Below are 72089 nucleotides of genomic sequence, written 5' to 3' on the forward strand. Positions count from 1 at the left end.
AGGTAATGTTATAACATCTGCCACAGCAACCGGCATCCCTTCTTTAAACCTCCCGCTTCCATACAAAGCCAGGGCACCTACGCGTTCTGTGAGCCGAGGCCGAGGGAAGAGGAAATTTTCGGGCGAGGCACTGGAAGCACGGCGAAAGACCAGGAATTGAGAACATTATTTTTCAATCTTACTTCTTCTGAATTTACAGCGGATGAACAGGCACTCCTTAATAAAGGTTTATCCTTTATCCCATCTCGGGGAAGTAAACTTTCAGAAACGCTCATAGCGCTTCGCCTTTTTGCCAGGACACTTTCACTTAAGGTACTGTTTTTTGATTCCTCGCACAAAGACTTTGTACATACATCCCATGTATGCAAAAGAAAAAGTTCATTTATACCTCCTATGCATAGTATGGTTGACTGTTTTGTACGCTCTTGTGAGCAAGATTTTTATATGTATTACAAAGAGAAAAAGCATAAAGGAATATATAATAATTTGAATGCCAATTTGAAATACTGTCTTGACAATTTTTGTAACAACAGTGAAATTACGTTTAAACCTGTTGATAAAGGTGGAGGGGTGGTCGCAATGGATACCTCCCTCTATATTGAGCTAATGCACAATATGTTAAATAATGATGCAGCTTACAAGCTTATAGATAAAACAGTAGTGGGCTCTATAGTAAGAGGGGGTTTATGACACCCTGTATGATCTTCTTATGTGTCGCTGTATAGACAAGGATTTATATGATTTTCTAATAATTAAAGGTATCAAGGGGGAATCAATTAAGGGCCTTCCGAAGATGCATAAAGGGGTGCAACCTCCCCCTTTACGCCCAATAGTTTCAGGTACACATTGGGTGACTGAAAATGCTTCGATTTTTATACAGACAAAGTTGGGCCCTTTGGTTAAATTAATACCTACAATTCTAAAAGACTCCTATGGGTTGTTACATGACTTAAAACTGGACTCCCTGTGTAATAATATTCAGAGTAATACTTTATTAGTAACATTAGACATCAGGAATTTATTTACAAGTATTCCAAATGATTTTGGTTTGGAAGCTATTAGGGAATATCTGCATGTTAATGGAACATTAGATAATGCAAGTCAGATGTTAGTCTGTAGTCTTTTAGATGTGGTATTAAATAACAATGTTTTTCTCTTTCGTGATCAAACATATGCACAAACATGGGGAGTGGCTATGGGCACTCCCTGTGCTAATGCGTATGCAAATTTAGTTATTTATCAATGGGAAAACAGATTTATTTTTAATAATGAGAGATTTAAAAATATTATTTTGTACAGGCGCTTTGTAGACGACATCCTTTTATTCTGGAATAATGATTTAGATTCATTGTATGAGTTTGTTGCCTATATGGAATCTACCACTTCTTTCCTAAAATTTACTTGTGAACATTCATATACTCATGTCAATTTCATGGATATCACCATCACTAAAGATGACAAGAGTAACATTACCACAACACTTTATAGGAAGCCATGCTGGAGGAATGCAATCCTCCACTTTGACAGCATGCATCCTCGTTACATATTTCGTAATGTGATTAAAGGGCAGATAACTAGAATTTCTAGGCTATGCAGTAAACAAGAAGACCTAAACACCCAGGTTGATTTTCAAAAGAGCTGCTTTATTAGCAGAGGCTATCCTCTTTATTTAGCTAATGACTTAACATCATTAACGCTTGAGACATCTACATATGTTAAAAAGGGTGTTTTTTCAATAATTTTAAGAGTAAAGAAGTAAGCTTGCCATTTAGTATTAAGTATACCAATGATATACATCATATCATGAATGTTGTCAAGAACAATTGGAAGATCCTCCTACTTGACTCAACTTTAGCACAGATAGTAGGTAAAAAACCCACTTTCAGATTCAATAATAGTTTGAACTTAAAAAGGTTACTTTGTAATGATAAAATGGATGCTTTACAAATAGGTATTAGGTCACGATATAAGAAGGGAACTTATCCATGCACCAAATGTAGTATGTGTAGTTACATATCAAAAACTCAGTCATTTGAAGTGCCAGGACTAGCTATAGTATTTACACCAACTTTCTATGCGACATGTGATTCCAAAAATATCATCTATTTAGCCACCTGTGAGTTATGTGATGCCTACTACGTAGGTATGACATCGAGGAGGCTAAGGGATCACGTGTACAACCATGTCTATGACATAAGGAAGGAGAACATCAGTAATGCACTGGCTAAGCATTGCCAGCAGTTTCCCAAGCACCACTTCAAGTTTAGGGTCATTCAGATAGTGCATAATAATATGAGAGAAGGTGACGTCATGGGGTCTCTTGAACTCCATGAGTTAAAATGGATTTTTAATTTTAGATCTCACATTGAACCTGGCCTGAATCTAGCTGTTAGTATCAGACCAGCCCTATTAGGAGATAGATGAATAATAATTATTCACTCTTTTTAAGTCTTAGTTTTAGTTCTAGTTTTTATAATTGAAAACAATAATATTGTACATAGTAGAGGAATAAAATTATTGATATATTTCTTTAATATGGTTATTATAATTGATTCATAGTTAGACTATCTGCTTATTTATTTTATAATTAATTTATATATATATTTCTATTAATAGTGATTGAAATATATATTTTATAGACATTTAAATATGCTGTCTCTTTGTAAATATCGCTATGACATTTTTCTGAGATATACTCTCAACATCTACCAGCATTACATTCACAATAAGTGTTACATGTAGAATAAGACAGCGTTATGAGTCTATTTTGGATATGAATCTATGAATAGATTATTAGTTTGAGATATGTAGTCAAAATTAGTGTTTGTTTTATGTTGATGGAAGTCTTTGTTTGTCTTAGAAGCGTTACGCTTTATATGTCAAAGAAGTTCTTTATATTAGGCTTGATGCTATTCTGATACTGTTTCTTTAAACGATTTAATAGATTTGTCTAATTGATAATTAAATTGGTTAATTGTGAGTATTTTAATATATAAAGGATGAATTTTAACTAATTGATGTAACCTGATGAAGCACGCCATGGTGGTGCGTGAAAGCGCTTGTTCTCTTTTTTAAATTAAATTGTTTTATACTCATCGTGGTGGTTCCTTGCAGTTTCTCTACAACATTTAGGAGTGTCAGATACAGAATAACTTTTTATGCAACTATTACATAAAATATAGGAAATAATTTTGTCCTAAAATCTCAGGACATTTGCCATTTTTTCAGTTATTTTTGCAGGACACAACTGCCCAAAGAGGGACTGTCCCTCGCAAAGTGGGACAGGTGGTAACCTAGTTTGGGTACAATTTAGCTACTGACTAGTAGGTACATTGCCTAGGTACTGGCAAAGAAGAAATTTGAAGAAAGTAAACAAAAATCCACCAGGAAAAGAAAGTGCTCTGACCGGAAAGAACCTTGCAGCTGTTCAGTAAAAGTGAATTCAAGTTTTATCTTTAGTACAGGAGATGTATTCCAGTAATTTAGAGAAAAAAATAAATAAATCAGATGTAGAAATGTTTAACGTAAATGACACCCTAGAGGAGTATGTCAAAAAAATAGAAGAAGCTTTAAACAGCTATTCAGATGAGCTGTTAAAAACTATAGAAATCAGAAGTTGAAATGAAAGAAAGACTGGTTGAACATGAAGCTTTTAAAGAATTACTTCAAAAAGCAATAACATTGGAAGACAGAGCACACCTGAGATTTTTTGCTACACAAGAGAAAATGGAAAGAATATACTGCATTCATTTTTAAAAAGACCAAATAAGCAACTGGATTAATGTTCCTCGCAGGATTTGCTAACCGAGAGCACACATCATGTGTATGCTTCAAATCTGGCTATGAGAAAGAACCCAAGACCTATAGTAATAAAAATACAATCATACTAGCAGAAAGAGTTGCTCTTGACAAAACTGTTGCAGAAGGGGAAAAGTATCAAAATTTTGAGACATCAGAGTATTTGTGGAAAATTATTATTCACTTTACACCTGGAAGAAGAGAAGCAAGTTTTCTTGGCAATCATGGGATATTGGGAGGCAGATATGAGATTCCAGTTGGTTATATTTAGCTGTTATCAGTATATTTTTTTCCCTGGAGGATCAGACATTTTGGATGCAGAATAGGCTAAGAAGGAAATAAAAAAAGTTTAACTAAAGAGTGAATCATAAAGCTAAATGAGACTCTACTTAATCTTCTTGCGATAACAAATCTCACAGAGAGACTTTACCAATGAAACACTTTTGTTATTCCAAACAAAACTGATTGAGAGATACAAACAAGCACAGCAGCTGACTAAAAGAATCAGGAGAACCTTGGACTTGAACAAGAAGCCAGTGTTCCTGAGATGATGAGGAAGAAGACCAACAAAAATGTAAATTTAGTGAATAAATGAGATAACTGTGAAGCATCAATTTCCATTAGATATAGTGTAGATAAGTGGAGTGTGGTTCTGCAAGAGGTGGTTGAAAAAGACTGGAAGTTTCTTGGCTGTGTTAAACTCTTAGGAAAACTGTAAAACAAAGTCCACTTTATATTATTAATGTTTAGAAGGACATTTAAGTAAAATAGTTTTTTTTTCTATTAATATTTGCATGAAAATGTCATGATGTGAACTGCATGTTATATTTTAAAATGTTTCAATATAGTATGCAGTCAAAGCTATTTTAAATATGAGGTGAGATGAGTCTTATCAGTGACTGCCGCATGTGACAGTTTCATTAAAGTAAAGACATATAATATGATCTTGGGCTGTGGGGGTATAAACGTATATTGCTCATATTATATATAAAATTAAACCATAATAATTTTCGTTTCTTTACATAGTTGGTTGTCTTGACCAATGTCCTTGGTTTATGTTATAGTCAAGTTTTATAAGCAAATTATGAAAAGCATGAACATGGTTGTTATTTCTTACATTTGCAAAGTTATTAGCTGTAGTGATTGCAGTAAAGGCAGGGAAAAGATGAGGGAATTATAAGTGGAAAAAAACAGTTCTGGTAGAATTTTTAGTTGTGTATAAAAGAGAAGTTGCTGTTAAAATGGATCATTATTAGGGAATATAAAATATTTTATGATAATTTAAGAATCAATTAGAGGAGGTTAGAAAATATTAGGAAAAGATAATGAAAAAAATTTACAAAAGACCAATGGGAAGAAAACGGTAAAGCTCCCACATATGCAGAAAAGTCTAGAAGAGATAGGGTTTTGCATTGAAATATTTGCATGGTTAGTTTTATATCCCAAGAAGACTTAGAATTTTTTCTCAGGTAGATAGCAAATGCCAGAAGTGCGATGGGGAAGAGACACATGACTTGTTTTTTTTTTGTTTTGTTAAGTAATGTAATCAGCTGGCAAATTTTAAAAATTCCTTAGAACACTTTGACAGAAGTGTTGGGATAAGAAGAAATGAGCTGGGATATAGAATTTGAATCGTCTAAACATAGGAAAGACTTATTAGATTTGATGTTATCGGCTGGCAAAAAAAAAAAAAAAAAAACAGAAAAAACCCTTACTAGGAAATAGAAATCAAAATATATTCCCAACGTAAAGATAGTTCTGGATATTGCAGATGAGATAAAATAAATGGATGTGGGATCTTTAGAAAAGGGGAGGACAACATTTCATAGAAATAAATAGAATTTTGGGAACAATACATGTAAAATAATGTATCAGAGGAGGTTTAAAGAAAGTAGTAATTGAGTAATCTGTGCAATGTTGAAGTGAACAAAAATTGTCAAAACATACACTATTTGACTAAGAATGGAAATTCTTATTATGGTTTGTTTTCTTTGATAGTAAGATATGTAAACCTATGTTACAGCTTATAATATGATTTAATAAAGATGTTTATTAAAAAAAAAGACAATCTCCTACAAGATATGCAACACAGGTTCCTGGACTGATAATGCTGTCAGTAAATTCTGTTCCAGTTTTATGACTGACTCACTATTTCACAAGTGAAATTGATGTGGAGTGCTAGTAGATTTGTTCTACCTCCTAGGTTCATTGTTGATTGCAAGACAAACAATCTCCAGGGGCCTTTTTAAGCTCATCCATTTTTCATATATTCACCAACGCCTCCAGCATGGTCCCATATATTTGGCAAATAGAAAACTGTTGGGTTAGGAATAGGATCAAAATTGATAAACCTGGACTGATGCATGGTTGATTGCAATGAAAAAGATAATGTTAGTAATAGGGAACATATCTAGTGGAGTGCCACAGTGGTCATTCCCAGGTTCAAAGTGTTTACATCAGACATATATGTGGGAATAGAGTGTAGAATCTTTTCTGATGACACAAAGATAAAAACTGCAGCAGAGTATGGGTGTGGGGGGGGGGGCGCTGTAGAAGATATGGAAAGCCTGACCAGTTGGACAAAAAAAAAATTAACAGTTTGGATTCACTGTGGACAAATGCAAATTACAACTCTTGAGTCACACCTCTGCTGTGAAGTATTGGCTGTGTATGTAGGTTCATTTGTTTGGTTATCAAGGTTATGACCTAATGGCTTGATTACTGTAATCCAGTACTGATACTTTTTACTTCCAATATATGTATAAAGATTAATTTGAAAGAGGCTAATGACGGAGTTTTCTGATTGTAAGTAGAAGCTTTTTCCATAATCTTGGAAGGTGTTACATAATGTATCTGTCACTTTTTTTCTGCTACTGATATTTATTTTTTTATTTTAGTATTAGGTTCCCTGATCTGATATTAGTACTCCTAGAGGTGCATACTAGACATAGAATTCTGGAACAGGCATTGCCTTATAAACCAGGCAGAGTCTTAGTAACCTGTAAGTAACTTAATGACAATTCCTTAAGTCATTTTATATATATATATATATATATGTATGTGCCACGCTTTGTGCTATACGTTTGTAGCCATGCTCCCTGTGGGGACACTTATCTTTGCTGGCCTGTTACAGACTATTTCACCTGCATGCCATTGTCAGTGCCACTATATATATGTGTATAAATATACACCTATGTACATATATGTGTAGATATATGTTGTACGTTGTTAATATACCTATGTCTATATGAGTGTCTGTATCTGTACACATACACGTCACATTCCGTATCACACAGATATGTGGAGTGCATACAGACATCTGGTCCACATTCTGTAACTGTCTGTCATTCACAGCTGCACTGTTCTGCCTTGCTGCAACACAGACACGTGCCACATGTGAACACAGCCTAACATTAGGGTGGTAACTATGGTGTGAGATTCCTGGTATGCCTATTACACACCTATGGCATTTGGTGCATGCTACATTACACATTCACATGACTGTCCTGCAAGTGGTGTGCTCTGACACCCATGTGTCTATCATGACAGCAGTACACCCACCAACAGCTATTGTCCACACTAACATAACATACACAGATATTATGGTTGACATCTTTGTCATTCATTGCTGATTTGCACAGTTGGCGGGTATGTCCTACTGCTTAGAGGGACAGACAGTATTTTCCAGAGCAGTTGTTCAGCGGGACATCATTGCAGGGGCAAATACAGATGGCATATATCAAACATTCTACATCATATATCCTATTAATCTATACCACATACTACATTAAATTACATACAGTTATGTTTTACATACCTTTTATTGTTTGGACGGGTGTGACGCCTTCCCAATTGTGGCCTGTAGTTATTTCTTTCCCACAGTGTGAGTTCCGTTTTATAAGATTTTTTTTTTCTCTTTCTTTCTTTCTCTCTCTCTCTCCCTCTCCAGTAGAGCAAATGAGTTGGTTTGAATGGATGTCAGCATGGCTTTTGTAGGTGATGCACATGATCAGATGATGGGCTCTGCATCAATCAGTGTGCAACAGTTGCTTACTGCGTGCAGCCTGCTGTGTGGTGATTCTGTTAACCATCATCATGGCAACCCAGTACTATAAATTGCTTACTCATGTAGGCGTTGTCCCTTCATCTTTCCAGTATGGAGGACATCCTTCCTGTATGTGGGCAACGGTGTTACAGATGGTGGGTTGCAGTTCCTATTACAGTGGGGCTTGCAGATACAGGACAACTACACAATCTGAAGAAGTTCCAGGCCTACAGACAGAGTGATGTGTTTTGTATATTGCTGGTCTTCCAGTGTTTGCATGTACATAGTAGTTTAGGATGAAATGCAGTCTGTCTGCATAGCTCTCAACAATGGGCCTATCCACATGATGGCCAGTGGATTGTCTGTCTGCTTTTGCCTGTGCACCACACAGGTCTTGTCCTAGCTATATCCCCGGCAATCTGTCCGTTGCATGCTATCGGTACATGGCTACTTCCAGTTGTGTTCCTGATATGTTATTCCTGAATAAGGGTATGTTGCAATGAGTCCTGTAACATCAGCAATTTGCAGGGTGTGTAACAGCAATATTATGAGTATGGCCCTGTGTTCCTGCCTCTGTCCTTCACATATATGGCTGGCTTTGTCCTGCTGTGATACGGTTAGGGGCTGTTCAGTATTGGCCTATCATAATATACTGCTAGCATTCCTGCTATCATCCCAGTCATATCGTGGACTCCCATGACATTTGTTGGTCAGGGTCCATATATGTGACAGATACATAGACATTATCACAGGTAATAAATGTCCCCCTAGACCTTGACTACAGGGTGTAACTGGCGGCTGCTGAACTACATCTGTTACTGTTTATTGTTACCTATCTTGATGGCAAATCCTTTGTCCACAGTTGTACGAATTGATGGGCCGGGCCTGGGCTGGGCAGCATAGTATGTTATATATCCGCACTGTCTGCATCTACTTTTCTGTGTGGGCCTTGCATTCCACACTGATTAAATAAGTCCATATCTATGTGCTGTTGGTAATGGCATACATTATTGTAAAATACACCATTAAAGGTTGTCTGTGTATACATATGTGTGTGTCGTCTCATGTCCTTTGAATAGTGAGTAGGCTATGTGTAATTCAGTACTCCTGTTCAAGTGTAAATGTCATTTAGTAGGTTATACAGCAAAATGATGTTGTTATACTGATTTCACATGGAAAATAGAATGTGCTGCAGTGGGACTTGAACTGAGAATGTGTGCGCGTTAGGTGGATGCTCTGCCCACTACACTATTGCAGTTCTGCCTACTTTGCATATTTCTACCTTAGTGTCATACCCATGCTCCCTTTCCCTGGACCCCGAGTTCCACGTACACAGTATCCATTCTCCAGTTGCTAGTCCTGCCATACCACACCTCCACACATTTCCCTCTCTGCACGTGTCAGTACTCCTCCATATTATGTCTTGATGCAACCTTCTGCAGGCTCTTCATCCGTTTAGTCCAAGTACGTTTAAGCCTTCCCTTCATCCACCTCTGATACTGGTAGAAACAATGTTCACTGATACTCACAGACTGCTCGGAATACTGTGACTGAGCAGTATGCACATCTTTGCTGGTATTAATGTACATACTTACATACATTTCCTATACTGTTGACTGACTGTGCCGGATGATATGTTTGTGATAACAGCAGCTGACTGTATATCTGTCATGCCTTTGTGGTTACTCAGTTGGACTATAGTGTGCAGGGGGGGATCTGGGAGTGCTGATTATGTTGTTAGTGGCCACGATGAGGGCTGTGGGCTACAGAGTGCCTAAGGCACTGCAGGGGAAGTGTAGGCAGATATGCGCTTGTGTGCGCTAGGCTCAGACTTGCTGACCTCCGGTTATGGCGTCTTACACTGGGTTGGCCTCCACATTGCTTAACCAGTGTAGGCATTACTTACTGCTTCCCAAACAGGTGTACTCCCACTTGTTGCTGCATACCACCACACTACTTCATGTACATGTCGGTATTATACATGCTTAAGTCAGGTGTACATGTCAGGTATGACTGTTCATGAAGGACAGTGTAAGGTTAAGTGGGATTCATGTTTAGCATTTCTGGATAGGTTACACTCAGGTATTCGGGTTAGGTTTAGTTATGCCATACCTGTGATGTAGAGTAGATGTGAATAGTGCAGGTGTAGGCGGGTAAGTGGAGGGGGGACATTTTAACTGTATAGTAGGCCATTCGACTGATTGGTGGAGGAGCAGTAGTGCAGGTTTGCAGGGTGTTGGTATAAGTATGCGAGGCAGGACAGGAGGTGTCAGTGTCAGTCATTGGTGTAGGGGTATGGAGTGTTGGGGGGGTGGTGGACTTCGCCAGGTGGTGATCCAAATGTGCTTGCGGTTTGCCTTCATGTGTTATTTACATGTGTAGTCTGGGACAGCTGCGGTAATACACCTGGGTTGGGGGTTCCAGATTTTGCCAATATAGTTGTGTAGAAGGTGTCACCTACTTGTGACTGTGAACATTACAACGAATGAAACAGGGGCAATAGGTAAGTGGTGTTATTGGGCCACATAGAGGGGCTGATAGTAGGGGACATGTCCAGGGATGAGCAAGATGGCTGACGGGAAGGTCCACAGCTGGCCATTTCTTCTACAGCAATAGCTGTGTATATACCCTACATTTGGGGGTAGGTCTGGACACTCACACCCCTGGGTGGGGGTGAGGACAGAACTAATACCTTGTGATGCCAATTAGTTCTGCTTACATGCCTACAGTGGGGTGTTATGACCATGTGTTCTTTGGTGTCATTTAGTGGGTTTGCAGTGACACATCTGGTTATTCTGCCATTGCCCTGTAAACTAGACATTGCTGCTGTGGGACTTATACCGGGTGTGGCTACTCGTTCGGTGTCTGGTCTGCCCAGTGTACATGACTGCTTACATCCCTGGGGCAGTCCACATAGAACCGCTCCAGCCAACACCTGCATGCCTAGGCCCATAATTACATACCCATAGTTCCGCACCCACACCTCCTCTTCGGCACTCTTCCTTACTCCGGGTGCAGGTCAGGTCTGGCCACACCAGTACACACTGCCCACTCCCCACTTCTTGGGACCCATCACGTATGTTGTCTCGCCCCATGGATCATCAGGCTTCCCCAACCTTGTAGTCCGAGAACATGCGTGCCCTGCTGTTAGACATCTGTGTAATGGCTGGAAACCCAAATATGCATAGAAATTTTGGGTTGTCCCACAAGGGACTTTCTTGTCTTTGTTTCTAGATTAGACTTGGTGGGTCTCTCCCACTGGTAGTATTCTGCCTGTAGTCTGGGAAGCAGTGGTGTGTTTGTATGTTTCACCTGTCTAGCCGGGGGGGGTGGTTGATGCTACGTGTTACATGTTTGTTGATTGGACCCCTCACCCCCATTGGCATGGCCTGTGAACATATGTAATTCTTAACTGCTGTATCATATCCTAGCTATATATATGTGTATATTTACACACACACACACACATATATATATATATATATATATATATATATATATATATATATATATATATATATATATATATGTAGATATATATATATATATATCTACATATATATATATATATGTATGCATACATACATAAACATACATACTAAAATATATAAACTAGCATTTCTTTACCTCTCCTGTTTCATCTGTAACTAACCCCAGCTTTAATTTTATATCCTTTTCAGAATGTCAGAAAATTATACTCTTTGCCCATAACATAGTTTATAACTTAGCTCAAACATACAGTTTACAATCATCATCTTTTGGCTTTTTCCATTAGGGGTCACCACAGCCGATCATCTCTCTCCATTTCTTTCTGTCCTCTGCATCTTGCTCTGTCACACCAACCGCCTGCATGTCCTCTCTCACCACGTCCATAAACCTTATCTTAGGCCTTCCTCTTTTCCTCTTACCTGGCAGCTCCATCCTTAGCATCTTTTTCCCAATAAACCCATCATCCCTCCTCAGCACATGTCCAAACCAACGCAATTTCGTCTCTCTTGCTTTGTCTCCAAACTGTCCAACATGAGCTGACCCTTTAATATACTGATTCCTAATCCAATCCATACAGTGATGACGGTGAATAAAAACCAAAAACCAAAAGAAAACACTAGGAGCCCCAATAGAAGGAACTTATCCAAATAATGTGAAAATGCCAAGTGGTAGTCGTAGTCAGGATTAATAAATCCACAAAAACATGTACATTAACGCTTTCAGTAAATCAAATGCGTTTTCGTATTAACTTCATCAGATAAAACAAGACCAGATAAAGACAGTTTAAATAATTGGTTGACATAAAATTTCTTGTCGTTCATTGGTTCATTCATAAATAGAAAAATGATAGACAAATAAAAACACTTTAAAAGATTTATATCATAAGAATGTACATAATAGAGGTGTTTATTAAAAACCTTGTACAAGTATTTGTTAAAAATATTCTAAAATAAATATATTGAAAATGTATATCTATTTAATAATATTTAAAAGAATTTTTAAAAATTTTTAGAATAAATGTGTAGTTTAATTGATCTGTCATATATAAATAAATATAAATATGTAATAGTGTATCTAGGAAACATATATGACTTTAAAGAAATTTAATTGGTTAAATTACAACTTGGCTTGCCTTAGTTTTAACACTGGTTTAATGGAAATGGTGTCATTTAGTCCAGGGGGGGTGGTGACATCCAAAATAATTTGCCAAAAGAGCTCTCGATATTCTAAACGGGTCTCCCACATACCCCCTCTGGTGTCCTTGTCAACTACTTCCAAAACAAAAAATGTATATATAGCGTCTTGACAATTTTGTTTGTGACGATATAATGCATTTTTTTGATTCTGTTTACTAATTTCATAATAGTGTTCATAGATGCGTGTTTTTAATTTCCTTTCAGTCTTTCCAACATAAAAGGAATAACATAACTTACAAACAGCAAGGTAAACTAATCCATGAGTATGGCAGTTGGCAAAACAAGTACTTTGCAAAATTCTGTTTCTACTAGTTAATTCCAATTTTGATCCGTTAAATAAATAACAACATTGAGAACAGGCACCACATTTAAAGGTCCCTGTCCTGGTTCGACACTTATTTCTAAATTTATTCTCAAACATATTCTTGAAATTTAAGTTCCTTCTGTAGGTAAATGTCAAAGGGATATCTCTTAAAGATTCTAAATCAGTGTATTGTAAAAATCTGTTCCATTCCCTGCCTACTACGCTCTTAATCACCCCTGAGTCTCCATTGTAGTCTAAAACAAAGGTATCATGTCGATTGTTAGAAATACTTGGTAATTTATTGGATGTGATAGGAATATCATGTCCTAGAATGGGTGAAAATCTATCAATCCTACCATTGATTACCTCTTGTTTAATTTCATTCAACAGTGGTAATGGGTAACCCCTGTCTAAAAACATGTTGCATGTGTGGTCACATTCCAATAGAAAATCACTTTCTTCAGAGGTCATCCAGCTAATTCTAACAAATTGCCCTTTGACTAGATTTTTCTTTTGGAAAAAAGGGTGACCACTTTGAAAATCCTATCCATCCTAGTCACACCGAGTGCAAATCTTAACATCTTTAACTCGGCCACATCCAGCTCTGACTCCTGCCTTTTTGTCAGTGCCACTGTCTCCAACCCATATAACATAGCTGGTCTCACTATTGTCTTGTACACCCTTCCCTTTCACTCTTACTGGTACCCGTCTGTTACAAATCACTCCTGACACTCTTCTCCACCCATTCCACCCTGTCTGTACTCTCTTCTTCACCTCTCTTCCACATTCACCATTACTCTGAACTGTTGATCCCAAGTACTTAAACTGGTCCACCTTTAACAACTCTACTCCCTGCATCCTCACCATTCCTCTACCCTCCCTCTCATTTACACACATATATTCTGTCTTAGCCCTGCTGACCTTCATTCCTCTGCTCTCTAGAGCATATCTCCACCTCTCCAGAGTCTCCTCAACCTGATTCCTACTCTCACTACAGATCACAATGTCATCTGCAAACATCATAGTCCACGGGGCCTCGTGTCTGATCTCATCTGTCAACCTGTCCATCACCACTGCAAATAAGAAAGGACTCAGAGCTGATCCTTCATGTAATCCCACCTCCACCTTAAACGGATCTGTCACTCCCACTGCAGTCCTCACCACTGTCACACTACCCTCGTACATATCCTGTACCACTCTTACATACTTCTCTGCCACTCCTGACATCCTCATACAATACCACAAAACTCTTCTCTGGGCACCCTGTCATATTCTTTCTCCAAGTCTACAAAGACACAATGCAACTCCTTCTAACCTTCTCTGTATTTCACCAATAACACTCTCAGAGCAAACATCGCATCTGTAGTGCTCTTTCCTGGCATGAAACCATACTGCTGATCACTAATCATCACATCCCTTCTTAACCTAGCTTCTACCACTCTCTCCCATAACTTCAAGCTGTGACTGATCAATTTTATCCCTCTGTAGTTACTGCAGCTCTGCACATCACCCTTATTCTTAAAGATAGATACCAAAACACTTGTTCTCCACTCCTCAGGCATCCTCTGACTTTCCAAAATTTCATTAAAAAATCTAGTTAAAAATTCCACTGCCATTTCTCCTAAGCACCTCCATGCTTCCATTGGGATGTCATCTGGGCCAACAGCCTTTCCATTCTTCATCCTCTTCATAGCTGTCCTTACTTTCTCCTTGCTAATCTGTTTCACTTACTGAATCACTATCCCCACATCATCCAACCTTCTCCCTCTCTCATTCTCTTCATTCATCAGCCTCTCAAAATACTCTCTCCATCTACTCAACACACTCCTCTCTTGTGAGTACCTTTCCCTCACTATCCTTTATCACCCTTACTTGCTGCACATCTTTCCCAACTCTGTCCCTCTGTCTAGCCAATCAGTACAGGTCCTTTTCTCCCTCTTTAGTGTCCAATCTCTCATACAACTCTCCATACGCCTTATCCTTAGCTTTGGCCACCTCTCTCTTTGCCATGTGCCTCATCTCCTTATACTCATGTCTACTTTCTTCATTTCTTTGACAATCCCACTTCTTCTTCGCCAGCCTCTTCCTCTGTATACTCTCCTGTACTTCCTCATTCCACCACCAGGTCTCCTTGTCCTCCTTCCTCTGTCCAGATGTCACACCAAGCACCTTTCCAGCAGTCTCCCTTACTAGTTCTGCTGTAGTTACCCAGCTATTTGGTAACTCTCCACTGCCTCCCCATGCCTGTCTTAACTCTTCCCTAAACTCCACTTCACAATCACCCTTTTTTAACTTCCACCATTTAATCCTTGGCACTGCTTTCACACTCCTCCTCCTGTTCTTGATCACCAACGTCATCCTACAGACCACCATTCTATGCTGCTTAACTACACTTTCACCTGCTACCACTTTACAGTCTCCAATCTCCTTCAGACTGGCCCTCCTACATATGATATAATCCACATGTGTGCATCTTCCTCCACTCTTGTACGTCACCCTATGCTCCTCCCTCTTCTTAAAATATGTATTCACCACAGCCATGTCCATCCTTTTCACAAAATCCACAATCATCTGACCTTCTGCATTCCTCTCCTTAACACCATACCTACCCATCACTTCCTCATCCCCTCTGTTCACTTCACCAACATGCCCATTAAAGTCTGCGCCAATCACTAGTCTATCACCCTTGGGTACACTCACCACAACTTCATCCAACTCACTCCAGAATTTCTTTCTCATCCATCGCACACCCAACTTGTGGAGCATATGCACTAACAACATTCATCATTACACCATCAATTTCAAGCTTCATAAACATCACTCTGTCAGACACTCTCTTCACGTCTAAAACACTCTTGGCATATTGTTCCTTTAGTATAACCCCTACCCCATTAAACATACAGTTTACAATACAGTTTCAAATTCAGTTTAACATATAACCATTTAAGCTAAAACTAATTACTTACCTAAGCCTAAAGAGACACTTGGAGTCAGTGTTAGCCCCGCTCCGCTCACCCTCGTTGTGCTCGGGCTTGCTCTGCTCCCTTCCCTGCCCCTAATTCTCACCCGCCCCCACTTCTTCTACCTTTATTATAACCCCTAATGACCTGGCCAGTAGTCCAACCCCTAACTAGCCCAACCCACTCATCCTACCTCCCCCCACCCTCCAATCCAATTACATCCCACACTGATCCCACTCCCAACACATTCCCAGACAACACACTTCCACCCTCACACACAACCAACCAAGAATCCTAGTTGTACTACTCACTCAACGTAGTATGTTACCCACACTCACATCCCTATTGCTAGCTATACTGTCGCTAACCTTCCTAACTTCCTTACAATCAGACCTACCATGGCAGAACTACTTTTATCACACTTCCCACACAAGCCTACTCTCTCAAACCCACTCAACTTCTACATCTGCCCCACAATCATAAATCTTACAGCTACATATTACTCACTAACAAAAATGACCCATCTCACCACACTAAGAAAAAGACACATAGACCATCCTCACAAACAATTAATATTAAAAAGCACATACTGACACTCCTTCAAACTTTGCTAACCTCTGGTGACATTCACCCAAATCCAGGTCCCCTCATAGCCAGACAAACATCTGGCATGCTGATCCTAAATCTCAACATAAGAAGTATTGCCAACAAGCTAACAGACCTACATGCATTCATAGCCCACTACAACCCTGATGTACTCATCATTACAGAGGCCTGGCTTAAATCCAGTATTCAACATGAAGACTTTCTCCCCCAGGGTATAAAGCACTTAGATCTTATAGAACAAACAGGAAAGGAGGAGGAGTATCCATTCTCTTTAAAAACACCCTTAACCTCCAGCTCCTGCACACCACACCACCACTTTTCAAAATGCTGAAGTCCTATTTTCTGTCCTATCCATAAGAAACACCAAGTAGATCAATATAATATGCTGCTACATACCTCCAGGCAACAACTCCCTTCTAATAGAAGACATCCTACAGTGGAAAAAGGACAATCTACCTCAGGAAACAATCCTACTAGGAGACCTTAACACTGACTGGACAGCCTGTAACTCCAGCAGCCCCTTTACACATATCAAACTATATGGGTTCTCTCAACTCATTGAAGAACCAACTAGAATAGATAAGAAAACAAAGAAAAAAGAATCCATACTGGACTGGACACTAATCAACTATCCTAAACAAAACTATACAGTAGGCTGTCTCCCAGATGACCCAAGTTATCATCTCCCCACCTTCCTACTCCACAAACACCCCAAACCAGTAGTCTGCAAACTCATACGAGACGACCGTAACCTTACCCCACAATATCTAAATACTGTCCTAAGCCACTGCAACTGGGAACCACTACGGACACTTGGGTTAGACCAGGCAGTAGACTACTTCAGTACTACCTTCTCTAACATCCTTAACAGTCTAGCACTCAGCAGAAAGATCAGAGTTAAAGCCAACTATGCACCATAGCTAAGTAGAGACACCAGTGCCTTACTAAAAGCCAGAGATAAAGCCTGGGAAATCTGGAAAACTGACAAAACCCCTAGCTCCAGGCAATACTATCAACAGCTTAGAAACAAAGCCAAGGCTGAATCCAAAATAAACAAACAAAACTATTTCTTAACGCCCAAAGGAAATAGTCAAATAATCCACAAAAATTCTGGCATGACATTAACTCCCTACTAAAGCCAGGCAAAACCTCTACTCCAGCACCCAGCTCTACTAACAATACCCTAGACATAGCTTCTCAATTTAATAACCATTTTACTAAATCCATCTTAGCCCTGTCCAATCAAATAACCAAAAACAGTCTACCTCAATCACAACCCAACCTATCCCACATCACCCCCTCTTTCAGTCTATCACCAGTGCCCACCTCAACTATCAAAAAACTCCTCCTAAAACTAAAGCCAACCACACTGGCAGCTGATAACATACCTGCTGCATATCTAAAAATGGCTAGTGACTCCTTATCACATCCTGTCTCCATCCTAATCAACCGCTCCATACTAGAATCCTACATACCCAAACTCTGGAAAGTAGCTCACATCATTCCTCTTCAACTACCGACCTATTGCCATCCTTTGCCCCCATCCAAAATTGTTGAGAAATGCATCCACTTGCAAGTGATGACATTTCTTAACATACACAATTTACTGTCTACCACACAACACAGTTTCTGTCCACATCACAGCACTACCACAGCCCTTCTATCCTTCACTAATCATATAAACCTTCACAGGAATGATAACAAATATGTATCAGCCATTTTCCTAGACCTTTCAAAAGCACTTGATATGGGCTCCCACTCCATTCTACTAGACTCACTAACATCATTAGCCTTCACTTCCTTTACTATAGCCTGGTTCAGTAGCTACCCATCTGACAGGCAACAATCAGTCTAGTGGAAAGGAACTCTGTCTACACAACTTCCAACCACCATAGGTGTCCCACAGGGCTCTATACTGGGCCCGCTATTGTTCTCTATTTTCACAAATAACCTCAATAGCTCTACACAACATGCCACACTCATACAATATGCAGATGATTCAACCCTGATCCGTCTCATCTCCCACCACCCTACATACACTCACTCAAGATACCTTTAACTCAGTAGAAAAATGGATATCAGGTTTCCAACTAATTCTAAATCCCAAAAAGACAAAACTGCTACTATTTACCCCTAACAGATAAAAAAAAAAAACCTCTCCTTTACCATAACATCTAAGGACAGCACCACCATCTCCCCTTCTAACCACACAAAACTTCTGGGTATTGAAATAGACAATAATCTCCACTTTAATGTTCACATCTCATATACCATAAAACTAGTACACAAAAAGCTAGGCTCCCTATACAGGCATAAGTCCTTTCTCTCACAAAAAAGAAAGAGTCACTCTTGCACAAAGCCACCTCCTCTCAACTCTATTGTATGCAGCACCAATCTTTACCCAAATCAGGCAATGTGAACTAGACAAACTAGAATCGTGCTACAATAAAATAGCCAAGTTTGCTACTAACTCAGCCTATAGAACCCATCGCTGTACTGCACTAAAATAACTAAAATGGCTTGAGCTACCACAGCGACTTAACTATCATCAGCTGGGCACAGCCTACAATATTCTCAAATATCCTGAAAAAAAAACCTCATTATCCAACCTATTTACTGTCTATACTGCAAACCGGTACCCAAGATCTAGTGAAAAATCTCTCCTCTCCATCACCAAGGCTAACAATAATGCAGGGAAAGCACTCTACTCCCACACCGTTGCCAGAAATTGGAACTATCTTCCCCTATCCGTGTTCACTGCCCCCTCCACATCCATATTCAAAGACTTCCTCAAATCGCATCTTCTTAGTACCTGGTTATGCCCTTGTATCACATAAACCTACCCACACTATTAACTTCCCAAACTCCTCTCTGATCACATGCTGGATTACCTGTAGGCTTGGTCATCTGAAAGGGTACTTTTAACTATAGAATCTTACTTGATAAATTTTCTTCTCTTACCAATGTATAACCGACATTGTCTTTTTACCTATGTTCTATATCTTCTTTTACCTGGAGTGTTTTATTAATTTCTTGTTATATTACTATGCCCAGCATGCATGACAAAACCTGTTTTGTGTATTATGCTGGATGTACTGTATTTGTATCACTTGATGCCGGAGCTTTTCTCCCCGGGCCCCTGCTGAAAATGGACCTGGTCCGGTCGGAATTTCTCAGTTAACAAATGTAAAATAAATAAAATAAATATATTGCTGTATTTTTTATATATATATATATATATATATATATATAAAACGACATATAGATGTATGAGTGTCTGCGTATGTATATGTGAATATTTATTTATATGTCTATGTATGTATTCATTTGTACTACAGAGAGGGGGAGGTATATATCTATATAGTTATGGGTATATATACACGCACATACCTCTACATATTTAGCTACATATCCTGTAATGTTGGCTGTTATTGCTGGGTACTGTGTTTCATGTGCATCCTTGTGTGCCATGTATGCTTTGTGACACCTACAACTAAATCCGTTAGTGTACACAGAATCACACATAAAATCTATTGTTAGTACCAAGTAATCACTCATGCTGGACAGCCCGAACATTGGGTATACAACTTTCGTCTACACCCAGAGTTACATAGGTACCCATGGCTATGTGCATGGACTACGGCATGTGCCTAGCCTAGGATACTTGGGTCAAGACATGAGGGATGGGTCCCAAGGGGGAGGTGTGAAGGGGGGCTATGTGTGGTGGTGTGGTAGCTATGGGCCGGTAACCAGGGTAGGGATGGTGGCTGCGTGTGTGCAGTGGATGGGGGGAAGTGGAACTGTGGGTAATGAATGTATGGGTTGGGGATGGCCTTGGTTGGATGGGCCTTTACTGCTCGGCCTGCCTAGTGGGCGGGGGAGAGGGGGATGTGATGTCAACTGGTAAACATTACAGAGGGCTAATTTAAATCCCTATTTAAATGGCACATGTACAATACAATGAACTTGGTAGTGTATTGCAGGGTGGATGTGTTTGGCTGGTCGGGAGGTATGCCAGTTCGTACGTGACGTATATTGTTTGGGACCTCTCAAGCCCATTCACAGTGCATGTGGACATACATGTGTTTGTTAATCTACTATTGCTATCTACAGATGTCTGGCCGTATATACCTATGTGGGTATATATATTTGCTGATATATTTCTAACTATGTCCGTATATACCTACGGAGACATATATCTGCGTACATACATGTAACTTGCTGTGTGTATGTGGACATATAGATGTTGACATATATATATGTGCAGTTGTCAGCATTTGCATGTATATCTGTGCATATTATATATATACATATATATATATATATATATATATATATATATATATATATATGTGTGTGTGTGTGTGTGTGTGTGTGTATATCTCTGGATATTCCTTATATGTATGATATATATATATATATATATATATATATATGTATATATATGTGACTACAACTATAGATATGTTGTATCCATTTAGATAATATATTTGCACACACACGTCCATCTAGCTGTATGTATACATTCTCTGTGCTGTTGCATGACTGGAATGGATGATATGTATCTGACAACATTTACTTTATTTGTATCTGTCATGGCTTAGAGATAAATCATTTTGTCTATGGTGTGCAGGTCCTTGGTTCGAGCCCTGCAGGAGCTGTTTATTTTGTTGCTGGCCAGAACATGGGCCATTGGGTACAGAGTGATTACGGCACATTAAAGCAGTTGTACATGGGTGTGCACAGGTTTGCATGGTGCTAAGCACTGCTAACCTCCGGTTACAGTTTCTAACACTCATTTAGCATCTACTTTGCTTATTCTGTGTAGGTAATGCTTACCCCCATGCAAACGCATTTAAATACGCTTACTAGTGCTTATATATGCTTAATACTACTTATTTGGGTTTAAACCTGCCTGCTAGTGCCTTATTCCATCTGACACTGATACGTCACATGTGCATATCTTGCGATACTCCAGTTCATAATTTCTGCTATTTCATGGGTCATGCAACAAAAATATTGTTCATAACATGCTTTGCCTTGTAAAATAGACTGTGCTACAGTGGGACTCGAACCAGGAATGCATGCTCATTAGTCAGATGCTCCCTTTCCCCGGCCCCTGAGCTCCACTTACACAGCATCCATCCATTCCTTAGTTGCTAGCCGTGCCATACCACACCTCCACACATTTCCCTATCTGCACGTGTTGGTACTCCTCCATTATACTGTCTCGTCCCAAGCTTCAGCAGGCTCTTCATCCGTGTAGTCCATGTACATACGAGCCTTGCCATGACGGTACTCTGAGACTGGTGCAAATATCGATGTTACTCACAATTTTTGGTTCGTCCCACCAGGGACGGACCTGTTATGTCAAGATTAGACTTAGCTGGCCTACACTTTCTCCCACTGGTAGCATCCTACCAGGGGTTCGGAAGCAGCAGTTTGTTCACACACTGGGCCAGGCTCATCTCCCGGTCCTGCGGAACCAACACCCCAGGAGTGACATTCTGTGCATGAAGCACGCCCACATGCCCCCACAGTGTGCACCGTTATTCATTCTTCTCTTCAGTATTATGCAAGAGTATTATTCTCACAGTATGTTTGGACAGGCACAGCTCATTGATACACATAGACTGCTCAGAATACTGTGAGTGATGTGCACGTTTGCTGGTATTTATCTACATACCTACATACATTTCCTATACTGTTGAATAACTGTGCTGGATGATATGTTTGTGATCACAGCAGCTGAATGTGTATCTGCTATGCCTTAGTGGTAACTCACTTTGACTATAGTGTGTAGGGTGGGAGGGGTTGGAACTCGGGATTGCAGATTACTTTGTTAATGGGCACGACAAGAGCTGTTAGCTACAGAGGGCCTAAGGCACTGTAGAGGATGTGTAGGCGGCTATACGCTGGTGTGCACAAGGCTCTGATCGGCTCAGATCTGCTGACCTTTGGTTACGGCATCTTACACTTGGTTGGCCTGCACATTACTTAACTAGTGTGGGCATTGCTTACCGCCACCCAAACAAGCATAGTCTCGCTTGCTGCAGCATACCCCTGTACTACTTCATGTATTTAGTTCACATTTGTTGTCCAGGACAATCTGACTGGATGCTTCTCCATTGTCAGCGGTGGCCTGGGGAGTGAAGCTCCATAGTAATCCCCAGCTACACATTACACATAGTACTGAGGTGTACACATTCATAGAGAGTAACAGACTTAACATAGCTACATACCACATTCTTCCTGCTTAGTTCACATTAACATGTCGGTATTATACATGCAAAGGTTAGGTTTACATGTCAGGTATGACTGTTGACATAGGTCAGTTTAAGGTGAACTGTGATTCCAGTTTAACGGTTCTGGATAGGTTACACTCAGGTATTCAGGTAAGGTTTAGTTATGCCATACCTGTGTGTTAGAGTAGAAGTGAATATTGAAAGAATAGATAGGTCAGTAGAGGGGGGACATTGTAACTGTATAGTAGGCCATTGGTATGATTGGTGTTGGAGAAATAGGGAAGGTATGCAGGATGTTGGGATTTGTATGCAGACAGGACAGGAGGTGTCGGTTTCACTAGTTGGTGTAGGGGTATGGAGTGTTAGTTGGGGGGGGATTCACCAGGTGGTGAGCATGTGCTGCTCCAAGTGTGGTTGAGGTGTTCATGTGTTATTTACATGTGTCGTGTGGGACAGCTGAGATAATACACATGGGTAGGGGGTTCCAGGTTCTGCCAATATAGTTGGGGAAGAGGGTGACACCTACCTGTGACTGTGAACAGTAGTAGTAATGACACAGGGGTCAATAGGTAAGTGGTGTTAATGGGGCACACAGAGGGGCAGATAGTAGGGGGAATGTCCAGGGATGTTCAGGTAGGCTGACGGGAAGGTCCACAGGTGGCCATTTCTTCTCCAGCAACAGCTGTGTATATACACTGCATTTGGAGGTAGGTTTGGACACTCACACCACTGGGTGGGGGTGAGGACAACAATAATACCTTGTGATGCCACATAGTTCGGCTTACATGCCTACAGTAGGTTGTTGCGACCATGTGTTTTTTGGTCTTATTTAGTGGGATTTGCAACAATACATCTGGTTATACCGTACTTTACCATGTAAAATAGACTGTGCTGCAGTGGGACTCGTAGCAGGAGTGGTTGCTTGTTGGGTGGCGGCTCTGCCCAATGAACACTATTGCTTACATCCCTGGGGCGGTCCGAATAGACCCACTCCAGCAAACACCTGCATGCCTAGACCCATAATTACATACCCATAGTTCCTCCACCCGCACCTCCTCTACAGCACTCATCCTTACTCTGGGTGCAGGTTGGGTCTAAGCACACCACTACACACTGCCCACTCTCCACTTCATAGGACCCATCTCGTATGTTGTCTCGACCCATGGGTCATCAGGATTTCCCACCCTTGTAGTCCGGGTATGTACACGCCCTGCCTTGATAGGTTATCGCACGGGCTTTCTCCTATAACAAGACAATTTTTGGGGTGTCCCGCAAGGGACGCTCCTGTCTCTGTTCCAAGATTAGACTTCTCGGGTCCACTGTGTCCCCCCTAGTTGTATCCTGCCTGTGGTCTGGGGAGCAGTGGATTGCTTACATTGTTTGTGGGTTTGTTTGTATGTTTCCCCTATCTGGCTGGGGTGGGGGTCATGCTACGTGTTACACGTTTGTTGCTTGGGCCACTCACCTCCATTGGCATGGCCTATGAACGTATTTCATTCTTAAGTGCTGTATCTTATCATAGCTATATATCTGTGTATATCTACACATACCCACACACACACACACACACACACACATATATATATATATATATATATATATATATATATATATATTGCTGTATATATATCTAACGACATGTGGATGTATGGGTGTCTGCATATGTATATATGTATATGTGAATATTTATTTATATGTCTATCTATGTATGTATTCATTTGTACTACAGAGAGGGGGAGGTATATATCTATATAGTTATGGGTATTTATACAAACACATATACCTCTAAATATTTAGCTACATATCCTGTAATGTTGACTGGTATTGCTGGATACTGTGTTTCGTGTGCATACCGGCCAACCTTGTTTGCCATGTATGCTTTGCGATACCCACAACTAAATCCTTTAATGTACACAGAGTCACACGTGACATCTATTCTTAGTACCAGGAATACATTTGTCCCATGTGGGACAACCCAAACATTGGGTATTCAACCTTAGTCTACACCCAGGGTTACAGAGGTACCCCTGGCTATGTGCACAGTCTGCAGTGTGTGCCACACTTAGGATACTTGGGTCGGGACATCATATGGGATGCGTCCCAAGGGGGGTGGGGGGCATGTGGACATGTATGTTTCTGTTCATCTACCATTAGTATCTACAGATGTCTGGCCATTTATACCACTGTGGGTATATATATATATTTGCTTACATATTTCTAACTATGTCGGAATATACCTACGAAGACACATATCTGCATACATATCTCACTTGATGTGTACATGTGGACATATAGATGTTGACATATATATGTGTAGTTGTCAGCATTTGCATGTATATCTGTTCATATATTTGTATATATATATATATATATATATATATATATATATATATATATGTGTGTGTGTGTGTGTGTGTGTGTGTGTGTGTATATCTCTGGATATTTATATATATGTATATATATGTGACTACATCTATAGATATGCTGTATCCATTTAGATAGTGATATATTTGCACACATGCGCCCATCTAGCTGCAGGTATACATTCTCTGTACTGTTGCATGACTGGGCTGGGGTTATGTTTCTGACAACATACAATTTCTGCATATCTGTCATGGCTTAGTGGTAAATCATTTCATGTATGTTGTGCATGGTCCTGGGTTCAGGACTTGCAGAAGCTGTTTGTTTTGTTGCTGGGCAGAACACCGGCTGTTGCTTAAGGCACTTTCAAGCAGTTGTAAGCGGGTTTGCACAGAGGTAAGCACTTCCAGTCACAGTGTCTTACACCCAGTTAGCTTCTCCTTTGCTTAATCTGTGTCGGCAGAGCTTTAACCCGCGCAAATGCACGTGCACACGCTTACAAGTGCTTACATATGCTTACTACTGCTTATCTGTGCTTATGCTTGCTTACTGCTGACTTATTCATTATGGTACTGATTCTTCACATGTGCATTTAATGCAGTACTCCAGTTCACATTTAAATGTTATTTAAACAGCAGGTTATACAGCAATAAAATGTAAATAGATGTTCATATACAGATTTCACATGGAAAATGGTATGTGCTGCAGTGGGACTCAAAACGGGAATGCCTGCTCATTAGGTGGATGCTGTGACCACTACACTATTGCTGTGCTGCTTCATTTGCATATATCTTCCTTGTTATCCACTTCAGCCTTTTAAGCTGTTTTACCCGTAGATAAGTGATGGGCACACCTGCGCACCTATGGTTAGCTGTACTCGGAGTTTTAAAAAAAAAAATAAAGGGGTTTCTTCTTTTTATTTTTATGTCCTATTGCTGTTGTACACAAGGGGAACTGCTGCTGGGGATATGCAGACACCTATGAGTGTTATGCTGTTCTACTTTGCAGGAGCATGTTTATTCTGAGAGCTCTGCTCTCAGACATGCCCCCTGCACTCGAACACGCTCCATGTAGGATTAGGAGTTCAGGCAGCACGCCTTCATTAATATGCATGGTGCACTGCTGTCCTCCTAAATGGCTGCTTCCATGCAGGACTAGACTAGTCAACACCACCTTCTCTGAAAAGAAAAAAAATATACGTGGTTCCTTAGTTATATAATATTTAGATATTTTACCAAAAATGTTTACTGCCCTTACTTCTGGATTGCTGCTAGATTGATTGGGACATTGCAGCCAAACAATTTGTCTCTGGCAATGCCTTACAATACATTCAAACCATTATTCTTTCATTTGGGAAAATATTTTCACTCACAAAGAGTAATCTTTGTTTCTAAATTGCTCAGTTTTTGTTGTTGTTCTTTCGGCTTTTCCCGGTTAGGGGTTGCCACAGCAGAACTCCGGTCCGCTAATGATTGGCAGTAGATTTTTACAGTGCTGAGGTGCCAGCTCGACGCCCAAAATTAAATGAAGGCACGCCCATTCTACTTTCGAATGCCGCTCGACTGCGGGGAGGACATGCAGACTCCACACAGAAGGCGCTCCAGCTGAGAATCGAACCGGAGAACCTCTTGCTGTGAGGCAACAATGCTACTGCTGCACCACCGTAGCTATTCTTTCTAAATTGCTCAGTACTAAATACGTTTCTTCTTAATTACTCCAAATGAGAAGATTGAGACCGATGAATTTAAAAACAAAAGCTCTTCTCTTGTCAAGAACTGTAGCAAGATGCTTGCTAAAACTGTAACAAGCAGCTTGCTGCAGTTACTACCACAAACTCACCCTGCATTAAGTGCTACAACCCAAACCAGAAATACAGTAGCTGCATTCATTAATTAATTGTCACTACTGAACTCCCACAAGCTACCGACAGACTGCACCCAGGACAGCCACCCCATTGCCCTGCCCTAGTTATACTTCTGAATCTAGCTCTGACTGTAAAAACTAGGTTAAATTAGATGTGGAAAAGTTTTGCCTGGCATCATGTTAAGCTACTGTAGCTTCTATCCTCTCTGTGTTTTACTGTGTTTATCCCTGTCTGTCTCTCCTTTGCTCTTGCATTATCCAGTTTTCTCCAGCTGCAAAAAAGGCTTATCCTTTCCCACTTTCAAATACTTTTGTAGAGATTTAATCTAAATTGTGCTGTCTTTATTCCTGATGTTATCTCAGTTGCTCAGTCTAGCTCGACTCTATATTCCCCCAAGTAAAAGGACTCATCACTGTTAAACTCATATTAACATGCATAGTAACTTGCAGTGAATCTATAATACTGTATTTCATTTTAGGGTTAGAAATCCTAAAGGGTAATTTCCCTATTTGTGAAGTGTTAAGTTGTCCTTATTGATGTATCAAGAGCATTAGTTTGTAATGTTACAGTGATAGAAACATGGCACACTGTATGCATTACAATGCATGTAATATATGCAGTATATATATATATATATATATTGCATTTGACAACTGTACTGTCTTTTTTTCTTCTCAGTCAGGCTTTCCTTGCTTCTGCCTAACTTCATGCATTTATGGTGTGTACATCTTTTCCTGAAGATAAGGAAAAATGACATTAATTATAAATGTAGGAATATAGATTAACAACGTATGTACATAATTCTGTACCTCCTCCATGACCCTGAACTGGATCTTTATATCTTATTGTGTTGCAGCAGTGTGAATATGTAGAACGTAGTACAGTTGTGCAAGTAAACTTACTGTAAGAGTAGAGGTTCAAATGACCACGGCTGCAGTAGCAGTGCTCCCTCCCTCCACCCTCCTTGTCTTTTGGCAGGTTTTTTTATGCCATTGCATGGACATGTTTTTTTATTTTCTTAGCCATGAACTGCCAGGGCTTAGCCTCCCCCGTCAGTCGTCATGAAAGCTCTGAAGGCCATAGCACCTAAACCAGTCTTAAGTCAGCTCAGCTCAAGCCGACTAATGGTTTCTGTGTGCAAAGTGCCCTGAGATTTTGGAAGCCTGCCAGGTGTTATATACTATGCTGGATATAACCCCATATAGCTTAGGCTACTGCAGTAGTGATCATGTACTGCTCTGGTTAGTTTACTTGCACAACTGTACGTTCCTCAGGAGAAACTGTTAGCTTTTGTTGCTAACAAAATAGACCATACACATGCTCTTAGTCTTGTCAATAATCCACAGCATGAAAATATTTATTTGCTTCAGATATAGGTAGAGCGTTCTGTAAGCATTTCTTTACAATGGTCTCTACAGCAAAACTGGTTCCCACAAAAACAATGATTCTTTCATATTACAGGGGTATCTTTATCATTTAAGTTTCTCAGCGGATTAAAACGTTTGCCATCACACACACATGCACACCTGCCTTCATTCACACACCCAATAAAAAAAAAAATCATCTGATTTTTCCTACCAGTTTACACACCGTTACTATATGCAGGCATCCTGTCCTGTATAAACGCAGTGACAAACCATGACATTGTCTCATCCATTAAACTCATTCATTCGCACCCTTCTATAACCATTCGTACATACTCACTGTAAACCAGTACCACCACGTAAGAAAAGTCGCAGTGCTGCTTTTGGTGAATAGTGGAGAGTTAAATTGAGAAAGGGGTGCTGTATACAAGGTAGTGAGGGGAACTAGAAAAGTGGAATTTGTCAACTTAACCATATGTCACACATTGGTGATGGCTCTCTGGTATTGTACTTTCTTCAGCATTTCCTGTTAAGTTAGGGCTTTAAAGTGAAGTTGTATGCACAAGATAATATAGGGAGTAGTTTTAAAGCAAATGGAAAGTAAAGTTAATTTGTAAGATGATATTACAAAACTGAAATGATTGTGAAATTCACAAATAAAGGAAGTTGGGTAATGCAATGTTTAAAAGAAAAAGCACTATTCAGGAAAATCCATTTTATTCTAAATTTTTTATTCAGCAGTGGATAGCCAAGTGCACAGAGCCTGTAAGCATTTTATTCATGAAGGTGAAGAAAGCCATCTAACAGGTATGCATTCAATCTTGATATTAGTATGCAGTTTGCATTCATTTGTAATATTGCTTAAATGAAAAAATAAATGTTTATCATCCCACTGCTGCAGTAAAAAAATATGCTAAATGGGGTGTGTTTTGCCCAGGACACAACTTGTCAGCGTAACAAACCTTTGACTCCCCTCCCACAGTTCCATTCTGACTGCTGAATGCAGCATTCAGAGTGGAAAATCTTCAGTATTTTCTTGCTACCTCATGAAAAAGCATCTCTGAGGCTTTACAAGAGCAGCAACTAGTCTTTCAGCTCCTTTGTGGCAGAAAAGTTTCCTTTGGGGGAGTACTTCCACACACAAAATATTTTTAATGTATATGTGGGGGGGGGGGGGTAGAAAACTTATCCAGCCATTTGAGTATTGGCGCAACCATGTCCAGTTTCTTCCATTTCTGGTGGGCTACCAGCTCTACAGGTACATCTCCCTTGGGATGTGGGGGATTGGGGATTCATCTAAGTAGTAGAAGGGCTTGTCCTGAAAGACGCCAAAACAGGATCCTCTAGAAAAGGAGTTTGGCTGAACCACCCACCTTTTTGCCTCATGATCTCTAAAATGACTCCAAAGGAGACGTCTTCTGGTGGCAGTCTTGGAGATCTTGCTTTGTCAAAGTCCATGTTGTCAGCAAATAACTCCAATCAAGAGTCTATCTGCTCCTCTTGCAAGACTTCTTATGAGGAACCTTCTCTATGGGGTGCTCAGGGAAGGTATTGAAAGAAAAGGGAGCTTTCTCCAAGGGAAGCTTTGAAGATTGGATGAAGATAGGTGAAGGCTGCCAGCCTAGCCAGATAGAATTTTGGAGATAATTCTGTCATCTGTAAATAATGTAAACCACAGGCTTGTGTCTTAAATGGTAAAAATAGTGTTACGTGTGGAACTGGAAAAAATGTAACAACAGTGCACTCTACTGACCCAGTAAAGCATGTTGTGACCCTTTGATGTTAAAACTCGAAGCCAGTAAGTCTAGAGTGAGGCCTCCTGCCTATTGTTTTTAAGGCCAGAGTTAATGGCCAGAATTTGCATACATAAATGTATTTTATTGCTCTAGTTTCTGCACCAAGGTGAAGAATGTAAATGTAGTTTCTGTTCACCTGAGAACCCATGGAAGTGTGAAGAATGATGTAATGTGATCCAGGAATGTGATTTTAAAAACAGAGAGACCATTAAGCATTTTGTCTTGACCACCAAACTCATCAGCACTGTCTTGCTCTATATGTAAGTTTATCTTAGACTTGTGTTTTCTCTTAGAAATAGCTAGAAACTAGAAAGATTAGACTAAGTGTTTTTCCTGTGATGTCAGAACTGTACTACTGAATTATTTTAAGTGTTTCTCTGTGATCTCTGAACTCTTGACTAGCACTGTGTAGTAAAACGTATTGTCTTATGTTTTGACTATTTGCTATTAAATATTTTAAACCCTTTCAACTGTGGCTGTTTTTGTAGAGAGAATTTAAGCTCTTTAGAGTACTTGCATGCCTTTGGTAAAATTATACAAAGCCACTTCAATAGCTATAGTTATGGGCTATATTACCAATTGGATAATAATATTGCACAGTAATAATTGGACACCCTTTTAAAGGCCTTTGAGTACCTGATAAATATTAGTGGGTGGTGGTAGCTGTTACTACTGTATAGCCTGGGAAAAAGGGGCACAGCTGAAGCACCTGTGCCAGCCTTCCCCAGGAGTGTCTGTGTGGTTGTATAAACTCTTCTGTGTGTGTGTGTGTGTGTGTGTGTGTGTGTGTGTGTGTGTGTGTGTGTGTGTGTGTGTGTGTGTATCAGCTACTTGGGCAGGGACATGAAGCACTGGTTGGACAGAGAGGGTGCTGGAGGTTTTAGCTTGCCCACTAGGCTGAGATCTGGACCCTATAGCTGTGCCAGTGGGGAGTCTTATTGGGGACCTGGAGTGCAAGGGAGCAACCAGCCCTGGACTGACTGTGATCTCTGTGTGCTCTTAAGGGAAAATGCACTTTACTGTATTTGTTTTCCTTTCCTCCTATATGAGATGCCTCTCACTGGTGTTAGTGGTGAGAATTGAGGCTCCTTGATTGCTGGGCCAGGGTACGGGCATCACAGAAGCATTTGAAGATTCCTTGGGACAGGCTAAACCTGGGCAGGCATAAACTCAGTTCTCCAATCCAAAGGATGACCACAGGAAGGATCATAGCTCATGGAGGTCAGGTCTCTATGAGAAGAGAAAACCTTCTCCAAACCTGGAATGCCAGCGGACCTGGAGAATCCCTCCTAGACTCCCCCAGAGCCAAAGCAACAGAGGAAGAAAAGGCAGGACCCCCTGATCCATGGCTCCAAGGTAGGATTGGACCTGTGCTGAGAGGAAGGGATGGCTCTGATACAGTCTGAGCCAAACCCCTTCCTCTGGATCAGATGATGACCTCTGGGATCTGAGATCCACTCTGATCCAGTGACATCAGCGCAGAGGTGGTAAAGGTGACTGGGTGGAGGAAGAAAGCCTCCTCAGATCAGACATCAACTCTCTTGGGTGGGTAAGAATCTGGATCTCCAATACTGAAGGTCAGATTGGAGGAGTAGACTGTGCTGTAATAGGAGCACTCATAGATCCCAGAGGGGATGGAATGGACAATACCCCCATCTGGATCTCAGTCTTGAGGATGTCAATTTCCAAAAGGCTGCTAGAAGGCCTCAAGGAAGCCACAGACCCTGGTCTGGAATGTCTGCTCAGAGTTTGAAGTATCTTGGACTGTACCATAGGGAATACAGACCTAACAGTAAACTTTGGAGCCCTGCTCCAAGCCCTTGGATCTAAGGGCTTTGTATCTGAGGTAGAAGGCCTGGGAGAAAACTCAGGCACCAAAGAATCAGTTGGATCAGAGGAACACCTCGGAACATCAGCTTAGTAGGTCTCAAATCAGACTATGTCAGATCCAAATTTGGTGGGCTGCTCTGACAAAGCCGTGGGGGACTTGAGATCACTTTTTGGGGTCAGTGGACCTAACTGTACTCAGAGGGAATTTGAGCCCCTGGAGAGGAAGAATTTGAAGCAGGTAGTAGGCCCTTGACAATCCGCTTGTTTTTGTCATCAGCAATTGCTCTAGGATTAAACCCCTTGCAGATCTGGCTAGTTGACCCGAGATGTTCAGGCCCTAAACAATGCACTTACACCTGCTGCTTGCATCAGAATGTGGAATTGTGTCCACATTCTGAGCATTTAAATCCTGTAGGCTTCTCTGACATTATGTGCAAAAAAACACAGTACACCTGTAAACAGCAACAAGGAAAAGGCACAGAAACAAAGACCTAGACTGCAGCACTACACAGAAAAAAGAACTACTGTCTATAACTACTCAACAACTAAGAGGAAAGTCTTGTCACACTTTTTTTTTCTTTTTTTTTACAGGCCTAAGCTGAAGTGAAATAAAGGAGAGAGAGAGAGAGAATGCAAGGTTCAAAAAAGGAGATGGCAGAGAAGAAGGAAAGACCAAGTCCAGATGCTTGCAAAAACGGTTGGGTAGGGGAGAAGGAGAAAAGATAGAAGCTATAATAATATCAACAAAAAAAACTTAGCTGAAAGCTTTGAGAAATTGCTGTCTGCTCAAGACTGTGAAAAACCACGTCTGTCCCTGCTGGCAGCAAACAAGATATGAGAAGGTTAAGTAGAGGGTACAGCATTATGGGTAGAAGAAGGAGCTTGAGACTCGGATCCAAGATTGTGAAAATATGTCCGTGTCGGATCAGATCCATAACCCATCTGTGAGGAAGAATGAAGAGGACATCAGGTGCACTACTTACTAATTTTGGCTTAAAGAAAAAAAAATACTACCTTCAACTATCTATGGTAAAGAAGTCCAAACAATAACAGGTCTAATGACAGTGTGCCCTTAAGACAGAACCAATAGCTTCTAGTTCTGTATGTTTATATTTTAAGAACCAAGTACATGGTGGTGTTTCAGAGACAGCTAAAACTATAAAACAGTCTTAATGCATTGAAATCTCCATACTAACAGCCTCATAAAAACAGGCTTGAGAGATTCTTTTAGATAAAGGATTAGGATAGATAAGAGAGGCAACATTGAAAAAGTCTGAACTCAACACTGTACATAGCCCCTTAAAAGCAGGCTAAAAAGCAATTATCTAAAACCATGGACAGCATATTGAGCAACATAAAATGATTTTTCAAAAGTAGAATATATAACAATCTACACCTAGCAACAGTACAAAACATACAATTTGTCAATGTCTATACAGGGAAAAGATAACTTGACTTTAGACATTCATTATGGACAGCCAAACTGACAGCTTCCAGGAAATTTTATATCTAGAAATATCATCTGTGCAACAGATCCAGGGGATATGGTTTAGACTACATAATTGCCATGTAAAAATGATTTAAATATTGTAAACTCAAGGATTAAACAGGGCCTAGAGTATTTGATTACCATTGGCTAGTAGTAACTAAAAGAAAACCACCACTCATTGTGACCCACATGCAAATTAGGTGAAATTTTTCACAGAATGGAATTCATCCACACCCTTCAGTCAGTATACCCATATTTTCTAACCAATTGTAATGAATGCCTCTCCCTTTCTCATTATGGTAAAACTATACGTTTCAACACTGATAGTTAACACGGATTGTACCAGCTCCTACAAAGTTGGCTGAACATACTTATCCAGACAAAGCTGCTTTTAGAAGCAATACTGGCGAAACATTCTCCGAAACTTGATTAACTTTTGATGTTATGTTGTCCTATCTCGCCTTCATTCTTGATGGTTGGGGTTTGGAACTGAACATCGGTTCCGACTCTGCCTAATACTAAAGCTTGAAAGCTTTCACTGGCTCAAGTCTACACCCTATCCCATGATGTCTGGCGACAGTTCCACAGATCTCATTTGCCGCTTTGCTGGTTTGGGATTGCTTTCTTGCTGGCTCAGGCTAAGTTTTTAGTTATTTACTTTTGACTGAATATTTTGCTATCATTTTAGCGTATAACCTTTAACTTCTCTAGTTTAGGGTAGAGCAGTTTGTTTTTTAATAGTAAACTGTTCCCCTTTTTGTAGTGTTGCTGGTTGTAGCTTTGTGTGGGCCATCATTTTTTTCCGCAGGGCTCTTGACTCCCTATCCCGTCAAGCTTTAAGTTTGTCCCGAACGAATCCGTTAGACTTGGAGGTTTAATTTTTGTCCCCTTTGTTTTTAGTCCCTTGTAGTCAGAGGGCTTTCCTCCCCCTTTTCTACTTCCTTTCCTGAGGTTTCATTTCAGTTAAAGACGTCTTTCCTGAGGTTTCATTTCAGTTAAAGATGTCTCCTCTGGCTAGAGGAGATCGTCGTTTAAATTAGAGACCTCTGCTCTAGCGTTATTTTTGGTTTGTTTCCCCTGTGTAAAAAAAAAAACTTTTTGCTGTAATTGTGTTTTTTCCTTCTGCCTTTCTGTGTACTGTTTGATAGGTGTACTGTTTGTGATATACTTATCCTTTTTTGTTGTCTAATTAGTGCAGCATGTCTAAAGATACTGGCATGGAAGCCAAGCAATCTGACTTTAAACAGTGTGACTCGTGCACAATGTGAAGATGTTGCTTACTGATGGCTACACTACCTGTGTATATTGCTTAGGTGTGGTTCATCTGCAGGACTCCTGCTCTGTCATGGATTCAGTTCCAGGGTCTTGCAGGAATGTAAAAATAAGCTCATTCTAAGGGGTCTACTTAAGGAATTATTTGATGTGACTATTGAAGGGAATCAGCCCTCTAAATCCTCATCTGAGAAGTCTTTGAAAAAATCTTCTTCAGGTCCAGATTCTAAGCCAGCTAAGAAGCATGAGAAACATGCTACTTCGGACCTGAAGGCTGTTGGGCCCAAGAAAACAACTCCATTGGTTCCACCAGCTTTATCGGAACTGACTCATTGCCAAAAAATTAGCCAGTCCCCGACTTTGGAACCGGTCTACCCAGTGCCCCAGTCACTCCTTTTGCAATCGGTGACTGGTAGTCATAAATCCTCCACGTTCTCCTCTCGATCATCCAGGAGTCTGTCAGATGACTATGTGGAGTGGGTGGTCAAGAGGTTGCTTTGGACACTGGCCTTAGCCAAAATTCTCTTGAGTCCAGCCCAGATGGAAGTGGAGCTGATACATATACCTGCCTTATCTTCTGTTCCTCCTCCTCCTCCGACTCAGATGAGCTCAGAGACAGAGTGCCTGGATGGCCTTGCAGTGGAACAGTCTGGTCAGAAAAACCACATCTGGTGCGTCTGCCCCAGCTTCTGCTCTGACCTCTTCAATGCTGTCTTCTCTTGAAGGGTCTGGGAGCCAACACTCCCTTGTCTGGTCTGGGGAGGAGAGTCTAATCGAACCTTTGTCGGCTCAGATTCTTCCTCTCGGGGCTTCGGCCCTGGTGAGTTTGCCTCCCACATCTGCCTCTGAGTCATTCTTCTTGGCATGGGGGAGGTCTCTGGGCTCCTTGGAGCTGGGGGTTCTCTCGGGTCGGGATTGCGGTGCCTTCAAGGTGATGGAATGTGCTGTCCCCCAGACCCTTGGCTTCAGCTAATCATCTCCCATAAGGACCGGTGTCAACCTCTGTACCATCCCACCAGCCCAAGTGTAGAGAGCCAGTGCCCCAGGACCCAGGATGCTCCAATGGGTGATCCACTCTCTTCTGAAACTTCCCCAGAGTATCCCTCTGAGGAGGTCCCTTGGAAGAGGACTTGTAAGAGGAAACATTTAGACTCCCCTGGGTCTGTCACGTCTGATACAGACTTAGGGGATTCAGAAGGGTCCCCACGGTCACCCTCTGAGGATGTCTCCTTTTCAAACATCTTACAGATCCTGAATCAGAGAGGTGGATGGAAGACCCTCTCCCCTTCTGAAGATGAGTCTGTATACTTGGAGGCATTTGGATCTCGGCCCTCCACCTCTTGAGTGTATCCGCCTTTCGACCAAGTCCTTGGCGTAGTCATTTGAAAGGCGTGAGGCTATCCAGAATCTGTGAAACCTGTTCCGAGGAGGCCCGATAAGTTTATTACTGCCCTGAATGACAAGCAATTCTTAACCAAAGGTGTCACAGCAGATGCTATGGTGGTGGGTGGCCACCAAGAAGGAATTAGCTGAAACTTCATCTGTCCATCCGAATAAGGAGTCTCGAACGATGGACAGATATGGGAAACATGTGATGTAATCTTGCCCTATCTTAGCTTCATTCTTACTAGTTGGGTTCAGAGCCAATCCTCTGCTCTGACTCTGCCACATACTATAGCTCAAAGTCTTTTACCTGGTTCGTGGCTGAACAATCATCCCATCATGCAGTGTGTGATTCCCCAGATCTCGTTTGCTGATCAACAAGTTCGGATGCTCTTCTTCTTGACCATCGCTAAGTTTTTTGAAAAACGTATATTTCTTGCATTTTCACCAATTGTTTTGTCTACAAGCAGTCATAGATTCTTTAGATAGTTTTCTCACTACATGTGCTGTTTAATCTTGCTATACTGTGTTTGTTGCTTTGTTCGCCATCGTAGTCGCAAGGCCTATTTCCTTCTATCCCGTCAAGTACTTTAGTGTAGAACATTGTCTAGTGTGTATTTTCCTAGTCTGTGATTCTTGAGAGTTTGAGTTAGACAGCCAAGTACCGGTTTAAGTTAGAGGGTTTAACTGAATTTTTTGTCCCCCTGTTTATATCTGCTAGGTCCGTTTAAGTTAAAAGGTGAAGCCCCTATTTAACTTAGAGGGCAGAGCTGTATTTTTTTCCTGTTATATATTAAAATAGATGTGCTGTGTTTATTATTATTGTAGTGTGCTATTTGTGTGTGTGTGTGTGTGTGTGTGTGTGTGTGTGTGTATATATATATATATATATATATATATATATCTATGGTGGTGGTGCTGCGGTAGCGTTGTCGCCTCACAGTAAGACGCTGACCGGTTCGACTCTCAGTTAGAGCGTCTTCTGCGTGGAGACATGCATGAATGGGCGCACCTTCATTGAAGGTTGTGCGTTAGGGCTGGCAACTCAGTATGTAAAAATCAACTGCCAATCATTAGTGGGCCGGAGTTCCGCTGTGGTGACCCCTAACCGGGAAAGGCCGAAAGACACAACAACATACACAGATATATATATATATATATATATATATATATATGTAGATATATATATATATATATATATATATATATACACACATATATATATGTATATAGAAATATAGAGATGGGTATATATATATATATATATATATATATATATATATATATATAAAATAGAGAGAGAGAGCTAGAGACATATAGATAGACATGTAGTTAGACATATAGATATATTGCATGCATTAGTTTTTCTACTTTTTGTATTTCTGTAGTTAGTGCTTTACATTTATAGTATTGGTAGTTGTGCTTCCTTCTCATGATGTCGAAGGAAAGTAGAGAGAAGGACCTAAGCCATTGGGCTTAGTGTTTGAAAAAATGCTCACAAAAAATGTCCCCAACTGATGGGCATAGTGTATGCGTTTATTGTCTGGGGGCCATTCATCTGCAGGAGTCATGTACTTTTTGTCATTCTTTCAGTTCCTGTGTCTTTCAGGAAAGGAAGAACAAGCTGATAGAGGGGCTCCTAAAACCTCCTTTTGCCAAAGCTTTAGAAAGCCAGAGTACCTCCTCTAAACCTAAGCCCCCCTCTTCAAGGGGTGACAAATCTACAGAGAGACCATCTTCCTCTTCCTCCTCATCTGCTGATTTGGAACCACCTGAAAACATATTAAATTTCAGACAAATTAATCCCTTTGGCTCCACAGGACTCGGAACCAAGAGAGATCATTGAATTGGAGAAGTCAAGTCCTTAGACTCCACAGCTTTGGAGCCGGTCCACTGAGTTAGTATCTGTATTCCCTACCTTAATATCTCCCATATTGGAGAAATCTCTCTCACCAACCCTTTCCTCCAGGTCCTCTAGGAGCTTATCAGGTGATTATGTGGAATGGGTGGTGAACAGACTTCTGAAGTTGCCGGTGCTGGCTAAATTGTTTTCAGCTCTGGCCCAATTGGTTTCAGAGCCAACTAAGATGTTTTCATCCACGACTATTCCTCCTCCAAACCAAATTGGATTTTCCGAGCTGGAATGGTGAGTACCATTTGATGTAAGACCTTCAGTCCCAAGACCCGTCCAGGAGATTTCAGAACAGTTGCCTGCTCTGACACCCTCTGTGCCTTCCAAGGTGTCTAGGAGCCAAAGCTGTCCAGTCGGTTCTGTGGGGATGCTCGCATCAGAGTATCCTCAGTACCGAGCTTACCTCTCGGGGCTTCAGCATGGGTGAGCTCAGCTCCTACATCTGGCTCTGAGCTGGTCTCATTAGGGCCGGGGATTCTTTCTACTTCTTCAGAATAGGAGGCATCCTCTGAGCCAGGGGACCTGCTGTCAAGCTGATGAGGAGTGTGCTGTCCCCTCTTACAGCTCTACACATGAGTACTGGTAGTCTTCTTCCTAATGCACCGGCGTCTGTCTCGACACCATCCCATCCGCAGGACAGCGGAGATTCAGGGCCTCGGGTAGCCCCATTGGGCAAGTCCCACTCTCCAGAGACCTCCTCAAAATATCCTTATGAGGAGGTTCCTCAGAAGAAAACATGCAAGAGGAAGCATGTGGACTCACCTGATGAGTCTGTCAGCTCAGATATTGACCTCGAGGAGTCAGAAGGGTCCCCACGGTTGTCCTCAGAAGATATCTCCTTTGCAGATATCTTAGAAATCCTGAAGCAGAGAGGTGGATGGAAGCCCATTAACCCCTCTGATGAGGAGTCTGTATACCTGAAGGCCTTCAGATCTCAACCTTTAGCCTCCTGGGTGTCTCTGCCTTTTGATGAACTGATGGAATTGGTTAGTCAAAAAGTGTGGGAGTCACCAGGTATTATAGAACCAGTCCCTAGGAGACGAAATAAATTCATAACAGCTCCAGCGGAAAAATATTTTCTTATTAAAGGCTTCCCTGTAGATGCTATGGTGGTGGCAGCAGCCACCAAGAAGGAACTCTCTGAAATGTCCTCATCTGTTCATCCACCGAACAAGGAGTCTCAAATGATGGACAGATATAGGAAACATATTTTCTTGTCAGCGACTTTTGCCCTTTGATTGCTGAACTATCTTACGCACTTTACTAGGCTACAAAGAGATCTCCTGAAGGAGTTAGAAGATACTCTACAAGGTTCACTAGCTGTGGGGGTTTCAGACAGTGACCTTTCAGCTATCCACCTTAAATTCCGTAGTTAACTCCACCATGAGACTGATTTCCTATGCAGCGGATGGAGCGAGCAGGGCAGCTGGTTCAGGAGTCTCCCTAAGGAGGCACTCCTGGATGTGCTTGTGTAATTTTGCACAACCTTTTAAGTCTACCTTTATCAATGCCCCTTTTGATGGTTTTTCACTCTTTGGACCCAAAGTCAAGGACACACTCTCCAGATGCAAGCAGGAATGGAAAACTCTCTCTGCCATTGGGGTGCATTTTTCTGTCCCTTTCAGACCCTATCCTAAGGGTCAGAAAGGGGAAAAATGTGGTTCAAGAAATCCCAGGGAGTTTTTCAGGACGCAAGTGGTGAATCCTTCCCCAGGGGCATAGGGGAGGTAATAATGGTAGATGCCATCCACGAGGCAGAGGGGGTCCGCAATACCAGGGTGACCACGATTCCTTTCGTGGCCAACCCTTTCTGCACTCCTGAAAGGAGGCCTGTCTGTCCTACTCTGGAGGCAGTGGGGGGGGGGTGATTATCTTTGTACCCAGAAGCCTGGCAAGATATCACAAAAGATAAGTGGGTACAAAGTATAATATCCAGAGGTTATTCCATTCCCTTCTTTCTTCCCATCCCACAGCTCCGACATTCCACCCAGTCTAAGGGAACAGGCAACTATAGAGGTTCAGAAGTTGCTAGACAAGAGTCATCCAAGAAGTCCCCACAAACCAAGTAGGATTCGGAACTTACTCAAGATTCTTTTTAGTACCAAAAAGAACAGGGGACTGGAGACCCATATTGTATCTCAGCAAACTAAACAAATCTGTAAAGAAGTCCAAGTTCCGAATGGTGACACTGCAGTCAGTTCTTCCCTTTTTAGGGAAAGACAATTGGATGTGCTCCATAGACCTCAAAGATGCATACTACCACATAAAAATGGACAGAGCATCAAGGAGTCACTTGTGCTTCTGGCTGGGAGCCAGTCATCAGTTTTGAGCTTTGTCCTTTGGTCTCACTATAGCCCCCAGAGTGTTCACCAAATATATGTCAGTAGTCACCGCTCATTTGAGACAGGAATCCAGGTGTTTCTGTATCTAGATGACTGGCTCCTGACTGCCACCGCCAAGCATCTGCTACAACAGTCCTGAGACAAGACCCTACAAATATGTTTAGGGATAACAATAAACTTGAGGAAATCTGCCTTGCTGCCTTGTCAACATATTACCTTTATAGGAGCAGAATTAGACACCATCTCCATGATAGCAAAATTACCTGCAGAAAGAGTTTTGGTACTCAGACAACAAATTTCAGATCTCCTGCCAAAGACAAAAGTAAGAGTGAAAACAGTCCTGAAAGTTCTATGGACGATAGCATCAGCGATAACCTTAAATGTTCTGTAGTCCTATCTCGCCTTCATTTTTATACTTGGGTTCGGAGCTAATCCTCGGCACCGACTTGGCAATTCTCTAGCTCAAAGTCTTCTAGTTGGCTCATGGCAAGGAGGTATCCCATCATGCACTGCTGACATATCCCAGATCTTGTTTGCCATTCGATGAGTTCAGAAGTGCTTCTTCTTGGCCGTGGCCAAGTGGAATTTTTTTCTTCTTATTATTCTTCTACTTGACAGTGTTTAAAAAAATTATTAATCTGTATTAGTATGCATTACTAGTCTGGTGTCTGTTGAAGACCTTGTGTAGCATTGTTTGCTGTTTTTCTGCTGTTTTTTTTTGGCCATTCTTCTGCAGGCCTGTTTGTTGTATCCCTGCACTCGCTGTTGTTTTTTGCTGTTTGGGCTTTTGCCTAATTGTTTTTCTTCTTCTAAAGCTATCTTTCACCAAGGGCTAGGCCCGTTTAAGTTAGAAGACCTAGTCCTCTGTCTGTCGTTCATGTTTTCCTTTCTTCTAGGGCTAGGCCCATTTAAGTTAGAGGAACTAGTCCTCTGTCTGTCATGTGGTTCTTCCTCTAGGGCTAGACCCATTTAAGTTAGAGGACCTAGTCCTCTGTCTAACTATCTGTTGCTTTTCCTTCAGGGATAACCATTTAAATAAGAGGTAGTTCCTGTTTTAGCACTAGTCACTATGATTTGGCTTATTTCTGTCTGTGTTAGTATCTGTATTGGTGGCAGATATGTCTAAAGAATTGAAAGACCACAAACCTTCGGGGTTTAGAAAATGTTCCAAATCTCTGACAGACGGGCATACTATTTGCGTATATTGCTTAGGTGCTATTCACCTTCAAGAATCTTGCTTCTTTTGCCAAGCTTTTAGTCCTCGAGTCCTTCAAGAGAGAAAGAACAAACTTATCCTGAAAGGTCTCTTAAAGCATTCTTTTGAGGAAGAACTGGCTTTTTCTTCCTTCTCTAGTTTCAAGTCAGCCTCATCTAAGAAAGACAAAGCTAAACCTGCAAAAAGGTGGTCTCCTACTCATTCGATGTCTTTGGAACCGCCAGAGAAAATATCCAAATCGACTACTTCCTCTTCGGCTCCATTGGTTTCGGTGCCGACAAAGATTATTGATGTGGAACAATCAGTTTCAGTTCCAAAGGTTACAGAGCCGATAACTAAATCTGTGTCTCAGAGCTGGTTGGCAGAACTTCGTCCGGTTTCTCCGACACTCAGATCATCAATTTTTCAGTGGTCTAGGTCCCCTCATTATCCTACAGGTCCTCTAGGAGCCTTTCTGATGAGGACGTTGAGAGAGTGGTGCACAGACTCCTGAAGACATCGGCGCTGGCAAATTTACTTTCAGCTCCATCCCAGTCAGCTCCGGAGCCTACTGAGCCCATCCACCCTATCACCGTTTCTCCTCTGAGCTACTCTGGTGCTTCAGAGCCAGAGATGTCGGTGCCACTTGCTGTGGAAAGGTCTGTTCCAGCTACCTCTGTGGGCCTTTCTGTTCCGATATCTGCTCTGACACCTTCAGTACCTTCCATGGGATCTAGGGTCCATAGTTCTCCAGTCGGACCCGAGGGGATGCTTGGACCTGGATTTGTTTGGTTCTGAGCTTACCTATCGGTGCTTCAGCTTGGGTGAGCTCAGACCACATGTCTGTCTTGGATCCTATCTCCTCAGTACTGAGGACTGCCTCTGCTCCTTTGGAACAAGGCGTGTCCTCGGAGCCGAGGGGGTCCAAGTCTTCAGTTCCAACTAGGGGCACCAACACTCTCCCCCCTAAAGCACCGACCTCAGTCTCAGCACATTCTCTCATCCAACACAGCGGACACTCGCAGCCTCAGGAACCCTCCATGAGTGGTCCCCAGTCTTCCAAGACCTCCCCAGAATATCCTTTTGAGGTCCCCCCTCAGAAGAAGACTTGTAAGAGGAAGCACGTTGACTCCCTCGATGAGTCCATTACATCAGACACTGACCTTGAGGAGTCAGAAGGGTCCCCCAAGTCGTCCTCTGACGACCTCAGTCTCAGCACATTCTCTCATCCAACACAGCGGAGACTCACAGCCTCAGGAACCCTCCATGAGTGGTCCCCAGTCTTCTGAGACCTCCCCAGAATATCTTTCTGAGGTGCCCCCTTGGAAGAAAACTTGTAAGAGGAAGCATGTTGACTCCCCCGATGAGTCCATTACATCAGACACTGACCGCGAGGAGTCAGAAGGATCCCCCAAGTTGTCCTCTGATATCTCCTTCGCAGATATCCTTGAGATCCTGAAACAGAGGTGGCTGGCCCACCACCTCCCCTTATGATGAGGAGTCAGTGTGCCTGAAGGCTTTCAGGTCTCAACCCTCCGCTTCTTGGGCATCTCCACCTTTCAACGAACTTTTGGATCTAGTGAGTCAAAAGGTGTGGAAATCTCCTGATACTGTGGAACCAGTTCCCAGAAGACCCAGTAAATTCCTATCAGCACTTCAGGACAAAGAATTTCTCATCAAGGGTGAGCCAGTAGATGCCATGGTGGTGGCAGCAGCCACCAAAAAGGAACTAGCTGAAACTTTCTCCACCGTCCATCCACCAAACAAGGAGTCTCAAATGTTGGATAGGTACGGGAAGTGTGTCTTTTCTTCAGCGACTTTTACACTCAGATCGCTGAACTACCTCTCTCATTTCACTAGGCTCCATAGAAATCTCCTGAAAGAGCTAGGAGATACCCTTCAAGGTAACATATCTGACGCAGTATCTGATAAGCTTAACACGCAGATGTCTACCTTAATTTCTGTTAACGCCTCCATGAGGCTGATATCTTATGCAGTAGATGGAGCGAGTAGGGCAGTGGGTTCAGGAGTTTCTCTTAGAAGGCACTCCTGGATGTGCTTGTCTAATTTTGCAGAGGCCTGTAAGTCTACCTTTACCAACACCCCCTTTGATGGATCCTCGTTGTTTGGACAGACTCACCAGGTGTGAACAGGAAGGGAAAACTCTGTCTGCCATGGGAGTCCATTTTTCCATTCCTTCTAGACCCTATCCCAAAGGGCAGAGGGGTGGAAAGATGTGGTTTAAAAAGTCTCAGAAGTTTTTCCAGGATGCAAAGGGTGATTCTTTCTCCAGAGGCAGAGGAGAAGGAAATAACAGTAAACGTTGCCCTAGAGGCAGGGGAGGCCCACAGAATCAGGGGGACCATGATTCCTTTCGTGGTCATCCCTACTAGCACTCCTGAAAGGAGGCCCGATTGTGCATCTCTGGAGCCAGTCGGGGGCCATGTATCTTTTTACCCAGAGGCTTGGTGCAACATCACATAAGACAAGTTGGTACAAAGGATAATTACCAGAGAATACTGTATTCCCTTCGATTTCCCACCTCCTCAGACCAGAAGAATCTCGGATGTTCTACCCAATCACAGGGATTTAACAACTGTAGAAATCAAAAGTTGCTCAAAAAGAGAGTCAACCAACTGGATTAGGGACTTACTTCAAATTCTTTTTGGTGCCCAAATGAAGAGGGGACTTGAGACCCATCTTGGATCTCAGCAAGTTGAACGAATCAGTAAAGAAGTTCAAGATCCGAATGGTCACGTTACAGTCAATACTCCTGCTGTTAGGGAAAGATGTTTGGATGTGCTCCATAGATCTCCAAGATACGTACTAACACATCAAAATGGACAGAGCATCAAGGAGTCACTTGCACTTTCGGCTGGGGGCCAGTCATTACCAATTTTGTGCTCTGCCCTTTGGTCTCACCACAGCCCCCAGGGTGTTCACCAAATGCATGGCAGTGGTAACGGCTCACTTGAGACGTCTTGGATTCCAAATGTTTCCATACATGGATGACTGGCTCCTGACTGCCGCCACCAGGCATCTACTATTACAAGCCAAAGACGCCACCATTATGACTTGCTTGCAACTAGGAATTACAATAAACTGGCAGAAATCTGCATTGTCACCCTCTCAGCATGTGAATTTCATTGGCGCAGAAATAAGCACCATCACAATGAGGGCTTACCTCCCCGTAGAGAGAGTCCAGAATCTCAGGCAACAAGTTTGGAGTCTACTTCCACAGCAAAAAGCAAAAGTGAAGATGGTACTCAAATTGCTAGGTACAATGGCTTCCATGATAACATTAGTAGCATTATCCAGGCTGCACATGAGAGTTCTGCAGTGGTTACTTTTTGCTCAGTGGTCTCTGCAGCAACTACCTCTTTCTCACCCCATCCTGACAACAGAATTGTGCAAACAGGATCTTCACTGGTGGACCCAGTCCAGCAATCTAACTACAGGCAGACCTTTTGTTCCATCTCCTCCAGTCACCACCGTGACCACTGATGCCTCCCAGATAGGGTGGGGGGTGGGATTATCTAGGGAGAACAGTCCAAGGCATGTGGCAAGAACACGAGGCTCATTTGCATATCAATGTCCTGGTGATGAGATCAATGCTTCTGGCATGGCAAGCACTTCACAGCTTTCTCCCTCTAGGGGCGATTGCGATTCACTCAGACAATATGTCAGTGGTATGGTACATAAACAAACAAGGAGGGACTAAATCTTACCCCCTATGCAGAGAGGCCCTTCGAGTTTGGGAGTGGGCAGTGTCTTCCCAATGCTTACTGGTCGCAACGCACATTCCAGGGAAAACCAATGTGATAGCCGACAGGCTCAGCAGGGCGATTCTTATGCCTCATGAGTGGTCTCTGAATCCACACATTGCGGAACAGCTTTTTCGTAGATGGGGTCAGCCTTGCTGCGATCTCTTCGCCACCCCTCTGAATGTCAAATACAGCAGCTACTTCACCCTGATCCCCCTAAAGGGAAAAACACCCAGAGACGCACCCATTCACGATTGGCCCGCAAGACTTCTTTATGCCTTTCCACCTTTTCCTCTGATATCAAAGGTCATTCAGAAAGCAAAATCCTTGGGAAGTAAGATGATCCTCATTGCTCCTTACTGGCCTCATAAGATTTGGTTCCCCTTCCTCAGGCCTCACCTAATGGACAAACCTTGGATTCTGGACCCAGTGCCAGATTTACTGATGCATATGTCAGGGGTGTTCCATCCATCCCTCCACACCCTCAACTTGACAGCATGGATGCTCCAGTTCCACCCCTAGTCAGGCTTCACAACTTTTCTCCTGATGTTGTGCATATTCTGACATCTTCTCACAAACCTTCAACTATAAAGATTTACGCCAGTAAGTGGAAAAAGTTTTCCTTTTGGGCTCGCGATAGAAATCTCGATCCTTCTACAGCCCCCATTTCTGTGATTTTGGAGTTTCTTACACAATTGTTTCATCAAGGGTCAGCCGCTGCCAATATTAAAGTTCAACTGGCAGCTGTTTCTACCTTCCATTTGGCTAATGAACCTAACCTTATGGCGCATAGATTGTGCAGAGCCTTCCTTAAAGGTGCCACTTTATTGAGAACCCCCCCGTCATGGACCCGGTGGCACCCTGGGATTTGAATTTTGTCCTTCATAAACTTACTTCTCCTCCCTTTGAACCATCGGCAACATGCAATCTCAAATTCCTTTAATTGAAAAGCATATTTTTAGTGGCCATCACATCTGCAAGGAGGGTCTCAGAACTTCAAGCCCTCTCTATTAGGCTGCCTTATTTGGTATACCACAGAGACAAAGTTTCGTATGGACCAACCCTTCATTTGTTCCTAAGGTCTCCTCACAGGCTAAAATTAATCAATCCATTGAACTGCCTGTCTTTTTCCCAAATTTTTCCAATAAGGCAGAATACAAATTTCACCAGCTTGATGTTCATAGACAGCTACGATTCTATCTTCACAGAACCAAGAGTTTCAGAAGGTCAGACCAATTCTTTATTTCCTTTTCAGATTCAAGAAAGGGTTTGCCAGTCTCAAAACCTACTTTATCACACTGGATTTCAAGCTGCATTTCATTCATTTATACGTCCAGTGGCAAAGATCTCCCTTTTAAGGTGAAAGCCCACTCTACCAGATCTGTTTCTACATCTGTGGCCTTCCAAGTCAAAATTCCAATGGATAACATTTGTGCAGCAGCGACATGGGCTACCCCTCATACATTCATAACTCATTACAAATTGGACTTGGCTTCCAGGAACAGATCTTCCTTTGGTTCCACAGTACTCAGAAGTATTTTCCGATGAGCCACCCAAGGTAAAGGTGCTAGGGATGCTCTCCCAAGTGTAAGAATGAAGGCAAGATAGGACTACAGAACATAAAGAAGTTATGTACTCACCATAACATTCCATGTTTGTAGCCCATCTCGTCCTTCATTCTTACTATCCCACCCTCCTGCCCCCTCCTTTGAGGACCTGGGGGAATTTAAACAATTACTCTCTCTACATTTGAGACCTTTCTTCATGGTTTGTTCTGTCCTCTATAGTTTCTACTAATAGCAGCAAACAAGATCTGGGATATGTCAGTGGTGCATGATGGGATACCTCCTTGCCACGAGCCAACTAGAAGACTTTGAGCTAGAGAATTGCCGAGTCGAACCCAAGTGTAAGAATGAAGGACGAGATGAACACCAAACATGGAATGTTATGGTGAGTACATAACTTCTTTTTCCGTTAGCCAGGATGCACATGAGAATTCTTCAGTGGCTTCTCTTTTCTCAGTGGTCCCTACAAGAACTTCCTGTGTCCCACCAGATCAGAATTAGAGTCTTGCAAGAAGCATCTAAGATGGTGGCTCCTCTCCAGTCATGTCACATCAGGTCAATCCTTTACTCCACAACAACCTCTGGCAACAGTGACCACGGATGCCTTCCAGATAGGGGGGGGCATTATCTGGGGAGGATGGTCCAAGGCACTCTGCAGGGTCATGAGACCCATTTGCACATCAGTGTCCTAGAGATAAGAGCAGTGCTCTTGGCATTGCAAGCACTTCTGGACACTCTTCCACTAGGAACAATTGCAATTCAGTCAGACAATATATCGGTGGTTTAGTACATAAACAAGGAGGAACAAAATCTTATCCCCTTTGCCGAGAAGCACTCAGAGTATGGCAATGGGCAGTCTCTTCTCAACATTTTCTGATAGCAACGCACATCCCGGGGAAATCCAGTGTGATAGCAGACAGGCTAAGCAGAGCAATTCCGATGCCTCACGAGTGGTCCCTAAAGAAAGAGATAGCGGAAATTCTGGAAATGGGGTCAGCCTTGCTGCAACCTATTTGCCACTCCCATGAATGCCAAATGCAGCAGCTATTTTGCCCTAATCCCCCCTCTGGGGGAGTCACCCAGGGATGACCTTGGCCATTCTCATCGCTCTGTACTAGCCTCATCACATTTAGTTTCCCCTTCCTCTGGCCACATCTTCAGGAGGAACAGTGGATGCTGGACCTAGTTCCAGACCTTCTCACTCGTATGTTGGGAACCCTCCACCCCTCCCTCCAATCCCTCAATTTGACAGCATGGCTGCTCCAGTTCCCAACTTAGTCAGGCTTTACAATTTTACACCAGTAGTTAAACACTTCATAGGTTCATAGGTTCATACTAGGCTATCTGCCCTAGGGCATTTATAAGCCTAGCCAAAGTATGTTTGGCTTTCGCCACCCATTTTAAATTAATTTTGCTATGCCCTTTTTCGAGGTTAGTATACTGTGCCTCTGTCTAACAGTGACACAGAAGTGATACCCGGGGTAAACCTATGATCTCCCATCCACTCATCAAGATTCCTCTTGAAAAGAGTCAATGAGGGACTCTGCCTAACCTGGACTGGGATTTTATTCCAGAGTGAAGGGAGCCTCTGGGTTATGAATCTGTCCCTCCAGCATATCCTATTTATTTCAGTGCTGAGGTTCAAGTCTCTCGAGCGTGTAGCTCGATGGGATTTGGATTTTTTGAGGTGCAGCATGTCCCTTAATTCCGGGTTGGACATGGCCTTATACATCAGGCACAGGTCACCTCTGAGCAGCCGGTATGCCACTAAGTAGAGCTGGAGTTTCTTTAACCGGGCAGCATATGGCATCTGTTTGAGCCCTTTGATCCTCTTGGTGAGGTACTTTTGGGGTCTTTCCAGTTGCTGCAGGTGTTTGGTAAGGTACATCCCAAAAGGGGCATTGTACTCAATTATGGGCCTGATGAGGGATGAGTAAAGAGGCACGATGACCTCCCCTAATCTAGATGTGAATCCCTTCATGATTAGGTGGGCTATATAAAATGTTTTTCTAACCACTTTGGCCACGTGGTTGTCAAATGAGAGATTGCTATCAACTTGGGTCCCCAGGTCCCTAATTACTTCTTCTGTACTTAATGGATTACCACCTATGTGGTAATTTGTGAGCACTTTGTTTTTGCCAAAGGGATGACTATACACTTTTTGGCATTTAGCTTGAGGCCATGGCTCTGGCACCAGTTGTCTGTTTCTACGAGGCCCTTTTGGAGGATGCTTGTGTCGGCTGGAGAGTCGATTATGGCGCCCAGTTTGCAGTCATCTGCGAACTTGGTCAGCCACAGTCCTTCCATGTTGGCCTGTACCTCCGAGAAATATATACCAAACAAGAGAGGTCCCAGGACTGAGCCTTGTGGGACGCCACTTGTAACTGGTTTGGAGTCTGACATGGCTCCAGCAATTCTAACCATGTGGGTTCTGTCCTTGAGCCAGTTTGCAACCCATCTAGTGACATAGGGGTTTATATTTAAGCTGGTGAGCTTATCTATAATGCCCGAGTGGGGTATTGTATCGAAGGCTTTTGCGAGGTCCAGACAGGCTGTGTGGACCACCTTCCCTTCGTCAATGGCCTTGGTGACTGTTTCAAAGAAGTCAACCAGGTTTAAGAGGCAGGATCTGCCCTTAACAAAGCCAAACTGGGTAGGATCCAGTGTCTGTAGGTCCCCAATATCTTTATTTATGAGGTCCATGATGATCCTTTCCATAGCTTTGCAGACCAAGCTAGTCAGACTTATGGGGCGATAGTTTCCAGGGTCCGTTGAGGCACCACCTTTGTGGAGAGGGACCACTGTTGCTGTACGCCACTCTTTGGGTACATATCCTGTAGTAAGGCTGAAATTGAACAGTAGTTTTATGTTTGGGTTTAGCTCTTCTTGGAGTTCATGTAGGACGCAGCCTGGGACACCGTCTGGTCCCATTGATGCTGTGTTTTTTGCTTTGGAGAGGGCGGCTCCCACCTGAGCATCTGAGATGTCAGATACTTCCTGGTATCCTCACACAAAGCTACAACTAGGAAGCTATATTCTAGCAAATGGAAAAGGTTCTCACTCTGGGCTCCCCTTTCTTCTCCGATCTCTTCTATTCTTGATATTAATACTCCCCATTAAAGAACCACTCTTGCTATGGGACTTGAATTTTGTTGTAACATATCTGGCCTTGCCCCCGCTTGAACCCTCATCATCTTGTGACCTCAAATTTCTGTCTTGGAAAACAATTTTCTTGGTTGCTATTACCTCTGCAAGAAGAGTCTCAGAATTGCAAGCTTTATCAGTCAAACCTCCTTATTTAATCTTCCATAAGGATAGGGTATCTCTCCAGACAAACACATCATTTTTACCTAAGGTGTGTTCACAACATAACGTAAACCAATCTATTGAGCTGCCAGTGTTTTTCCCTAATCATGGCAACAAGGTAGAATACAAGTTAATGAAAGACAGCAGCAAGTGGTAAAAAATAAACTAGTAAACAAACTAACACCACAGCCACCGAGCACAAATAAATCCACGTCCGAGGGAAGAGTAAACAGTTTAATGTTTCACCAGAAATAATCACAGTAACGCAAACAACAACACGTTTTCGTCTTCAACTTTGTCAGCTTTACAAATCACAATAAAAACACTTGTATTTTATACTCTCCCTACCAAATACAAATTCAAATAAACCAATCAATATCAACCATCTTAATTGTTCATTAAAGAAACTTGTATTTAAATATATTACTGTTGAAAAAATGGTGACCATAAACATACACAATAAATTAAATATAAAATCCATATAGCACTATACATTCCTTTAATTTGTTAAAAATCTATTAGTTAAAATATATTAAAAACATAAAAGGTCTATTAATCAAATTCAATGAAAATCAGTACAATAAAACTTGTATATCAAATACTGTTTTTGTGATGTCTAGCACCATCTAGTTCCATAATAACTAAACCCTTGAACAGTTTATTATCAGTCTATAAGTAACATAACAAGCTGAAAGTATTTCACACTTTCAAATTTAACATTCTATAACAAAGTGTGAACATTAAATATAAAAAAAACATTATATTTAAAGTTTTGCAGCTCTTAGTTTTAAAACTAAAAATACAAGTGTTTTTATTGTGATTTGTAAAGCTGACAAAGTTGAAGACGAAAACGTGTTGTTTGCGTTACTGTGATTATTTCTGGCGAAACATTAAACTGTTTACTCTTCTCTCGGACGTGGATTTATTTGTGCTCGGTGGCTGTGGTGTTAGTTTGTTTACTAGAATACAAGTTACATCATTTAGATGTGTATATACAACTTTGCTTCTATTTACACAGAACCAAAGATTTCAGGAAGTCTCAATTGTTTGTTTCATTTTCAGAAGTCAAAAAAGGCATGCCAGTTTCTAAAGTCTCACTCTCAAACTGGCTCTCAAATTGTATTACCATTATTTACAATTCTAATAACAGACAACTACCTTTCAAAGTCAAAGGTCACTCTACTAAGGCTATGGCAAAGGCATTTGCTTACCAGGCTAAACTATCAATGGATGACAATTGTGCTGCTGCTACGTGGGCAACACCTCACACATTTATCACTCATTACAAAGTGGATTTGGCCTCCAGGGACAGGGCCTTCTTTGGTTCCATTGTGCTGAAAAGTGTACTCCCATGAGCCACCCTGGGAATATGGAGTTAGGGACGCTGTCCCAACCAGTAAGAATGAAGGCAAGATAGGACAACATAACAAAAGTTATGTACTCACCATAACATTCAATGTTTGTCCATCTCCCCATTCATTCTTCCCACCTTCCCCCTGCCTAAGACTCCTAGAGAGCCCGGAGGATTTCTTCCTTGGACAGGAGCTTCTCTGCCTTTCTTTCCTTTTGGTATCCTTTGTTGTAAGACTAGTGTTCACATATGACTGAGTAGCAGCAAACAAGATCTGGGGAAGCTTACACTACATGATGGGATAGTTCAGCCATGTGCCAGGTAAAAGACTTCGAGCTATAGTATGTGGCCAAGTCGGAGCCGAGGATCACCTCTGAACCCAACCAGTAAGAATGAATGGCAAGATGGACAACAAACATGGAACTTTAGGGTGAGTACATAACTTCTTTTTTTTCTTCAGTGGCCTTTACTCTTAGGTTGCTGAACTATTTATCCCATTTTACCTGACTTGAGGGGTCTCCTGAAAGAACTAGCAAATACCCTCCAGGGTGCTACAGCTGTGGGGGTGCCAGACAAGTTAAACTCTCAGCTTGCGACTCTAAATTCTGTAGCAAACTCCTCTATGCACCTCATCTCCTACACAGCTGATGGAGTGAGTAGGGCAGCAGGCACAGGAATAGCTCTGAAAAGGCATTCCTGGATGCACCTTTGCGAGTTTGCTGAACCCTTTAAGTCTTCCTTTATAAACACCCCTTTTGATGGCTAATCTTTGTTCGGACCAAAAGTTAGAGAGACTTACCAGGTGTAAACAAGAAGGCAAAACTCTGTCTGCCATGGGAGTATGTTTTTCCATCCCTACCAGGCTTTATTCCAAAGGTCAGAAGGGTGGAAAAATGTGGTTCCGGAAATGTCAAAGAGCACGTGGTGAATTTTCCCACAGGGGCAGAGGGGTAAATAATAATGGAAGACGCCGGGGGTCCGCAGAACCAGGGCAACAAATACATTCTCTGGCAGGCCCTTCCAGTGCTCCTGAAAGGAGGCCTGCCTGTCCACCTCTGGGGGCAGGTTGCTGGAAAGAGTCATCCAAGAAGTCCCCACAGACCAAATCAATCCAGGACTTACTTAAGGTTCTTTTTAGTTCCAAAGAAGACAGGGGACTTGAGACCAGTCTTGGATCTCAGCAAGCTGAACAAGTCCATAAAAAAAGCAAATTTCTGGATGGTGAAACTGCAGTCTATACTCCCTTTTCTGGGACAAGACAATTGGATGTGCTCAATAGATCTTCAGGATGTGTACTACCATATAAAGATGGACAGGCGATCCAGGAGATATCTACGCTTCCAGCTGGGGGCCAGTCATTACCAATTTAGAGCTCTGCCCTTTGTTCTCACTACAGCCGCCAGAGTGTTTACCAAATGTATGGCAGTAGTCACGGCTCACCTGAGGCGTCTAGGATTCTGGGTGTTTCCATATTTAGATGACTGGCTCCTGACCATCACCACAGAGCATCTACCAGTCAAGGCAAGGGACACTAACATTCATCTCTACTTAGAGCTAGGTATTACCATAAATTAAAAAAAAAATCTGCCTTGTTGCCTTCACAGCGTATTATCTTCACGGGGCAGACTTAAACACAAAAGACATGGTAGCAAAACTGCCTCACGACAGGGTACAAATGCTATGTCATCAGATATCAATCTTGCTCATGACGAGGAAAATGCAGGCAAAGTTTGTTCTCAAGGTTCTGGGTTCAATGGCAGCTGCAATAACATTAGTTCCACTGGCGTATCTACACATGAGGGTATTACAGTGGCTACTTTTTGCTCAATGGCCAATGCAGGAGTTACCCATGTCATTATGGACACCTGCAAGAAGGAACTACAATGGTGGCTTCAGTCCACACAGGTAACGATAGGCAGACCTTTGTTCTGCCTCATCCAGTTGCTACAGTGACCACGAACGCTTTCCAGATAGGGTGGGGGGCATTATCTAGGACAGACTGTCCAAGGGACTTGGCAGGAACATGAATACCACTTGCACATCAGTGTACTGGAGATGAGAGTGGAGATGAGAGTGGTGCTTCTGGCACTGCAAGCATTCCAGAGCTTTCTTCCTACAGGTACGATTGTGATACAGACAGACAATATGTCCGTGGTGTGGTACATCAACAAACAAGGTGGAACCAAATCCTACCCTCTGTGTCAAGAGGCTCAGAGTATGGCAATGGGCAATTACTTCTCATCATTTTCTAACTGCAACGCACATTCTGGAGAAATCCAGCATGACAGCGGACAAATTAAGCCATGTAATTCTTATGCCTCATGAGTGGTCCCTGAAACAGGAAATTGTAAACCAAATTTTTCGCAAGTGGGGGTCAGCCTTGCTGTGACCTCTTTGACACATCCATGAACTCCAAATGCAGCAGCTACCTTGCCCTAATACACCTCCAGGGGAGTCACCAAGGGATGCACTTGTTCACGATTGGCCTCCGGGACTTCTTTATGCCTTTCCTCCATTTCCATTAATACCCAAAGCTCTACAGAAAGCCAAATTGTTGAGTCACAAACTAATTCTCAACTCTCTGTACTAGCCTTATCAGATCTGGTTCCCTTTTCTATGGCTCCATCTCCAGGAGGAGCCTTGGATTCTGGACCTGATGTCGGATCTTCTGACCCATCAGTCAAGAATGCTCCATCACTCCATCCAAAGCCTCAAGCTGACAGCTTGGTTACTCCAATTCCCATCTTAGCCAGGCTTTTGAATATATCCCCAGCTCTGGTTTCTTTTCATAAGACTGCAACTAGAGAACTGTATGCTAGCAAATGGAAAAGGTTTTCTTGCTGGGCGTCCAAGTATCACATAGACCCTTCACAGCCCCGGTGATCACAATTCTAGATTTTTTAGCAGAGATTTTCAACCAAGGTGCAATGGCAGCTACTATACGATTACAATTAGCTGCCATATCTAACTACCATGTAGGAGACATGGGATAAAAAAATCTCTCACAGATTATGTAAAGCCTTTCTAAGGGGTACATTCCTATTACGACCTCCAATAAGAAAACCACCACCTCCCTGGTATCTAAATTTGGTACTGACTACTTTAATTCTCCCTCCATTTAAGCCAGCTTCTTCTTGCCCCCTAAAGTTCCTTACATGGAAGACTATCTTTTTGACAGCCATTACTTCAGCTAGGAAGGTTTCAGAACTACTAGCCCTGTCTATTAGTTCTTCCTATTTAGTTTTCCACAAAGACAGAGTCCCTCTTAGATTAAATCCTTCTTTTCTGCTCAAAGTATGTTCTGAGTCCAACTTGGATCAATCCATTGACCTATCTGTCTTTTTTTCCCAACTATGGCTACAAGGCAGAATACAAGCTTCACCAATTAGATGTCCATAGGCAGTTACATTTCTATTTACATAGGACAAAAGAGTTTAAAAAATCTGAACAATTATTTGTCTCATTCTCAGAGACTAGAAAAGGGGCGCCAGTTTCAGGGGTCACTTTATCTAAATGGCTTTCAGACACCATTAGTTATGCATATAGCTCTCAGCATAAGCAACTGCCAGGTACAATTCGAGGCCATTTGACTAGAGGCATGTTGACTTCCACCTCTTTCCAAGCCAGACTACCTTTGGATTCAATTTGTGCAGCAGCCACATGGGTCAATCCTCATACCTTTATTACTCATTACAAAGTAGATCTGACCTTCTGGAACAGGGTTTCCTTTGGTTCCACTGTTCTGAAGAGTTTATTCCCTTGAGCCACCCATGAAAAAAGGTGCTGGGGACACTGTCCCAACCATCAAGAATGAAGGTGAGATAGGACAACAAAAATAAGTTATGTACTCACCATAATGTTCCATGTTTGTTGTCTATAATCTCGCCTTCATTCTTGCATCCCACCCTCCTTCCCCCCTACCTGGAGGATTGAGAGGAATTTCTCGAATTGGTCATAATGTTCTCCGATTCCCTTCTTGTCTCATGAGACATGGGTGAAGGATTTTTAAATTGACCTTTTTTTTCCTTTTCTGGTTACATTAGTCTAGTGATTCGTGTTTGCAAACAAGATCTGGAGAACCGTAGCCAGACATCATGGGATAGGGTGTAACCTTGAGCCAGTGAAAGCTCTCGAGCTTGGCTGAGTCGGAACCAATGCTTGGTTCCAAACCCCAACTGTCAAGAATGAAGGTGAAATTATGTACAACAAACTTGGAACATTATGGTGAGTACATAACTTTTTTTTTTTTTTTAACTTAATTTGCTTACCAAAGGACCTAATACCACCTAGGGCTCAAATACTGTCAAAGCCCTTCTCTGTTCTCAAGCTAATCCCTTTAGAATTCTCTTGCACACAGACACTGACACGCTTCAAAGCAAGAAGTCCCCCCTATATAAAGTCTAATGCAAAGAAGGTCAGCAGGAAAGTACCCAAACACCAAACAAATAAGTAGCACCCTATATTTACATGGCTAGGTTAATACCTATTTGCCACCCCCTTCACACACTGGTTTTGAATGACTATCGGACTGTTAATTTCAATTGTGGTTACACACTAAACAGCAAAACATATCAATAAAAACTTTTGTGATGTTAAAGTCTCCCAGCGCACCCAGTTCCCTACAACCAACCATGAGGTGGTACAACCAGGAAACTAGGACAACCCCCATGTGATTCACTGACCTCCTTTCACCTTGTAGTGTCACATAAATGGCTAGCATTCGTAACTGCTCCCCAGCTGATTTCCAAAAGGTTTTGCAGTTACGTTAGTCTACAAGTGTAAGCTGACAACTCCTATAAATTCATCATAGAAACTTTATAAAGCTACAGTTCTGTATCAAGAAAAATGAAACACCAAAACTGAGAGTAAATTACCAAATACAAAGCCTTCATCAGAAAAGTAAAACGTAATATCATGTGGACTGCAATCTTTTTCTTGTGCTGCTTCGAGCATGCCCTTCACATGACTCAGCAGCGTAGGTCCTGTATTATTTAAAATCAAATACGTGCACATTTAAATATTAAATATGCACATTAAAATTATAAACATCTTAATTGCTATAGCTACTTATTTAATCACTCAACCTAAGCCCCCCTTAGGTTGAGTGATTAAATAAGTAGCTATAGGATGTGTCTGTGCATGTTAAGTTCTACATAAAGAAAAAAATATGTGAAACCAATAGCAAGAAGTTAATTACCATACACGGTACGATCAACCATGAATTCTAGAAAAGCAGAAGGATCTCCATGGAGTATACTTTTAAGTTCTTAGTAAAAGATTCTGTAATATTGAAAAAAAATAAAAAAACAAATCCAGAACGTGCATACCACATTAAAAACAATGCAAGACTTCTAGCAATTCATTCCATTACTTCAGCCCAGTATTTTTTTCTTACCCCCCTTTTTGTCCCTGGTGAATGGTTAGTGTTTCCACCTTGTATGCTAAAGCTACTACATAAATCAATGGTTCTGAAACTTTGTAAGGTGGAGGGACCCTTTTTGATAAGGGAAATATTTTCGCCGACCACTATAGTTTGGATTATGTTAATATTAATTAATATTAAAGCAATATTTGAATTGCAGAAATTAGTTTTATTTGTAAAGGATTACGATTTAAACAGACTCCAGCTTCTAAAACTGTCTAATGTGGTAAACATGCACAGGAGTTCATTTCTAGAATGAGTAGTAGTGCATTAAGGCACTTCCAAATATTATTTTAATTTCATTATTTCTTTGAATATTGCTAAGTTATGTTGAAAACACATAATCAGACACCATGGCCAATAACTGATCTCCAATCACCTGGGCTGTACTGAAAGCTATACCAAGCGTTCTAGCTGCTATGAAAGTAAATTTCAACAGGACAATAAAAATAAGAAACATCAAATTGCTACCATATCTCCTCTGAACCTAATTGTAAAATCACATGTTTAAGCTTAGTTATGAATTAAGAACCTAAGTAACTAACCAAGGCAATTCCCCCATTTGAAACAAACTAGTAATCTAAATACAGTGTTACATGCACAGTTAACAAGAATTGCCAGTTCTACTTATTAGATCCAGTGTACCACTGCTCCTCTCTGCAATATTTGAACATGAAAGAACCTGTAACAATAAATAGCGCAACATGCGACCAAATCCATATTATGAGTAAGGAGCTAGGTGAGGTGGCATACAGTTAAAGGGGAATGAAGCCTGCTTTACTAAGAGCCTTGTTCAAAATGAAAAAATACAAAGAGAAAATGACTACAACATGATGGCAGTGATATTTAATAGTCATTAAAACACAAATCTGAAATAAGAAAACAGTTTCTGGTATCCAGCATTGTGCCAGTAATGAAGTAACTCAAATGATTCCCACTGCATTACTTTTATCTTCCAAGTTTTCCACACAGAAAAAAGTTGCAGCCTTTTCCAACAACTATACAGGTATGTAAAACATGCTTTACAATAAATATTAACAAGAATGAATAAAAAGGCAACCTAGCATAATGATATATACTCCCAACAAATTCCAAAAGAAAGTCACCATTCAGACAAGATGGATGCTTCAACATTAGCATGTTAAACATTTTTGATGCATTTTATGTATGTAATGAAAAGCCCAAAGACTTAACAGGTAAATAGCAAATAAACGAATGTCTGCCTCGTGCAAATAAACGAATGTCTGCCTCGTACAGTATGTTTGTAATAGTGTGATAAACAGACACAAGAGCTGTAGATATGTTAATAATAGTGTGCTAAGAGTTCTGATAACATAAAAATAAAAATACTGAGTAGGACCCTTGCTAAATATTATGACTGCCCTCTAGCACTGAGAAATCAACATGACACAAGGTGATTCTCAAACTTACATGTATTTGTAATGCAAAGAAGTTTGAGCCAAGTTGTTTGGGAACTTATATACCTTCAGTCCATTTGGGACCCATCTCACTTGAAAACAGTCCTTGAAAAAAAATTGTCCAGCTGAAACCCTCTATACATAACATTTTTTTCTAATGTTTCACAGGATTATCCATTCATGGAAGTCGTTGAACAATTCAATGTAAACTTTTCTTGAAATCACTTGTTTAACCTACAATTTGGTGAATCGCAATCAGTCATGCCCACCCTTTATTTAGAGGGGTTACATGCTACTGCATCAGCATATGCTTGATTGCTACTAGTTTCCATATTGCTTTTACCAATAGCTGTCTTCTCTTCCTTAATTCCTTCACTGACAGTCATTGCTGTTACACCATTTTCCCTTCATTCGCATTCACATTTCATTCTTGATGTAACATTTTAACATTATCCATATTAACAGCAGCTTGAGTGGTTAGTTGTATTAAAGTCAAATTAGCAGACATGTTCTCATTTACTAATGTTTCCCTCATTTCACTTGACATTTCATTGGAATATAAATCCTGTGACACGTATGGGGCAAGGAATACTCAACAACAAAGAAACACACTATACTTCTCTCAGTGTGTAAACACAAAACCATTTTTTTTTGAGTCATAGAGCATTTGTTAGCTCACACATGCAGTTTCTTATAACACAGGCTAGTTTCTGAGCATGATCACCTCAGGTGCTCAAGATAATGACATCTCTGAAGCTCCATTGGACAGAGAGTAGTGGTGTGGACAGGCACATCAGATAAATTCTCCTACAATGTGGAGTACTCTGCCTGGGACTCTACTTCATCAGCCTGATCTTTGGGAAGGAATTTGGTCATCAATCTTTCTTTCTATATGCCACTGGTCAGTCATTCATGCAGAAATCTGGAGTTAGCCATGTCACTCTGGCTATGACATTTGCCTTCATCCTTAGTGGGATAAAATTTGTTTATCCTTATGGTTTATGTATCTACTCATCCATCTACACTGTGGGATGACTTTGATCATCTGCTGGCCTCCCAGTGTTTTAATTATCTTATAGTTAGTGTTAGATATTCAGTTATGTGGGAACTCTGAATCTGTTCTGCTTGTCACACTTATATGCCATCTGCCATATTAAGTATGTGTATCAGGGAATAAAAATACACTGCAATTAAAAAAAATGTTAACAATAATTATTTCTGTTTACTTCAATAACTGTGCGATGGATGATGATGTTTCTTTCCCACCAAGTCCGAAATATCAGGTTCAATACTGGACAGATTTATTCGTAAATCATGTTCAACATTCAATCTATTTTGCTGTTTATTTTTTAGGTAAAGTAACATGGAAAAGGTTCGCACAAATATGTAGAAGAAAATGGAAATCATTTCTGGTGAGCTTTGTCTGCTAATCCTGGATAAATGTTTCTTGCTGACAACCAAAAGTCAGAAAGACTTGTTTTGTTTAAAAATAGTTTTTAAGGAACCATCACATGAGAGCTCTGCCAAATCATCTTGTTCTGGGGTTGCCAAATCATTGATTTCATCTATTTTTTCACAACTGAATAGATCTCTGATCCAATTTTTATTACATTGTGATGGAGGAAAATAAAATGTGAAGGTGTCTCAAACTTCTTAAGTGTTCCATGAATAATTCAATTATTTTTGTATCTACTTTTTCTTCTGGACTTTGTATAAAGTCAGATAAAGTTGAAAATGAATCAAAGACATTCCTTTTCAGTCAATTTTGCCATAATTCTATTTTTTTATTATAGCTTCTATTTTATTTTCAACTTTAAAAATGTCTACATTAGTTCCTTGAAGACTTAAATTTAACTTGTTCAAGTAGCAGAACATATCAACTAAATATGTAATCTTTACTAACCAAGAAAAATCATTCAAGCATTCTCTTAAAGGGTAACTTGTTTTGTCAATTGAAAAGACTCTTATTTCATCACAAACTTAAAAAATGCAATTCAAAACCTTCCCACGAGACAACCAACGAACTTCGGTATGTAACAGTTTATGATGGCTTCCCATTTCATCACACAAAACTTGAAAAATCATATTATTTAGCGAGCCTTAATAAAATTTACTATAGCTACTGCTTCATCAAATGTTCTTTTTAAATCAAGTGGCATTTTTTGGGCAGCAAGTGATTCATGATGGATGCTACAATATGTTCAGGTTGCATTTGATGCTTCTTTTTTAATCAAACTTATCACACCTTTGATTGCTCTAGTCATAGCTTTAGCTTCATCTGTGCAAATTCCAAGAAATTTTGACCAACTTAGCTCATTCATTGTTATAAAATCATTTAAGCAGGTGAAAAGTGCTTCCCTAGTAGTGTGAGTGGGAAGAGACTTGCAAAATAAGAAATCATGAAATTTACCATCAAATTCGTATTGAATGAAAGCAAGTAAATTAGCATTGTTACAAATATCCGTGCTTTCATCAAGTTGTGATGAAAAGTAGACTCTTTTGTACGTGTCCAATCAGTTGATGTAAAATATTGTTAGACATTTCTGTTATTCGATCATTAACTGTAGTATCTGATAATGAAATTGACTGTAAATCTCTCCTGGCAGCCTTATTCCCCACCACTCACATAACCATTATTTTTGCAGCAGGTAGAATTGAATTTCCGGCAATTGTATGTGGTTTTCCTGACTTTGTGATTAGAAGAGATACTTCATATGATGCGATAACGGCTTGCTTATTACTGCCACTAGTTGCGGTTTTTCTTAAAACGTTTTGATTTGCTTCCAATTCTTTCAATTTAATTTGGAAGAAATCAATCAACTTGCTAGCATAGTGCTTATGCTTTGATTGAAGGTGATCTTTAAGCTTTGCCGGCTTCATTCGATAACACTTAACAAATGATGCATAAAGGTTTATCAACAAAGGTACTTGTAAATCTATATTTTAAGCACTCGGCCGAATATTTTCATGTTTTGAGTACTGGCGTTTTATTTATTTTGCTGCTGAACAAGGTACGTCATCTTCTTCAGATGATTCTGAATTGTTCTCAAAATGTTTTACTGTACCTCTCTTCAACCAGTTATCCATTCCCTAGAATCTAAAATATAATTTAAACAGTATTGAAATAATAAAATTTCACAATCCCAAAACAGACAAATGAAACTGTTTAACTTACATTCACATTTGCAAAACAACTTACTGAAATATCAAGAAACCCAATACTAATACAGACAATAGTAATAGAAATGAACACAACATATAATCAAAATGTATAGTCCCTTAACAGCTACGAAGTCACTTGAACTCAGAATGCACAGTAGCAAAACTAGGTGTGCTTGTAGTTGCAGAGGTACACAGACTGCATTCAGTGCAGTCGACTGCAGACCGTCATTGGATTAATGTTAAACAAAGAATGTATTGCATATTATTTGTGCTTTTTTTATAAACAAAAAGATGGCAGTATGCATACATTGCGCTTGGATCACTTCCCAATCAGCTCACCCCATGTAACCACTACAGTGTCCCATTACTTGGCTATTTCTCCCCATTTGCCATAAACATTGTTCAAAACTCTGTGTGCATACTGTTTACTGCTTTACTTCTATAATGACTACAGCTATTTGGATTTCATGTAAAACTAGTACTTCAAATTTTATAGTACAAACACTGATAGACACTTGCTAAACAAAGAACGATGGTCTCAAAATGAAAACAGACTTAGCATTACAAATTCTTTTACTTTCAAACTCAGTCACTGAAACAGCATTGAAACCCACATTCAAAGAAAATGCATCTGGCCAGTGGCGAATGAAGTTTACCTTTGGACTGTTTTTGAATCATAGGGCTACTTTTGAACATTTTTCCAGTAAGCAATGAAACAAACCATATGAACCAATAAGAACATTCCAACCATAAAAGGCCACTCAAACCTTTCTCATTACAATCCACCAATAGTAGTCAATATGCAAGTTAACAATTCTTTGAAAATGAACTTTAACCTAAATTCCTTGAAAAATGCACATGAACTCAGTTCCTTGAAAAAATGCAGCTTGATAACTGTGGTATATTTCCTGTAGCTGAAGTACTGGGTTTGAGCCTAAGCAAATTACTAACCACCTGCTAATCCTAAGTAGGGCATTTCACTGTCTCTAACACACACACACCTGAATGTCAAAAAATCTGAACAAAACCTAAAATAATTAGGGACAGATTATAAGCATTGCTTTGATGAACTTAGAAAATTGGTAGAATAACAGGATATCTGCTAATATGCACTTCTGTAATCTGATTCAAAAGGATATGGGGTCTATATTATAAGATCAGTTGAAAACATCGAACACCATATGGTCTATGTCTTCAAACATCGACCTTATAAAAAGACCCCCAAAAAAAGAAAAAAAGTACCCTAATGGGTTTAAGCAGGAGGCAAGCCCCCCTGCACCCCCCACACCCCCGCTACTTAAATATACCAACTCCGAGACCGCACCACATTGCAGTAAATGGAAATCTCACCTTACGGAGATTTCCATTTACGCGTTCGAGATTCTCAGCGTTCACTATTCTCGTGTCGACAATGTCAGATTCGACATTGTAGGCTTTCGAGAATCTAATATAGACCCAGGATATGAAGTAAATGAAATGTGAGGTGGTGGTGCTGCGGTAGCATTGTTGCCTCACAGTAAGATGTTCTCCTGTTCGATTCTCAGCTAGAGCGTCTTCTGTGTGGAGATATGCATAAATGAGCGTACCCAAGTTGAAGGTTGTGCGTCAGGGCCGGCAACTCAGCACGTAAAAATCTACTGCCAATCATTAGCGGACTGGAGTTCTGCTGTGGTGACCCCTAACCGGGAAAAGCCGAAAGACAGAACCACTTAGCAAATTCAATCCTTTTTTGAGGAACAAACAAAAAACATGGGCAAAAATCTGGACATTCTGCAAAAACCTGGACAGTTAAGGGATATACTTCTCTTACACACACACACGCGCACACACACACACACACACACACAAAGCCATGTGCTCTGGACAAAGCCACAAATAAGGGAGGAACATAGTCCCAAATATAGGAACACCTGTTAAATATTGCTCTTGCAGACTTAGAAAGTTGACAGAAAAACAAGTTTTGAATTACTATGCATTTCCTGAAGGATGTGAACTGTACAGCTGAAATGACTGCCATTATATTCTGACTTCAGTGCTCACTGACTTGCCAGGTATTTGCCAAAAAAAGCAGAATTTTATGAGAAATGGACAAAAAAAAATATGAGGCAAAAATCTGGACATTCTGCGAAAACCTGTACACTTAAGGGCTACACTACTTACCTTTTAAACACACACATACATATACTTCTCTCCTTCTTGCACACACACACACAAACACACACCTCTCTCCCTCTTATTTACATATACACACAGACACACACACAAGACCATGTGCTCTGGACAAAGCTGCAAATAATGGGAGAACATAGTCCCAAAAATAGGAACACCTGTTAAGTATTGCTCTTACAAACTTACAAAGTTGATAGAAAAACAAGTTTTGCAGTAGTACTAGTTTTCTGAACAATAAATATAAAGCAGAAATGTCTGCCATTATTTTCTTACTTCAGTGCTGAATGAGTTGCCAGAAAAAGCACAATTTTATGAGAAACACACACACACACACACACACACACACACACACACACACACACACACACACACACAGAGCCATGTGGACAACATATTCCCAAAAATAAGAACACCTTTTAACTGCTCTTACAGATTTACAAAGTTGATCGGAAAATTCATAGCAATGCTAAACCTATAGATACAAACTCTATTACACTATTTTCTGGCTTCAGTGCTCAATAACCTGCCAGGGATTTGCCAGATAAACTCAGTTTTATGAGAGGTACTCCAAAACTGTGAGGCAAAAAGTTGTACAGCTGAGAAAAAAAAAAAAAAAAAAATACCTTAAAAGGTCTTGCCACGATCAGCTGCAGAAGGAATCTAACCAGCATCACACAGCTATGATAATTGTCTGACTGGAGGGAAAGTAACAGTTTGTTGAATTTTCCCTCCAAGTTCCAACTAACAGACAGAAAACATTGTTGCTATAGACCCAAGCCTACATCAGGGGTCACAGTCATGCCAGCACTCTACAGTGGCAATATTTAAAGAGTATGGATTCCAGATTAAAGCAACTAAACATTCTGTGATGATTTAAAATGGTAAACTTCAGTATATCATGCCACACATAATAATATCAGTAGCTACATAGACTTGAACTGGATCCTTTGGATTGACAACAGTCTGTACCAGTTAGAAAGTCTGGGGTGCAATAAAAAATAACAAAAACCTGTCCACTTGTAATGTGAATGCTTCAGGGTTATGTCTTGGCCAGCATCCTCTACAATGGATGTTTTGTCTGTTCAATGAACTGGGAATCTTTTTTGTTTGCTAAACAGTTAATCCCACTAGGATACATGCCATTTTAGTGGTGGCCTGGGAACCCTGTTTGGTTAATTGACTAGTTTTACCTTACGCAGTATACAAACAGACACTCGGTGATTCAAACCTAGGACTACATGACACAGCTTATTACGATCTCAGAGCTTTAGTCATCATTACTTTACTCCCAGGCATGAAATGACTCCAGAGCAAAGGAAGATGTTTGTGCTGGGCCACTGCAGACTGGGAGAGGAGAGGAAAAGATACAAGAAAAAGTCATTTATTGGTGCAACCCATCTGAGGATTATATGTCATATTGAACCCAAGAACATATGATCATTGTTGCTTTTAATCTTCTGTTCAATGGCTAAGCAATATTAGAATGCTGATGAGGGAAAATAATCTGTTACCTAACATTGTTGTCTGTGCTGTATCAATGATATTATTCAGAATATTCTCAGCACTCAGATATTTATATTCCGGTATTTTCAAATAATGACAAGACTTAAATCTACCGGGCAAGCAATAGCTCGTTCCGTGTCAGCCGCAAACACAGAAGTTAATAGTTAATGTTACAAACACAGGGAAAGCAGCTGGTTAGCCACAAATGTGGAAATACGGAAGGGAAGTGTGTTTGTGTTTTTCTTTTTTATATATTTTTAACAGTGACTGCAGAATAACTCAGCGGACCTCTAGAATTCATCATACGGAGCCCAGTTTCGGAATCATTGACATAAACCGTTAACCATGTTATTTTATGCCGCTACCAACTGTAATAAGTTCTCTTCACCACTGTCTACCACTTGGCCTGGTTTGTGGCTGGATGAGGTCCTGGATCATTTACTCAGGTAAACTAAATAAAAAGTAAACAAATGCATTTAACATCATTCATGCCCCATTGCCTCTCATTTTCTGCAACAGTTACAATATAGGTGTAATCTGAAAATGCAGTTATCCTTTCACAGATGCATATTTAATTCAGTGTAAGACAACCACGTGAATATTATAGTACAGCAGCAGATATTAAGAAGGGGTGTATGGCAAAACACAATGAGCAGTCACAAAATAGAAATTATTTAAAGTTGAACAAAATCGACAGGTCATATGCAAACTTTCAAAATGTATAACCCATATTCTGCCATTAGTTCACCAAGCACACTAAAAAAACAAGAATCTAGAAACATGGAAGTCATTCCACTTCCAAGTCAATTCTTTAATAAATGGGAAAAAATAAAAAAAATGTGACAGTATGAAGTAAAAGAAAAATGTTCCTATTTCAATGAAAACAGATAAAATACGGCAGACAAGGAAGGTAAGCAATGCAGACTCTGGTGGTAGACTGGTAAAGAATGAAGAAAAGCAAACATGAAAACAGGAGATACAATCAGAAATCTATTACAATACATATAAATTTAATCTTTAGGTGTTTCTCAAAAGGCCACGTGTATGTATCAAGGTTCAACCAATAAAAAATATAGCTAGAAAAAACTTCATGCTGGTTACACTAGAAACTCAACACTGGAAACTGTACAGCTCTGGTAGACATCAGGCAATGAAAAGAAGTTGACTACACTTTAATTAAATTTATCACAGAATTACTACCACATGCCATAGCCGAATCAAAACAGAGGGGAAAAGAGAGAGAGAAAAGGTAAAGAATGTTATATGCCTGTGCAAATCACATGAAGCCATATTAATGTTCAAACCATGAAGTTTCCAAAGCTGTTTGAATTTGCTTCACCAATTTTTAAAGGAACCGATTTTCTTTATTTTATTTTATAATTGATCATTTTTCGTACTTTTTGCTGGGTAGAAACATATCAAGCAGTTCATTATTCTTAGAGCTGATTTAAAGACAAACAAGGAATTGCTTGAAGTGAGAAGTTAACAAAATAATGCTCAGAGGGGAAAAGTAGTTATTTCAGATAATTGTACACTTTGAGGCAACAGCATTACCTAAGCGCTTTGATCCATATAAATTAGCTATTGTAACCAGCTAAGTGCCATTAGCCTATTCTATTTTTGCTATGAATTACTTTTCCATAACAAAAATTACTTTTAGCAGTAACAGGAAGATTTTCTTTTAAGAGAAAATCAACCAAGGAATCACTGAAGTTACAGCAGGAGTGAAACAGGAATTACTAAAGGAACAGTTACAAGGGAACATAAATAAGTAAAAAAGCTAAAAAGCAAAATTGCAGTTAGTCTTGTGGGAAAAAAAGCACTGTGTACAATGCACTGGATAAGGAAAGGATTAATTAATTCCACTTGGAACTTGATGCCCCAAATAATTTTTTGCCTTTTCTTTACGTGGAAAGTCTGACTGAGCAGTGCCCCTTTTCGGGTCTATATTAGATTAACAAAGTTTCAGAACTTTGAATGCCATATGGTCGACACCATACGATCGAAGTTCTGAAACTTCAAAAATCTAAAAAAAAAAAAAAAAAAAAAACCCCCAAACAAGCAAAAGTAAATGCTTGCCCCCCTGCACCCTCCACACCTCCCGCTACTTAAATATACCAACTCTGAGATAGTGCTACAGGGTAGTAAAGGGAAATCTTCCCTTTCTGTGCCATTCTCCGTTAAAGTGCGATCTCGGAGTTGGTATATTTAAGTAGCGGGGGGTGTGAGGGTGCAGCAGGGCTTGCCCCCCTGCTAAAACACTTTTACTTTCCTTTTTTTTTTTTTTAGATTTTTAAAGTTTCAGAACTTCGATCATATGGTGTCGACCATATGGTATTCAAAGTTCTGAAACTTCGTTAATCTAATATAAACCCCCCTTTTCAGTGTAGTCCCAGAAGAAATGCTCCATTATACAGACATCATTTGCATCGTTTCAGTTACAGTCAGTTTTATTCATGAGAAATAGTTTCATTATTCAGACGTCTTTAACATCCGTACATTTACAAATAGTTTTGGTTAAAAATAACAGTTATTTGGGTTGTAATATAAATATGTATTTTTTTAAATGCAGGGAGGTACATGCAGTGCAACATCAACAGTATGCACAGATTGTCAGGTTTAAGTAAGAATATTTGTTACTATACATTTGTTCACAATCTGGGACACAGAAAGAGAAGACAGTTGCAGCCACCCAAAGGAAGGAAGGAAGCACAAGGAAAAATAGGGATGACAGAGAACATAATTATGATATTAATACATTTAATTTTGTGCAGCACAGACTTGTGGCACAAACTCCTATAGCTCTATTAGCACCAGTTTAACCAGTGCGGTGCAGGGCCATTTATCTATCACATGTTGCGAAGTCTTTCAGGTTGCAGATTTTTACTAACTGGAATGGGATGGTATTTCAGCATTAGCAATGCACTGTGAGCTTAGGGAGTATTCTACATTATTACTAAGTTTAGTTATGGATAGTAATGAATTGTCAGTGGAGAACAGAGATCTCTTAGCAGTTTAAGGCTGAATTATTGAATGAAATAAGAGCCTAAAAATCCTGAATCAACCAAACCAAAATTACAATAATACAAAGTAGAAACAAACATAATCCTGCTTTATATCCAAACTACAACTATATAGAACAGTAGGGGGATGGAGGGTAGGTGCAACTACTGTAGTAGAGGAATTTGAATGCCTAGTGTTATGGTTATGTGTAACTTATACAACTGCATTATGTTCACCATTCCCACTGACACAATATCCCTTAGGCTATACCAGCTGATTACCAAAGCCTATCCATCATGGCTGCAGAAAACATATGTATCTAGGAAATTATCACAGCAAAGTTTGACCCTTGTAAGAGTATGAACAGGGAACCATGTAGCTAAAAGAAAAGGCTGTAGAAAAATCTGCTTAGATACTGGCTGGAATAGATTTGCCATGAGGCTGTACAACCAGTAAACTTGGACAAATCCCAATGGAATTCACTGTCTTCCTTTCACCTTGTAGTGTCACATAAATGGCTAGCATTCTAACTGTTCCCCAGCTGATTTCCAAAAGGATTTGCAGTTAAGCTACAAGTTTAACCTAATAACCCCCTATAAATTCAACACAGAACACAGTTCTGCATCAACAATAAATAAAAAAAGAAACACCAAAATTAAAAGTTAATTACCCAGTTGAACATCTATCAGCACCTGGCATGAATGAGGGGTTCATTCTTAGAGACCCTGTCCCTGTGGAAAATGCAATAGAGTTCAACCATCATGAAAGCCTACAACTCACTCTTCTTGCAGAGGTCATAGCTAAGATGAGCACAGTTAAGAACCGTACATCAGCTCAATGGAGCAGGTTCAAAAACAGACCGTTAATTCTTCCAGCATAGTGTTGAAATCCCAAGTAGGAGCAACCTATTTGAGGGGATTTCAGGTATAAAGTCCTTTCAGAAACTGTTCCACAACAAAACTGAAAATGAGGGTGGATCCTTGGGCAGATATAATGAAATGGCTGTAAGACTACCCTTTATAGAAAAAAAAAGTGAGGCCTGAAGAAAATAACTCGTACAAATATTTGTGAAGCTGAAGCACTGGTATAAAATCCCCGATGGGCCCCTGGTTATTCCCTTACTAAAATGAAGAAGGTATTTAGCTTTTCTAACACAAATTAAAGATCGCAAGGAGAAACCATTGGTTTTCATAGATCCTTATGTAGCATCCCTTTCAAAAACATTTTGAAACAAGACTGCACTGAGTTGGATCCATGGCCAGTCATGTTGAAATGTCCAAAGGATGTACCTTGATGTAGGAGTAAGACAGTCCACATGAGAAAAAGTAACACAAATAAGAGAAACACTAGCCCTGAATGTGCTGTGGTTCTCCTCTTGGTACCAACTAGAAAATATTTTCCATTTGCTAACAGGCTTTCTTTCCTTCTTTTACAACTGCTCCACATCCATAGGTTCATAGGTATTTACTAGGCTAATGACCACAAGGGCCTTTTTAAGCCTAGCCATGCATCCTGAATCTGACAAGTTCTGATACCCTTAATAAGTGTAAGCATGGGCCTGGGAGATGAACCATTTACAGGTTTCCTGTTTGCATTAGAGAAATGGATGCCAAACCAGGGATGAATTTCCAGTTTCCCATCCAGTTGTCCAAGTTGCACTTGAATTGGGTTAGGGAGGAACTCTGCTTCACATGGATGGGGAGCCTGTGCCATAGACTGGGTAGTCTCTGGGATACATACCTATCCCTCCAGCAGGTCCTAGTTATATCACAGGCAAGACTTATGTCTTTAGAATGGGTAATTCTGGTACTGTTTGTTTTGTGGATATGCAGGTCTATCAGAGTGAGGTCTGACAATGCTCTGTATGCCAGGCTTAGATTTTCCCTCAAAAGCCTGTAGGAGACAGAAAACAGGGATAGGGCCTTCAGGCAGTCTCCAGAGGACATATTACTTGCACCCTGTATTCTTTTACTAAGGAGCCTCTGTGGACGTTCCAGTTGTTGGATATGCCTGTTTAGGTACATACCAAAGGAGGCATTGTACACAATGTTAGGTCTGATGAATGCCGAATATAGTGGAACAGTGATTTTCTTGGATTAAGATGCCATACCTTTGTTTATAAGCTGTGCAACATAGAATATTTCCTCACTACTGTAGATACGTGATGATCAAAGGCTAGATTACTATCTATGTGTGTCCCTAAGCCCCTGACTACTGGGTGCAACTCTAAGGGGTGTGTTGTCAATATGATAATTACCAGGGATGGGTGACTTCCCAGAAGATACTGTTATACATTTCTTGGCTTTTAGATTTAGTCCATGGCTCTGACACCAGTTCTTTGTGTTGGTCCCTCCCAGAGAACATTTGTGTCATTGTGAGATTCAATGACAGCTCCTAATTTGCAATCATCTGCAAATTTAGTTAGCCAGAGATCACTGACATTGGCCTTGACTTCTGAGAAGTAAATGCCAAAAAGGAGCAGTCCAAGGATTAATCCCTGAGGGACTCCATTTGTGATTGGCCTTTTTGTAGAGGTGGACTCCCCAATTCTATCTTCCTGGGTCCTGTCTGTGAGACAGTTGGTTATTCACTGGGTGGCATGTGTTTGTACCTAATCTCTTGAGTTTGTCAACAGTGCCCAAGTGGGGTATTGTCAAATGCATTGACCAGGTCAAGGTAGGCAGTGTGAATGATTTTTGCCTTCATCCATTGTTTTGGTGACTTTCTCAAAAAAGTCTATCAGGGTGAGTACACATGATATGCCCTTGACGAAAGCAAACTGGGTTGGGTCCAGTGTCTGGAGGTTTACTATATCTCTATTGATCATCTCCATATTAATTCTTTCCATGGATTTACATATAAGACTATTGAGACTTGTTCGTAGTTTTCAGGGTCTGTAGATGGCCCACCTTTGTGCAGAGAGATGACTGTTGCCTTTCTCCATTCATGAGGCACGAATCCTATTTGGAGGTTACAGTTAAATAGTAATAGCAGAGGCCCTGATACTGTAGGTCATGTTTCATGCTATTTAGAAGACATCCTGGGATGTTGTCTGGGCCCATTGATGCAGTGTTCTTGGTCTTAGAGAGAGCATTAAGGACCTGTTCCCTAGTGACAGTAGGGGGAGTTGTATTTGATATTTCCTGAGGGAAGGTTGAGGGGAGAGGAGTGAAGTTGGAGCTGAATTTTTCAGCCAGGAGGTTGGCTTTATCTTTTGGCTCAGTATAGGTGGCTCCATTTACAATGAGCTCTGCACACAATTGTGTATTGCCTTTAAGGTTGTGGACAAAGCTAAAGAATGCTTTGTAGTTTTCCTTGGCCTGGGAGGCCAGATTTGGCTTTGTTAGACTTTATCTGTCCTCTGAGTTGTTTGTTTAGTCTGAGAGTGCTTTTATCCTGCTATGTGCTGCACCTCTTACTTTTTGCCATGATTTTCTTCCTCTTGCTGTACATCCAATTGATTTTGTGTGTCTACCAGGATGGTTTGTTTTTTCTGAGTTGGATCTGTACTTCTTCCTGGTAGGTACAGCTGTCTCTATGCAGCTATTAACATGCTTGTACAGGGATTATGTGAACAGTTCTGCATAGGCAGAGCAGTGTTCCTAGGGTTTATGGGGGGGGGGGGGTGGCTTGAAATTTTGTCAGGTTCTCACTTAATATTAGGAGGTTAGCCTTAGAATAGTTCCTGAATATTCCTGGTTTAGCTGGGGGGTCTAGGTTTTATTTAGAAAAATATTTACCATCCAGACAGTTAATTATAGTTGATTGGGGTCAAGATGTATTAAACATCTCTGATCTCGTACAAGTACATCCCATCCACGAGAAGTATGTGGAAAATTGCCTCTGGAAAGCCACTGTTGCTTGGGCCAAAAGGGAGTCACTACAGTGATATTTGGGGAATCCTGAATCTTCAGAAGTACCCTTAATATCAGTGAAAAAAAGTGGAAAGGCATACAGGAACTTTCTTGTTCAAGG

This window comes from Protopterus annectens, chromosome 2.part0 (genome assembly GCF_019279795.1).
Source record: "Protopterus annectens isolate FY-2018-M chromosome 2.part0, PAN1.0, whole genome shotgun sequence".
Classification (NCBI taxonomy): Eukaryota; Metazoa; Chordata; order Ceratodontiformes; family Protopteridae; genus Protopterus; species Protopterus annectens.